The following is a 71,687-nucleotide window of genomic DNA, read 5'->3' on the forward strand; positions in this document are numbered from 1 at the left end:
TGTGTACCTCTAGGGACCAGCCTTGATCTTGACAGCCTGGGTCTACTTCTTCCCCATCTCTGCTCCTGACCCATGGGCACCTGAACAAGTAGCCTCCTACTCCTGCCACGGATGTCACAAGCTATTCTTGCTGGCCATGGCTCCGCTGCCACATTGGACTGCTTTCTCAAACTATGAGCTGAAATAAACATTTTCTCCTTTAGGGTGTTCTGTTGGGTCATCTTGTCTCAGCAATGAGAAAGCTAATAAACCCTATGAACTTTTTTACCTCTCACCCAAAGGAGAATCCCACTGAGGTAGACTAAAGAGAGGTGGGGAAGGGCTGGCCTGAAAATAAATAGCCAAAGAAGAGAGAGACTGAGAGCATGTGGTATGTTTATTGCAGGACACCTGGTTCTGGGAATCAGGCTAGCTCCGGGACTCCAATGGAGATGCTTCTCACAAACAAGCCCCAGCGCAGAACAGACAGATACAATAACTCAGACCCCAAAACCAGCTGCACATAAATACAAAGAGGCTGGTAAAGGAGGTGGAGGGACAGGAGCCAAAATGCAAAACAAAAAAACAAACGAATGTGCAGGTTCCTATGCTAACTGACAAAATGGCAGCGCCTCATCTGCGTCCAGCTCTTTTCTTGTTCTGTTTCCATGAGACATCCATTTGCTCAGAAAAGCCCTATCACCATCAAATCCTACTCAGCAGCTTGTGGCCACCTTCTCAGAAGTCCCTGCTGTGGTCTCTTGGATTGGCAAATGAGTCAAAGAGAACCAAGATGGGAGGCAAGGTGTGGTGACATACATGGGAGGCTGAAGCAGGAGGATCAGGAGCTCAAGGCCAGCCTTGGCTATGTACGAAGTTTGAGGCTAGCCTTAGCTACATTGGACCTGTCTCAAAAAAAAAAAAAAAAAAAGTCACACCCCCCCTCCCCAAAGAAAGAAAGAAACAAACAGGGCAATTGTTTCAAAAACAAAACTGAAGTTTGTCTCTGTGGTCTTTTGCACCTCCCTCCCAATTCTGAAGGGTGAACAGCATGTCCCCTGACAATAAGAAAAAAAAAAAAAAACCACAAAAACATCATAAGCACAGGCTATGAGTCAGAGTCATAATATATTGCACATGGTGACAGTCTTCCTGAGCCCTCGCACTGCAGATCCTAGACACACTGGCTTTTGCTCCAGCAATCCCTTGCCAGTCAATGCTGGAGTCATACCATGTTCCTCCCTCCACTTCTCTACTATTCCACAGTACTATTACCCTTTGCTGTTGGCCAAACTCAAAACCGGGGCCAGTTTAACCTTAGCACCACAAGCATGTGGTGGAGGGCAAGTGTGGATGGGTTCAAACCTTTGTCTTCCTCTCAGTGATGTTCCCCCACTAGGGGGCAGTGATCTGAGTTCAACAGGTGAACAATACCAGCATCACGCGCAGGGGCGCACTCTTCCAGAGCCGAGAGCCTGGGAGGTGCTTGTTACCCACCTGCCAGTCCCAAGTTGGGTTAATAAAAGATACAGCCTCATGTGGAACAGAGAGTGTGGTGATTCAAACTTTTTTCTTTCCTTTTTTTTTTTTGTCCCCTACAGAATTTTCAAGTATCATAAAATCCCTGACACAGTATGTAAACACGATGTTTTTGCACGATACAAAAGCTAGATTGTTCCAGGAAGCAGCAGCGTGTGAAATGTCTAGAAGGATGAGAAAAGGTTGAAAGACAAAGGGCAAAATAGCCACTCACTGGGCCTCCAGGGCCCAATGCTCAGGCATAAACATGGGCCATGGGGCCCTTGATATAGAGCTAGGGAGAGAAAAACACTCGGGATGGATCTTGTACGGATACGGAGGACGTGCCAGGTGCATCTTTTTCAGTGGCGTAGCTGCGAAAAGTAGTCTTAGAAAAGCCCGGATGTGCTACTGCTCTTCAGGCAGTCCTCAATGTTCAAGTCTCTTATCAAGTCTGATGTGGTCCATGGGATCCCCCAGCTCAAGGCAATGGCCACAGAGCCATGTCCTTGTCCTCCAGGCACACATGGAAGAGGTTTCCCAGAGAGATGCTGTTGGGCGAGGTATGCTCCTGGATGTTTGGCTCTGGGTTGTGTCATTTTGTTGGTTTGTTTTTATAAAGAGCACTGTTGCTCTCTAATGAAGGTTCTTTCTTTGCCTCACCTGGCTGAGCTCTGCTCTTAGGTGTTCACTTCCTTGGTCTGGGTCTTCCAAGATTCTCCACGTGGTCCAAATGTGGACCTAGCTGTCAAAACAACCTGTGGGGAACATATGGCTCCCGCTGAAGTAGCTGCTTCCGTAGCTGGCGGTAAGGCAGTGCCTGGGTTCAGCCGCAATGGCCATCTGCATGCTGAGGGATGCAGGCACGGGCACAGGACACATATCCAAGGGCTGGAGGGTTGGGTAGGGGGTGTGGAGGGAAGGACCAGTGTCCCCTGAGAGCAGGGTCCCTGAGCGGTGGGCCTGCAATGAGTCCCGATATGCCAAGCACAGGTCCTGCGCTGGACTCTGGAACTGGGCTAGTGTTGTTGGCGGTGGCTGGCTGAGAGTAGGGTAGGTGGGTGGTTGGAACAGCACTTGGGTGGGAGCTGATGACGTGCTGGGCACCATGGCCAGTGCCTGGCTCTTGACTGCAACAGCATCCTTGAGGACATTGTCATATGCTCTGAAAGAAAAAGGCTCAAGTGAGTCTCAGCGATCAAAGGTCACTAGACACATGCTAACCTTCCTCAGTAAGCAGAAGTGAAAGAGCCATGCCCAGGGCCACACCAGTCTATGAGGGCAGGCTACAACACAGACTCAGCTATTCAGTGACTAGGCTCAGATCTCAGGTCTCAGCGTGGAGCTGCTTCTGTCACAAAAACTCTCCGAGTCCTGTGCAAGATCAGCCAAGCTTGTCCCTGCAGTCCCTGTACCCAGACATCTTGGCTGTTAAAGCCTCAGAAGGTGATTTGGGTCCCACCTGCTTCACTCCTGCGTGCCAGTACTTGGTACAGTACCACTGCTACTTCCTAGGTTCTTCTGGTCCAGCTCTAACCCCACCTGGGCAAGCCTTTAGCTAGCGGATACCAAGCAAATTGTCCATCGAGGGTCTGAAAGACTTCATTTGAAAAGGGGAACACAGTAGGCATTTTGGTTGTTGTTATTTTTTTCCCATCTCAACAAACAAGTTTTGAAACAGGAAAAGCAACTAGAAGCATTTGTAAGAAAGAAGCTGATGGTGTCTGCAACTTATTTGAACAAGGATTTCCCAAGGAGACAGCCAGCAATGACAAGCAGGGCTGGCCTGGTGGCTGATATTGGAGTAGCCATCCAAACAGGATAAGTTCTAAACTTGGGGACCTTTTGTTTTGTTTTGGTTTGTTTTGTGTTTTGAGACAGGGTTTTGCTGTCCTGGAACTCTCTCTGTAGAGCAGGCTGGCCTCAAACCCAGAGGTCCACTCGCCTCTGCCTCCTGAGTACTGGGATCAAAGGTGCATACCACCACTGCCCGGCTTGACTTGGGGACCTCTAAAAGCACACAATTCCAGACAGGGCTTGTGGAGCAAGGCTAACATTTCTGAGTGGGGCTCTGATAGCACAGCTAAGCTGCTGGCATTGGGACACTGAGAGCTAGGGTTCTTGGGGTTCATTGAGCTCTTTGGGGATTTGAATGACTTCTGCTTCTGCCACCCAGACCCTGGTCAGTCAGGCCAACACTTAGGGGTTGTCACTACCTCATAGGTGGAAGAGGGAGTTGACTGGGGGCAGCCACTCAAGGGCTGTTCTGTCCCCCTCCTGGCAGCCATTACAGACTCTTTAGCTGCCAATCTCTATTGCACAGGTAGAGCTAAGATGACCCTTGACCCTTTAAAGGAGGCTGTGACCTCTTAGTTGAAGCCACTCCGGATATGGTTGGCTAAGTGGTCCACTCTGCAGCTTGCCTGAGAAAAAGAAGCCCATGAGAGAATGAATTCATAACCATTCATAAAATCATGCTGGCACTTAGGTCAATTGGCCCAGATAGGATGGAGTTCAGGCGATAGAGTACTTGCCTAGCATGCATGAAGTTTGACCCCGGCACTAAATCAACTGGGTGTGGTGGCACCAGCACTCCGGAGGCAGGGGGCAGGAAGACTGGAAGTTCAAGGATATCTCTCTGTCTACATAGTGAGATTGAGGTTAGCCTGGGCTATATGATACCCTGTCTGAATAACAAAATAAAATGGTAGAATGAATCTATGCATATAAGAGTAGGTGTCCCCAGCCTCACACCTTTCCCCCCCCCCTCCAATCTTAAAACCACAAAGAGAAACAACCAACTCTCCAAGCCTCATTCTTCCTATTTATCCTAGGCTGGTCCCCAGCTTTCAATCCTGCTTCAGCTTCTCACATGTGAAGACTACAGTTGCAAAGCACCATACCCCGTTTTTCAAATATCACTTCTGTCAGGAGTCACTCTGCTCATTTTACATGCAATACCTTATCTGGGGGAGAACGTCCGTCTGTCCCAGATTCAGAAAATCCCAGCTGACCTAAGTGGGGCAAATAGAAGGTGACTATCTCAGCAACTTAGCCAACCAGGAGAGGACTTACACCAGCAGGATTTCGATGCACGTGCTGAGATGCTCCAAGGAGTAGCTTGAGACCCTCTGTAAGTCTCTGGTCCAGTAGGGAGAGAGCTGAAGGCAGATCCTGGAGGCCCCAACGCAGGCTGCAGCAACCACAGAAGGCTGGAATTTGTAAAATATATGATCTGAAAGAGAATTGCAGAGGGCGTTAGTCCTGGAAAGTCTCCCCATGGAGTTTCCCGCTTGGCCTGCTAAAAGCAGACAAACAGATCAGTTCAAGGGCTGTGAAATGCTGGCTTTTTACAAATGGGGTAAGAAAGAAGAAGATATCGGGTGCCATTTGGGTCTTGATGGTTTTGGTGTTTGGCCTGTGGTTTCTGGCATTGGCCTGGTGGGACATTTTTTTTTTAAAGTGTAGTGTACACTCCCAGAAAACTGCAAGGAGCTTGTGATGGGCTACAAACCGAAACACACACACACACACACACACACACACACTTGGTTATTAACGATAGGCAGAGTATGACCAAAGGCTGCTTGCATAGCAACAATATTCAGTCCTCAGCAGGCAATGAAAAACAAATGAATGGCTGTATGAGTTTGATATCTATAGCTTTGTCTAGGCTAATGAAGTAATATTAAAAATATTCAAATCCCCTTTATTTATATTACTGTGTAGACACATGTATATAATGTATATGCCATTCGTACATGTGGAGCTCAGAGGACAACTTGCAAGTGGGATTCAGGGATGGAATTCAGGCCCACCAGATTCTACTAAGCAATCTCACCAGCCCAAGAAATTTTCCAATTTATTAAGACATCTGAAGGTAGGTTAATGGATGCAGTGGACATTTCTGTACCTTTCAAGGGTGATACTCAGTGTCCCATGCGTTACTATCTGTTATCAATTGCTCGTAACTTTCAATTACTTCAATGTTTGCCATTTAAAGTTAGTGTGGTCTAGTTACAGGTAGAGTCATAGAACCAGACATCCATGTTCAAATCCCATCAATGACCTTGGGGAAGTGATTTCACTTCTTAAGAATAAAGTTCCTCCTTTATAAAAAGGGAGTGACTGAAATGACTTTGAAAGGGGATCTGTCTCAGGGTTACTGATTCCGTGGCAAAGCACCACGCCTGAAGCAACTTGGGGATGTAAGGGTGTATTTGGCTTCCCTCTCCTAACACAAGAGTCCACTGAAAGAAGCCAAAATAGAGCAGGAACCTAGAGGCAGGTGCTGATGCAGAGGCCATGGAAGAGTGCTGCTTACTGCCTTGCTCAGCCTGCTTTCTTATAGAACCTAGGACCACCAGCCCGGGGATGGCTGCATCCCTCCCATGTTAATCATTAATGAAGAAAATTATCCACAGGCTTGCCTACAGCCCCATCTTATGGAGGCATTTTCTCAATTAATGCTTCCTTCTCTCGGGTGACTTCAGCTTGTGTCAAGTTGACATAAAACTAGACAGCAGAGGGTTACTGTGAAGTTCAAATGAGTTCAAGTATACTAAGTTCTGCATCAAGGTATACAGTAAGTGCTCAATCAATGCCTAATAATCCAAAATCACTGATATCTGCTCTCTGGGCTATTTTGTCTTATGTTGTGTCACTGAGCAAGTATATCGATAGTGTTTCTTACCAGCATCTTACCCAACACCTAGATTTAAAATTCTATTTTGGGGAGGCAGCAGAAACGGCTCAGCTTTAAAGGGCGCTTACTCTACAATCATGGGGTAGGATCCCAGCACCCACATAACAAGTTGGGCACCTTGCCATTTCCTGCAACCCCAGCTCTGATGAGGGCAGAGGCAGGAAGAACACAGTGATTTGCTGGTTTCTAGCTTAGCTGAGAGCAAGTCCCAGGTTCAAGAGACCCTGCCTCATAGAGTGATAGGCGTATTGTCTTCTTTTAGCTTCTCTACACACACACACACACACACACACACACACACACACACACACACACACACACCACACACACACGCATGAGAGAGAGAGAGAGAGAGTACTGTTTTTCCCGAAACACGGTAACCTGTGTGTTTTCATATGTTTAGGTGCATGTCTGCAGGTGTAAATGAGGTCACCCTCAGGTGTCGCTCCTTGGGAGCCATCTGTCTTGCTTTTTGAGTCAGGGTCCCACACTGGGGCCTGGGGCTCAGTGATCAGGTGCCAGCAAGCACAGGAAGAGTCTCTCGTCTTTGCCTCTCTCTCTCCGGGACTGCAGGTGTGCACATCACTGTGTCTGGCTTTCTGTGTGGATTCTGATGCCTGAGTTTAGAATTTCTCACGCTTTCACAGCAAGCACATTATCGACTGAGCTACCCCTCCAGCTCCCCAACAAGCCAACTTACTGCTAATGCAGATGTGAGCATTGTCACCTCCCCCCACGCTATTTAATCTGTGTGATGACAACTCTTTTTGAATGAGCTACTTGTGGGTTTGTATGATTTAAATCACCTGAGAGGTTCATAAGAAACCAGCCCAGGTGAGTTGCTAGTCTCTAGGTCCTGGAGGCTTTGGGGTAAGCCTCGGTTTTCTTTCTGTGTTATTTTACAACACTGGGGATATCTAGGATTTCTTTGCAAAGCGGGAGTGAAATGGACATGGGGGCCTCTAAGCACAAAGGGAGGCCCTCTCTGGATGAAACTCCTCTTGAGCCCCTCCGTCACCCCACTGCCTCTGTGCCCTCACCTTGCAGGGTGACTTCCAGGAAGTAGTGGGCGTACTCTTTGAGGCACTCTTTGGTCTTTCGGAGGCAGGTGGTGGGCCAGGTGTGGCAGTGGTGGTCCTTCTGGCTGATGGAGGCCAAGAGGTAGTAGTCCAGAAAATGGGCGGGCGTGGGCAGGCAGAGGTCCCAGCCAAAAGCTTCCAGGAGCAGAAGTTCTGTGGTCAGCAGCTCCTTCTTGGTGAGGGAAAAGTTCTGGCTGCTCAGGATCCTTGTACTGTTTATCTGCTCCAGCTTGGGCACACGGTCCTCCCTGTCCTCAAACTTACCTATGGTGAGGCAGAAGCAGGGTTTACTAGAGGCGACTGAACCCGGGACAGTAAATGCTCCCCTATATCTGGATGGTGTTGACAAAACGGGCAGAAAGCAACAGGTAGAAGGGACTGCCTAGGAACGAAAGGACACTTTTAGATCTCCAAGCCATCACTTCTGGTTATGTGTTTATGATGAGGTGTCTCGGTCTCTCTGTGGCCCCAACTGCAAGGGGAAGTAATGGCTTAATAAGGGGAACTGATGGCTTAATAAGGTTTTTGTTTGAGTCCACAAGAAAATGCACACTAATGCTCAGATAGCTGCCTAGAACATCGAAGAGCAGTCAGGAGCTGCCTTTAGGTTCTAGAGAAGAGGTTCCATAGCCTCTGTCTGACTGTCACCAAGCCAGGCAGAGCCATAATGGCCTTGCATGTCTGATGCCATCTTTCTAGGTACGGAAAAACCTGTCCACAGCTCTTTACGGTCCTCTCCTGACCTCATATTCTAACCATGTTAGTTTTAGTTTGGGTTGCCTTGAAAACAGGTTTCTTGGAAGGTGAGTTTGGAAAAGACTGGCAAATTGGGTAGGGAAAGGAGGAGAGCCCCAAAGGAATCATTAGGAGGTGCTGCTGTGGACAACATACCTGTCCACATACCAAGGGATTCTGAGAAATGGTTAAAAATGCAGGCTCTAGGCTGTGGGTTATACCCTCAACAGCCAGAAACAAGGGCTTCAAAACTAGAAGCTGTTGGGGGCCATGATAGGTCCACTTTGTGAGGTTCTACAAGATGGAGACCCCAGGCTTAGCACTCCTTTCTGGGGATACCACACCGAATCTGGCATTGGACCCCTTCACTGGCAGTTCTTTGAAAGCATTATGTCTCCTGGCCTTGTCTGCACAGCTCTGCAGCCTGGAATACCCTTCTTGCTCTTTATTCCAAGTTACCACCTCGGGTAAGCCTTCCCTAATTGAGCCCCTTGAGGGTCAGCCTTGGCCTGATCACCTGTGATCTCCAAACAGCCTCCCAGGGTGTAGAGCAGCTGTTGAGCAAATGGGTTGGGAAAGGCACAGATGCCTTTGCATACCTGCTCATGGCTGTGGCAACTGACTCTGACCCAATTAGTCACGAGCTTCCCCTTCTCCCTGGAAAGATAGAAAGTACCTACCCATGGCTGCTCTGCAGACACACCCATTCTAAGTACAAGGATGCCACGGCAAATTCAAATAGAACTCTGGGCAGCCCAGGATCTGCCTCATTAGAGAGCTGACAACAGCCCTTAAAGAGGGGAAGGATGGGTGGGCATGAATTCAGAAGCAGAGGGGTTAAGTCGTTATTCAACAGGGCAAGAGCAGAGGCCACTCTGGTCAGGAGCAATCTCCTTCCAGAGAGCGGTGTGCAGCCTCCAGGGAGAACCCAATGATAAACTCTCCAATGGGGAAGAGCTGCTTCTATGGCTACACTCTGGGCCCCACTGGTGTTGGCAGCCTCAGATCCACAGGATATGGCCCTGTGGACCGACCACCCTCCTCTGTGGAGTGTTCTTTAATGCTCTCGTCCATCCATCCCGTGTTCTTCAAAGCTTAGTTGAAAAGCCATGTTGACATCGCTGCCACCTGATTCTAAGATGTCCTGTAGGTGGACAAATGAGTGGATGGGTGGTTCTCCCTCTGGCTACTGGAATTTTATACTATTTGTAGTTTCTCTGGGAAGTTTATGTCCCCTATATTTTTCTCCAGTGACCATACATTTATTTAACTTTTCAAGTTTTTAAATATTTTTTAAAGAAGAAGAAAAAAAGAAATTAAAATTCTTTTTACATGATTTTTCTTTTTTTTTTCCTTTTTTTTTTTTGAGACAGGATCTTATTATGTAGCCCTGTCTGTCCTTGAATTCATAGACATCCATCTACCTCTGCCTCCCAAGTGCTAGGATTAAAGGTGTATACGTCATACTCTGCTTTTTAGTAATTTTAAGTGTATGTGTGTGAACATGACTGCAGGTACTCTCAGGGGCCAAAAGAGATCAGATCCCCTGAGCTGCAGGTAAAGGTGGTCGAAGGTTCTGGGAACCAGCCCTCTGCCAAGAACCTCACATGCTCTTAACTACTGAGGCATCTTTACAGCCCCTGACCCCTTCTAAGATGAGCCTATTCAGTAATTACAAGAGTGCAACAGGCAAGATCATATGTTTTAAATAATCATTTAGAAGGCAACATTTCTTTTTCTCCAAAATTGTCCAGCTTTCCCTGAACCTTTTGCAAAACTGAGCTCATCTTTGTTTGACACATATAATAAATAGATATGCACCCCTCCCTCAGCCCCCAATTTGGTGCTGGTGATTGAATTCTTGTCCTCCAACAAACAAGGAAAGTGCCACACCCTGGTCCCCAGGAGGTTTCTTAGGTTGGGGGGTAGGGGTGGGGACAGGAGTAGCATAAATTGGCAGGGTGAGGTACCTAGCTCAGGCAGGACTGTACACTGTTCTCAGGGTGGCTCTGAGACCCAGAGCAGCAGCGCTGGCTGCCAGCCTTCTATCTGGAGGCACCAGCTGATGTTCAACGAGATTACTCTCCTCTGCCCCTCCCTGCTCTTCAAACCTTTCAGAACCTCAAAACCAAGCCTCAGAGGATTAACCCCCAAAGGAGGGGGTCACGGCTCACTGAGAAGGGATCTCACTTTCCTGGCTCTCTCTACTCCCCACACATGCAGGGGAGGCAGGCCTCTTGGGGACCCTCCACACTGCACGCTGCAGCCAGGCAGGGCTGGGCTTGAGTCCTCAATGAGTTTGCTCCAGTGCTTGTGGCATGAAACCCTCCAGGCTGTTCTTTTGTTTATGACTAGGAATATATCCCGTATGGAAAGAGAACGATCCTGCAGAATGGAAAGTACTTTACCAGCACCCAGCACCCAGAATGCACTGTGTCTGTCCATGCTGAGTCCTCAGAGGAACCCTAAGCATCCCCAGGGCTCCAGAGAGAGATGCTGAGGGATACAGTCTCTGTCCTTAGAGGCAGCCTAAGAGTCCCTGCCCCTCTTCATTGCCCACAAAGACTTCAGTTTACACATTATTTCCAAACACACACACACACACACACTTAGCAGCCAGGAATGGTTTTATGAGCTCCCTAACGTTGCACGTGCCCAGCAGACATTTCCTCCCCTCCTCCCACCGTCTTGAGTGGTGCAGCCTTTTGTCCCCAGGTGCTGCCACCACCAAGCACCATTATACTTAGCGGCTTTCCCTTTATGGGCAAAAATGAACAGAAAACAGTTGGCTGTAAGTCTTCAGGGCTGATCCCAGAGCAATGCTGGGACGCAAACGAGAGCCAGACCAAGGCCGGTCTCTCCCCAACTTTCTTGGTGAACTTTTAATTGTGAAAGCCTTTTAGTCAATAGAAATCAGAGTGAGGAACACCCCTGACTCTTCAACCCAGCTCACTCTTCACCCACATTCCCCAACTTCTCATACTTAGGCTGCTTCTGTGTGTTGTGTATAAATACTGGCTTTGCAGGTTACTGCCATCTCCAGCATCTGACTATCTCCTCCTGAGTACATCTTCCTACAAATAGTAAGATGTTAATAACTGTAATCTACTACCATGAAGGCAATAACATATCTTTTTTTTAATGAAGTCTTTTTTCTTTATTTATTATTTATATAGCTTTCTGCCTGCATGTGTGCCTACAAACCAGAAGAGGGCACCAGATCTCACTATAGATGGGTAATGAGCCACCATGTGGTTGCTAGGAATTGAACTCAGGACCTTTGGGAGAACAATCAGCCTTCCCAACCTCTGAGCCATCTGTCCAGCTCCCTATCTTTTGTTTTTGAGACAGAGTCTCATGTAGCCCAGGATGGCTTCAGGTTCTTGATGTCACTGAGGCTGTCCTTGAATGTCTTCTTGCCTCTGCCTCCCAAGTGCTGGGACTACAAGCCTGTATGCAGTAATGTTCTAACGTTCAGTTCATATTTGACTTGTTCTAAGAGTTCTGAAAACACATTTAATATCACATTTCGTTTTGGATCCCAGAGCCAAACACAAGGAGCCTAAAGTCTTTTCAGTCTTGTTTCTTAGCCTTTTGGGAACACGAAGTCCAGCTATCTTTTAAAATGGTCTTTCTTTGTGTTTGGCTAGATTGTTTCCTTGTGGTTAGACACAGTTTGAACAGTGTGAAGGAAAAACATCGCAGAGGTGATGCTCAGTCCTCTGAGCTGAGTCATGCTGAGATTTACAGACATAGTTGATGGGTCCCAGCACCAGAAAGGTCAGGTTGTAGTTCTTAGGTAAGGTGGAGACATGAGTTCTCTCTGTTCTGAAAGTTTCCCCCTTTCCATGTGAGATTCACAGGTGACCTGGAAAGCCAATGTGACTCCCACGGTGCAATGTCCTGCTTCCCAACAACTCTCCCTCACTGGCTTGTCATCTGTGGGAGATGTTTTTTTTTTGAATAAATTATTACCCTGGAGCAAAAAAAGATATTTTGCAATTGCTGTCATTGCATAGACATTTTCCTTTATAATTTTCTCCTCTTCTCAATATTGATGGCTTGGAGTCCTCTTGAGATATTTTGTTTGTATCATTTTGTTTGAGGCAGGTTTTTTTTTTTTATGTGTGTGTGTGTGTAGCCCCAGATGTCCTGAAACTCACTTTGTAATCCAGGCTCACCTTAAACTCAGAGATCCACTTGCCTCTGCCTCCTGGATGCTAAATTAAAGGTGTGTGCCACCACTACCTGGCTGATACCTTTTTTAATATTAAAAAACAAACCAGGGGGCCTGGAGAGATGGCTCAGTGGTTAAGAGCATTGGCTGCTCTTCCAGAGGTCCTGAGTTCAATTCCCAGCAACCACATGGTGGCTCACAACCATCTATAATGAGATCTGGCGTCCTCTTCTGGCATGCAGACAGAACATTGTATACATAATAAATAAATCTTAAAAAGAAACAAACAAACAAACCATGGACTTATAGAAGAGCTCACAATGGCTCCCAGAGGCCAGGAATATAAACAAAGTTTCTTGTGTGTTCCATTTGTACACCTGACTACTAAAGTGGCAACCTCAAGTCTTGTGTGCAAAGAGCTGGGGTATTCATGGCTAGCTCACACTAGTGAACTAAGTGGCCAAGCAACCCACCTAAACCTCCCACCCTCCCCTAAAAAGGTACTCACTTTTTCTAAGACAGGGTCTCCTAACCTAGACTAGGCTGAAGCTTACTGTATATCCCAAGCTTCACACTCATGGCAATTCTCCTGCCTCAGCTTCCCAAGTATTGCAAACGTGAACCATTATACCTGGGTTGGCTTAAGCTTATTTTCAAAAAGACATTTATCTTGTATGGATGAATGTTTTGTCTGCATGTATGTATGTATGTACATGCCTGGAGGGGGTTTTGGGTCCTCTGGAACTGGAATTATAGATGGCTGCCAGCCACCATGTGGGTCCTGGGAACCAAACCTAGTTCCTCTGCAAGAGCAATAAGTGCTTTTAAGTACAGAGCCATCTCTCCAGCTCCATTGGCCTAGAATGAGCACTATAGGCCACAGTGGTGAAACATTATAGATCCAGCTTCAGGCTGGCTTGGCTTCCCTTCCCTCCCTCCTCCCCTGAAGGGCTGGTGTGAGATAGGGTCTCACCCATAGTCCAAGCCTTGAGCCCTTGACAGTTCTCAGGCATCAGCCTCCTGAGTCCTGTACTTATGGGATTGGGGATCTCTCTCTCTCCTTCACGTTCTTCCTTCCTTCTTTCTTTTGTGTGAATGTATATGTGTGTTTTCAAATGTGTGCACGTGTGTAGAGCCCCAGCACCTTTACCCACTGAGACATCTCCCCAGCTTTCCCTTTTAGACAAAGAGAGAGAGAGAGAGAGAGAGAGAGAGAGAGAGAGAGACTGTGGTTACAAACTAAAAACCACAGAACAGGAAATTTACCATTTTAAAATGTACAGTTCAGTGACATTATATACTTGACAACAGCTGTAGCCATTACTACCGCACATCTCCTGAACCTAGATCTTGCAAACCTGAAACTCTGTCCGCATGAAACACTAGCTCCCAATTTCTGCCCACTTCAGCCCTGGCAACTGCCATTCTTTCTGTCTTGATGAATGGGGCTTCTCTGAAGACTTACTAGTCTATAGCTACCTACTTGTCCTGGCAATTGAGCCACAAGGCACACTAGATAGGAATCTGGTCTGAATTGGAGGCAGGAGAAGGAACACTGCCAACTGCTGTCCAAAAAGTAGCCCACCTCTTTACTCTAAAAACAATTAAGATATAGAAACAAAAGTTATATTAAAAAAAAAAAAACAGGAAGAAAAGAAAGTGTTGTAATAACTCCTGTGAACACATTACTCAGCTCCAATTGTCATGCTATCTGCAGTGCCTCTAAAAGAAAAAAAATAAGTTTTATTTTACTTTATGTGTATGAATGCTTTGCTTTTAGGTATGTATGTGCACCACATGTGTGCTTGGTGCCCTAGAGGTCAGAAGATGGCATAGGATCCCCTGGAATAGGAGTTATGGGTGGTTGTGAGTCACTGTGTGGGTACAGGGAACTGAACCCAGGTCCTGTGCAAAAGGAGCTGTCTCTCCAGCATCCCTACTAATTTTTTCTTTTTTAAATGTACATTTTGTTGTTTGGCTTACATGAATGCCATGTGAGTGCTGGGAATTGAACCCGTGTCCTCTGAAAGAGCAGGTGATGCTCTTAACCGCTGAGCCAGCTCTCTATTTTCTTTCCTCCCCCTACCCCCAATTCACAAAACAGGAACATAGAATGAGGTTCTAAGGAACATCAGTGGCCTATCCCTGTTCCTCCAGCACTGTCCTTTCTCAAGTGCTCAGGACACGTGCAGTTAAGCCCCAGCTGTCTTTTAAGGTTGGCAGGATGTCAGACTCAAGGTGCAAAGCCCAGGCTCGGAGCAGGCCAAAGTTTCTTGGCTCAAAAGAACTGGGTTTTAAAGCAGTAGCAGCTGGCAACGCTTCTGAAAACAAGACTGATTGTCATCAGGCTTGCTGTTCTCTCTTTAAAACCTCTCTCCCCTCATCTGAACGAGAACCATCACTGGATCGGGAGTTGGGACTCTGAGGCCACCATAGCAGCTAGTTGCCTCCCGCCGAACATCGTGTTGGCAGAGGACAATTAGGGGAGCTGGGTCAGAGGGACAAAAAAGCTGCTCCACTGTCATTCAGGCCTTGCTTCATGCCCACGTGGATTCTGACACCTTCCCAGGTAAATGTGAAGAATGCCAAGTGGCAGAGGCAGGGACTGCACATGGAAAGAGCACTTGTTGCTCTTGCAGGGGACCTGGGTGGAAAGTCCTCTGCCAGGTTGTAGACCTTGGCAGGGAGGATGAGGTCAGGGTTCCAGGCGTGGCATTCCAGGCAGGGCAGGCTCATAAGAGATCTCTGAGGTATCAATTTTTTTTTTAATTTTTTTTCTCAGATTCCACCCTCAGAGGAGAGATATGTGGTCCCCCGGAGGGAAACAATTCAGCCAGCTTTATTGATGGCTGTGGAACCAGTGACCAGAGAGAACTAAGATTCTTGAGGATACCTTCCCTTGAGGCTCAAGTTTCCTGTCTCCACTCAGTTATCTTTGTGTGAATTTGAGCAATTGAGCTGATGCCTCACAGAGCAGGGAAGAGGGCTCAAGGGACACCCCAGGGAGCATAACAGACAAAGGAACCCCTGGCACGTGGGATGTGCCCATCAGTGCTAGCAGCTGCTGCTGTGTTATCTATAGAATATGATATTCTTTTTTTTTCTTTTCTTTCCTTTCTTTTTTTTCACCAAACCGGCAACTTTGAGAGCCCTGTTCTTTGGGCACAGATGAGCTGCTAGTAATGATGTCAGAAGATATTTTTCTTAAGGGTTCTGAAAGGGCCTGGGAATCATCCAAACAAAAGGCGCCTTCAGCTCCACCTGGCTGCAGAAGCAGTACTGGGCGAGGAGAATGGCCACCCCAAATCCCAGCCCCCCTTCCTCAGCTCTGGCACCTTGAACTCAGCCAGTTAGTGATTACAAAGGGTAGAAGTGAGACAGAGGATAGTGTTGTGTCTGAGTCTTTTTCCAGATATCATGACTCCTCAAGGATGAGATTTCTCCCAGCTGGTCAGCGCAAGAGACAGAAAATCTGCTCGCTAAGCTGTAGCCATAGGAGGTGGGCATTTGGTTCCCAGATACACTGTGCAGGAAGCAGTCCCCACACCACACCTGACTGTCCTGTATTCGAGCAGGACCTGGCTGCTTGCTGCATCAGACCAGGGCACTCCTCTGCCGTGAAAAACACGGGAGCACAGCTTCTAGCCTAAGAATAGTACTCATCAGATAGCTCTAGTTTTCTCTAAAGCAAAGGATTTCAAAGTCTAGAGCTTTCTATACCACAAGCACAGGCCAAAGGCAACCCACAGTTTCTGAGGATGACCCTGTGGGTGAAGGTTTCCCTTTGGCATGGGTGTGAGGCCAGCCACAGCCTCTTCCTGTCTAGCCATCCTGTTCTCCACCAACATTTTCCACTTCAACGTCCGTTATGCTAATGAGCCACTGGATTCCAGAGCCTTTCCAGGGAACCCTGTCTGATCAACAGGATGTTGCTTTTTCTGTGAACAATAGAATTTAAATCAAAAGGGAGGGTGATGTGCTATCGAGATACCTTCTGTGGTGATGGTTCCCTTCAGCCCACCTGAAAAGCCCACATGCAACCAACCCCTGCCTTTTTGGCTTTTTGTAGTTAATGGAGGCAGTTAGGAAGGGGGCTTCCCACTCTTCCCCAAGGTGTGGGGGTGGGCCATAACAAGTGTCTTTCTAGGAACTGGGACATAGAATGGAACAATATGGCCAAGAAGCTAATCAGACAATAGCCCAGAAACCAACTGAGGACATTATCCTCTGAAGAGATGGTTAACCACATAGCACAGAGGTCAGAAGAGAACCATGACAAGATCTCACGCCACTTACAGGCATACACTCTGGGCTGAGCCTCAGCCTCTTGGGTCTCTGTTTCTGGGCCTGTGACATGGGAGTAACAGCATGTTGAGTTGAGGTGGCATGCTGGGTCTGTGCTCTCAGAATGGTGCACTTTCTAGATCCTGTTTCATCCAGAAAGATCCCCACCCTCACTTACAGGCACAGTGACAGGTTTCTGGACAGAGCTTGATAAAATGGACAGAGAAAGCCAGGGACAAAGAGAGAGAGAAGCCCCCCTCTACATCACTGTTTGGTGGTCTCTAGGAGAGAAAGGAAGCTGTGACAACCACAGGCTCCCATGGGCCTGCTGCAGCTGGGTACAAGATTTCTGGTTTCTGTGAGGATGCCGAGGTTAGGGATGTCCTGAAGGAACAACCCTTCATTACCAGCAGTCCTTGGACATTGGAGCCTTGGGAATATCTGCCATGAAGGTGGACTTGGGGCCCCTGTCTGGCTGAGCTGCCTCCTCCCTTAGGAACAAAGAGAAAACTCCCTTCCTTTTCCCCGTCTCTCTTGAAAGTGAAGCTGCTCTATCGACGGCTGTCTCCTGCCTGTGCATACAGCTGGCTGGATAAATAATGCATGAATGGACCTACTGACGGATGGGTGGAGAAAGGAGAGCGAGCACATTTCCGATGGTCTGAATCAATTCCCGAGTCCTGTTTGGGGCAGAGCCTAAGGTGAGGCTGTGAGTGGCTGTTTTCTTCCTGAGGAAATTGTGGAAATGCCTCCCAGGGATGGTGGTGGCATCTAGCCAGCTGGGTCACACACACAGGCTTCCCTTCTCACTGCGAGGACCTCGCTGCCTCAGGATGCAGAAATAGGAATGACTTCACAGAGTGGCTTCGGCCAACCCCTGGTTCCATTGTGTCCCACTTTATAAGTGACCCAAATAATTCTACTGACTGAAATCTAGGATTGTGGGACAGGAGCCATTTGTCACGTGCATGGCTGGCAGGACGGCCAGGGTTGGGTAACTGCTCTGTGTGGAAGGACAGAGTCCCAGCATGAGTGAAGTTCTTTCAGTAGCCACTGAGTAAAATGTCCATTCTCACTTGCAGGGGCTGCTGGACAATGTCTGATGGGACCTCTGGTTACAAACAGCAAGCCAAATTGTGGGGCCATAGGTGCAGAAGCCAGAGACCCTGGACCCTTTGTCCCAACATCTGCTGGGAGCAGAAAGAAGGGACAAGAGAGGCAACACAGTCACTACTGGGAACTTATGAAGAGAGCCTCTTCCAGATACAGGGATATAGTCCTGATGGTTGATGTAATCCTCCAGTCACTGTGGGTCTGAGGACTCAGGAGGTTGCGCAACCTGTCTGCTGACCTGTGACCTCTTGGTACCACCAAGCACAGAGGTGATCCGGTTAAAGGCAAAGGATGTTGCTGTGGGCGGAGACCTACCAAGCCATTCCAAGTCAACTACCTGGCCCCCCTTCCTAGGTGTGTCCTTTTTAGAAAAGTTACTTATTTCCCAAGCCTTGGTTTCCACTTCTGTTTAGTGGGGAACTAACACTACCCCCTGGGGGGTTTGTGTTGGAATTAAATGAGTAAAAACGTGTAAGAAAATGAAAACTTCACACAGCACATAAACTCTCAATAAGCAAAGGTGACTCCATGTATCACAGAAGGTTTAACTTCTGACGATGGGGGGAAAATATAGTGAGGCTATAAGACACTTCTGTTAAGTTTTTTTTTTTTTTTTTTTTTTTTTTGTCCTCTAAATTTCCACAAGAAACAAAGATCACTCTCCCACAGAGGAAACACATCTTTTAGTCCTCAGAAGGCAAGGCACTGCAAGGAAACCTAGATTCCAGAAGTGGCACAGTGAAACAGTCAGAGAAGATTCCAGAATGTGAGTCTGCTGAGTCCAGGACTAGCCTGGCAGGAACCTGCTTTTACAAGTGCCCACAAGTCAAGAGACGTCAGATTTTCCTAGAAGAGTCCCAGAAACCCTACCATGCTGGTGACAAAGAGGAGACTTTTCCTGTCTAGACATCAAAATGCTTGCAATTAAAAATTAAGATGTGAAAGGGGAGAGGCAACACACGCTTCCCAAAGTCGGCCTTAAAACTCAGTGTTAATATAGCAAATACAGCAGTGAGTTCTCCCCACCAGCTCAGCATACTTCCCTTGAATATGAAATGGTTTTTAATACTGACCCAAACAACCAACCTTAAGTCTAGGTGATGATGGGAGCTTGTGAAAGGGAAGCTGCTCTCACCAACGCTCACCCCTGAGGCTAATGAGACCTCTACCTCACGAAAGCTGAGCAACCCAGGAAGGCAAGTCTAGAAAACTTTCAGCATGGTTTTCCTGGAGAGGATGAGCACAGTAAACAAGGCCTTCTGGGCTGATCTTTCAGGATGCCAGCAGGAAATGGGCGACTGAGGACTGAGGGAGGGAGGGAGTGGCTTAGGGATATAGTGAGTGCTTAGCATCCGGAGGTCCTGGGTTTGATCCCAAACCCTCAAAAGAAAAGAATGGGCGTCAGGCAGCCTTGGCGTTAATAAAATGTACAGTATAGTGAATATTTCAATACCTGGGGCTGGAGAAACGTCTTAGCAGTTAAGAACACTACTGCCCTTCCAGAGGACGGGCTCAATGCCCAGCACTGACATGGCGGCTCACAGCTTTCAGTAGCTCTAGTTCTGGGCTATCTGAAACAGTCTTCAAATTTGTTTAAGATGTATTTATTTTAGGAGTGTTTCATCTGGGTGTATGTCTGTGCATCATGTCTGTGCCTGGTGCCTGAGGAGGTCAGACGTGGGTGTCAGATCCCCCGGAGCTAAAGTTAAGAGATGATTGTGAGCCACCATGTGGGTGCTGGGAGTCAAACCTGGGTTGTTCTAGGAGAACAGGTGCTTCTAACCACTGGGTCATCTCTCCAGCACCCTGATGCCCTCCTGTAGCCTCACGAGCACAGATATACACGGTGTAAGGGAAGTATATGCAGGCAATAAATAAATAAATAAATAAATAAATAAAAATCCCATGCACATAAACTGACAAAAGAATTTTTTAAAAGATGCAAATATTCACCACAGGGGGAGTTCACAGCCGAGCCTTGGTCCTACCAGCCCTCAGGTAGCATGGAGCAGAGGGAACTCCTGACACCAGGGTTCCAACATTCTCCCTGCTCGTGGGCTTCCTCGTAGCACATATCCCAAGATCTGTTGGTAACGCACGCCCAGGCCTGCGTCCGTCCTTAAGACAGTTTCCAGATGATGAGGAATCTGAGGAGGGGACTCAGTTTGTTTTATGGCCCACTCTCAGCCCATTGCCTGGCACAGGTCCACACCCTGTCAAGCGGAGAGCAGGGTCTTCACGTAGGGGCACTGTGGACATCGCTGCCGTTCATTATCACCGCTCTATAGAGGACGCAGCACCCCTTATAGTGCTGGGGGTGGGCTGGGGTCCTAACACCTGTGTGTGGAGGCAGCTACTGAACACCACATATTCAATCAGCTCAAGCACTTGAAATCTAAAACTTGTCCGGGGGAGCAGGGGCTACAAATATTCAGAACCTCGGTTCCCGGACAGACAAGTCTGGGCTCTAACCTGATAAGGCATTTTGTACATACAGTTTTAGAGCTTCTGGCCCAGTCAGCTGCCTGACAGGCAGCTCACACACAAAATCCCTCCCCTGAAATGGCTCCAAGAGTGCCAGCGGCAGGGATGGGAAGAGAAAATGGAAAATCACCGTGCCCCCTGCTTGCTGCGCTGTCATGTTTGAGCTGCTGCTGGGATCTGCCCTGTACAGCCCTCAGCAGGGAGATCACCCCTTCCTTCCGGGTGGCATGGCCAACACCCAAACACTGCCGCAGAGAAAAGGAGCCACGGGTGCTCTGGCAGCTTCTGGGTGGCACTGGGTGTGTGTGGAGGGGTAGGGGCGAAGCACAAAATATAAGGCCTCCTTGTGACCCAATCCCTAAAGTGCTGAACCTTTCAAAATAAATGTTCCCTATGGCAGGACAAAGGAAATGCAGTGTTCTTCCTGCTTTTCTATGAGCTATGTGCAAATAGCAAGGTGTTCCCTTGTATTTCCAGGGCCTGTTTCCTTGCAGACTTGGGTTTAAGAATTCTCACACCTTGCCAGAAACACTTGAAAAAAAAAATCCCCTAGAGAAATCACTCCTTTGCCTCTGGTACCTATAGTGCAGTGGTTCTGTGCCTTCCTAATGCTGTGACCCTTTAATACAGTTCCTCATACTACGGTGACCCGCAACCATAACTTTATTTTCATAATTACTTCACATAACTATAATTTTGCCACTGCTATGAATTGTAATATAAATATCTGTTATACAGGATATCGGAGACGCAACCTCCCCACAAGGGGGTCAGGGCCCACAGGTTGAGAACTGCGGCTACGAGGGGCTCCTGGGAGGCATTTCAAGCATTCTTAGCTCTGGGGGGAGCTGTTACACCCAGCGGCGCCCCCCCACTCCCTGCCAGGATTAGTTCTTCCCAGCCCACCACAAGGGATTAAGACTGCTTTCAAGTTTCTGAAATCTTCAGCAAGATCTCCAAAGGGTGGCCCTTTCCCGGCTCAGTTGCCAGAGCAGCAGCTCGGGCAGAGGCAACAGTTACAGAGTGATCAAAGCCGGGGTGGGGTGCACGGGTGAGGGGGACACTGGGGTTGTGTGAAGGTGATTTCCTGAGGGAAAGCCAGGCTTTTCCTATAATCTCCTGAGACCCTTATGCAGGAGCCTGCCAGGCATCCGCCTTTACTGGTTTCTGTCTGAAGAGACAAGACTATTGATTTCTGCTCTAAGGAGACGTCTCCTAAAAGCAACCAGTATCTTTCTAGTCCTTCTCTGAGCATCCCAGACAGGGCAAGGGACGTGTGCAAAATGGAAATGCACCCACAGAGGGAGGGCCAGCCACCAGGGCACCCTAGTGAGAGTCGGAGGCAGGCAGACATACCACTCAGGTTTGACAATTTATTGCTTAGGTGGGGAATTTATTGATGGGGGTGGTGCATGCTTATAACCCTAGCACTTAGGAGGATGAAGCAGGGGGATGGGGAAATTGAAGCCGGTCTGGGTTATATAGCAAGTTTCAAGCTAGCCTATTTAACAGGAAAAAAAAAAATTCCTCAAAACAAGCAAGCAAACAAAGAAACAAAAGGATCACCTAGACCTAGCTCTTAGTTCAGTTCACACTCTTGCCAACATATTTTTAAAGGATTTTTTTATTTTTATTTTATGGGTATGAGTGTTTATCTACATATATGTAAGCATATCATGTGTGTGCAGTGCCTGAGGGAGCCAGAATAAGGCATCAGATCCCCTGGAACTAGAGTTATAGAAATTGTGACCTGTTATGTCTGTGCTGGGAGCCAAACCCAGCTTTTCCTCTGCGAGAGCAGCAAGTGCTCTTAACTTGAGACACTAGGCTACCCTGACAAAATCCTGAACATGCACATATACTCTGTGTGCGTGTGTGTGAGTGTGTGTGTGTGTGTGTGTGTGTGTGTTGGGGATTGAACCTGAAACCTCATACACAGTAGGCAAATACTCTACCATCAAGCAATATCTTTAGCCTCTCACTTGCCCTATGACCAAAACATTCTACTTTTGGGACAAGACTTCCTCTTACAGACAGACTCCTGTAAGCATTCGATGATACGGGGAACAAGCTATCTGGCTGTAAACAGCAGGGGAAAATGTGGGTGCCAACCTAAGCTTCCGCCCGTAGAGATATCATTAAATAAACACTGCTAACAAAATGGAGGGCTGCAGACAGGCAGAAGAAAGCGCCACGTATAAGGACTCATTCAGGCTCGCTTATATATTTATTTATTCATTCATTGTATGTCTTTCTATTTGTTTAGTTATTATTGTGTACGGCACCTGTGCCACGTGTGCATATGGAGGTCATAAGACAGCTCTGTGGAAACAGCGCTTCCCTGCCACCCTTATATGGGTCCTGGGAACCAATCTCAGGTCCCGGGGCTTTTACAAGGTGCTTTTACCTGCTGAGCCACCTTGCAGCCTCCCCCCACCCCAGGTGTATTTATCTTGATGAGTTACACTCTTCATGATGGTCACATTCTACAAACTCACCTTGAACACTGAACCACAGCCCTCAGGGGGAAAAGGACAGGGTGAGACCCCATGAACTTCTGCCAACCACATTTCATCAATCAGTCAATACATAGCTTACATAACTTATAATTATTTTTGTTCAAGATGCTGTGTCGATGATTCGTTCACACTGAACTCAGGGCAAAAAGCACAATGAATGCCTGACGAGGGAAGATGTGTACCTCCTCCAAGAGACACAGCACAGCTTTCCCGAGCATAGGAAACAGGACAATAGCCTTGCAGAGACTAGGTGTGTGTGTGTGTGTGTGTAGGCGCACCTGAAAGAGCAGAGCCATCCATAGAACTCACTAGCCAGAGTGTACCAGAACACAGAACACTTGTGTGTGGTGGAGAGATGAGACAAAGGCAGATGCCCCCTTCCATCTCAGCTGGGAACACACGTGAAGGACAATTAGCAGTGCCAACTGCTCTGTCCACCTGCGTGGGTGTAAACATCAGCTTTGATATTTTTCGCATTTTTTTTTTTTTTTAAAATGAAGGACTGGGAATGTAGCTCAGCAGTAGTGTGTTTGCTTAGCATACCCAGAGCCTTGCGCACAATCCTCCAGCACCAGAGGGGCATGTGTTAAACAAACTCGTAAGCCTTGGGTGTGGAAACATCGAATAACGTGGATCAGCTGACTGTATGCCTATACAGACATAGGACGTTTCCGCAAAAATATGCTAATTTGTGGGAAGACACGGAAGCCTTCCAGAGGTTTCCTCTGTCCGGTGGGGCGAAGATGGTTTCACTGTATTTCTTTTGATCTTATTTCCAACTGATAAAGCATTTCTAATTTCAAAGGCCTGTGCGGAGGAGATGGGGCCCCATGCAGGTAAGCCACAAGGGACAGGCTCAGTCTGGGCTGAAGAACCCTGCCCAAGAAAGGACTCCATCCAGACAGGGGTCCTTTCCTGACAGAGAGATCACATGATCACCTCCCACTCTTCTCTCTCCAGGGGAGGGGATGAGGGCTGACATGACGGCCCATGAGGAACTCAGTCTCACCTATTAAAAGTTAAGGTCAGACAGTAAAGGCACTTGCTGCCAACGCCAAGCATGATGACCTGAGTTTGATCCCCGGGGCTTAGGGTGAAAGGAGAAAACTGATCCTTCTACAAATTGCCGTCTGACACATCCACAGGCACAGTATGGAATGGAGATGTGTGCAAGGCTCGCACACGCACGCACGAACACGCACATGCATGCACACGCATGCGCGAATGAGCACGGGCTTGAGCACACTGTCAGAACTTGACCCTAAGGGGCAGAAGAACCATCATTCCACTGCCCACACCTTCGACGGCTTTCGAGACCTGAGGAGGTCAGCCAGGGGCCGGATGGGCTTTCAGCCCACAGGAAACCACTCAGCCAGCAGTGAACACTGTTGTCCCTGCGAGGGTGTGGGATCTGGGAGTGACCACAAAAGGCAACAGAAGTCTGTGTAGACAAAGCCGGTGGGATTGAGACGAAAGAGGAAGAGCTGAGAGGGACGGTGAGAGAGAGCCCGATGCTGTGCTTCCGGGGGGTTTACGAGGACAGGATAATCTATGACTTCTCTTTCTGCCAGGAAGTGAGAATATTTTCCTCCCTTCCCTCCTATTATGAAGACACAGGAGGTTCACCTAGGTGAGGAAGAATACAAACCAACTTGTGGATATGGATTGTAAGTACAGGGGAGAATTAACATTTTGTGGTTGGTACTTCTGTGGCATGTATAATTAAAAATGTTATTGTCTATGCATACATAGGTGTGTTCACGGTGTTTATATGTAAATCTGCATGCCATGGTGTCCATGTAAAGGTCAGAAGACAAATTTACTGTCTGAGGTTCATGAACTCAGGTCACTGGCTCAAGCCTCAAGAACTTTTACCCACTGAACATCTCAGCAGCCCTGTAAGTTTTTTTTTTTAATTATTTTTTAAAATAATAACAACATTTTTCATGTTTTCTGCACCATTAGGTCTTACATCTAAGGCCATGGGGTCGTGACACAAAGGCCACTCTGGCTTTGTCTCCCGAGTCACACTTTTTCGGGTTCCTGTCCAGGGTTAAGGACTCAACAGTCTAGTTACTTTTGAGCGTCAGCCCAAGGTGATTTCAGGGTCTCTGGAGGGTTCAGCACAGACCTAACACTTGATCTGAAAAAGGGGTTCAACTGAGACCTGTGTCCAAATGTTCACAACGGCAGCGGAACACCACCCAAAGACCTGTGGGCAGGGGACGGGATAAACTGACTGTGGCGTCCACAATGGGCGTGAGTCAGCGGAAGAGCTATAGCATGGATGCGTCAAAAACACTGCCCGTGCACAGTATGACCCCTTCCTGCATTAGAAGCCAGAACACACAAGCCGTATGGCAAGAGGGCAGGGTAGTTGTTGCCAAGGTTGGGGAGGAAAGGAACGGGATGTGCTCGTTTATCAGTGAAGCTCTCTGTCACTGTGCTACATTCTCAGCCTCCTTTTCCTTCACGACGTTACTCACTTGCAGCCCAGCCTGGCCTTGAACTCACTTGTAGCCCAAGACAGGCTTGAATCTGCCTAAGCCTCCAGAATACTTAGGATTACAGGCCTGAACTGCCATCCTCACAAGGAATACTTTTAAAGGGATTAAAAAAAAATTTGTTCTAGATCTAGACAGAGTGACAGCTACACACGAGATGGAATGGACACGCTAAATGCCACTGAACCGTACACTTTAAAATGGTTAAACTGGTGAAATAAATGTTATATGTTATAGTTGAAGTATACAACAAACCAAAACCAAAACTAAAACCAAGCTGTGTGACTTTGGGGCAAGCTACACAGCCTCTCTGGACCTAAAAAAATCACAGGCATGAGAGCATGAGCACCCATGCCAGTTGGACAGACTCTGAGGTGGGTCTGTGGAAAGGACCGGGGCAGAAGGAAACAGAGGTCTCTTGTGATGATTCTCAGGGTGTGCTGAAGCCACTCACCTGGAGCTTGGAAGTTTCCACATTGTCAAATAACCCTTTTAATTGAGTAAGAAGAACACCAAAGAGACAGTTGTTGAATGAAGGATAAGATAAAAAGGAGGATGGCTTTATAGCATGTTTACTGTCTTGTTTTTGTTATTGAGTCAGGGTGTCACGGTACAGCGCTGGCTGGCTTAGAACTCATCATGTAGATCAGGCTGGCCTTGAACTCACAGAGTTCTGTCTGCCTCTGCCTCCACCTTCCCAGTGTTGGGATTAAAGATGTGTGCCACCATGATGTTCACTGTTTTTTTTTGGGGGGTGGGAGGGTGGGGAGCGGTGGATCCCAGGGCTTTGCATATGCTGGGCAAGTTCTCCACTGCCAAACTCTACCCCAGCCCTGTGTGATATTTATATCATGAGTCTATACTGTGTTGAGGTAAGAGACACAATTAACTCAGTAACGGAGACTAAGGGGCTGCTCTGGCTGCCATATGCTGGCTGCATGTTTACCTAAGGTTCCTTCTCCGATTGAGAAATCTCACAGACCTCTGCATCTCTTCCTGAGATGATAAGATGCTACAAAAGCCTGGGCTCTGGGCAAAATTAGCTCCCACTGATAACTGGCAAATTTTAGCTGGCCTGGATTTGAGACAACTTACAATACGGTGGATGTCCTAGGTGAAAATAACACTAGGTTTGGGAAACTTGAAAGCTGCTCTCCTGTCAGGCACTTTGGCGTTTGCTTGTAATTCCAACACTGTGGAGGAATTTGTGCTTTGCCTTGTCCTAAAATGAGCAGGCTTAGGCCTTTGCTCATTTTAGGAGGGCAGAGGGACCTCAGGCAGGAGAGAAGTTCCACCTATGCAAAAATCCTGTATCTACAAAGAGCTTTAGAAACCTTAGAATTTGGAGTTGGGGAGATGACCCACCCAGTAAAGAGTAGCAAGACTGGATCCCCTGCACCCTTGTTCAAAATTGCAGATAGTTTCTTGTGCCTGTAATCCCAGTGCTGGGGATGTGGGGACTGTCCCTGGGGCCTGCTGGCCAGGCAGCCTAGCCAAACTGGCAAGCTCCTGGAGAGCAACTGAAGAAAATAGCTGAAGTTGACCTCTGGCCTCCATAGGCACATGCATGACCATAGGCATATACACACAAACACATATGGATACATATAAGACACTGAGAACTTGGGTCCATAAAGATGGCTCAGCAGTTAGGAGCATGTTTACTCTTGCAAAGGACTTCAGTTCGGTTCCCATCATCCATATTAGGCAGCTCACAATTACCTGTAACTCCAGCTCCAAGGACACCTGCACTCATGTACACACAAGCACACACACATATGAAATAAATCTTAAAAAAGAAAAAGAAAAAAAAAAGCAAGCAAGCAAGCAAAACTTCAAACTCACAGGTGCAGACAGGGATGTAGGTTTTCTTATCTCAGAGTGAGTTGGGACCAAATCAGCAGAAGTTCAAGCTTCCCCAGGCAAGATGAGCCACCACCTCCTATCCCTGTGACTGACAGTGAGCCCAGGAAAGAGGGGAGGAGGGGTGAATAGGATTTCAGTCTGTCACTGGAACCTTTCTTTCCTAGGGCCCTGGAGCATATGGCAGGTGTTCTAAAAACTCCATTCCTGCCTCCCCGGGCTGGCTGAGCCCATCAACATGTGGGTGGGGGCGTCTGCCTCTCCATCTGGAAGGCCCTCTTCCTCCGCCATGGCGACAGCAGCACAATGGAGTCTCCAGTGTGAACCTTGCAACCCCGCTCCCCAGACAGACGCTCGGGGAGAACTCCATGGCCCCAAGGAAATATAAGTCCCCTGCCCCCAACAGGCCCCGACGCAGCCCACAGATCACAGAGGCAGCAGGCCAAAGGCCATGGTGTGCCTGAAACACGATGCCTGCTCTGCCCTTCTCCGATTGAGAAATCTCACAGACCTCTGCATCTCTTCCTGAGATGATAAGATGCTACAAAAGCCTGGGCTCTGGGCAAAATTAGCTCCCACTGATAACTGGCAAATTTTAGCTGGCCTGGATTTGAGACAACTTACAATAGGGTGGATGTCCTAGGTGAAAATAACACTAGGTTTGGGAAACTTGAAAGCTGCTCTCCTGTCAGGCACTTTGGCGTTTGCCTGTAATTCCAACACTGTGGAGGACCACAAAGCCCAGGAGCAGACGAATCTATACAGTGACTTCCAGACTCACCAGTGTTACAAAGCAAGAGCCTGTCTCAAAAACCAACCAATCAAACAACAAACCACCCCCCACCCAACAAACCAACCAACCAAGTAAGATCTAAAACTGCTATGTCGTATGCATACGTACATACATACATAGATACTTATGAGCATGTGTGTGTATGTGTGAGTGTGTGTATAAGGACCACCACTGAGTGACAGTAAACCATGGGGCTTAGAGCAATGTGCCAGGATCCGACAAAGGCACAGCAGAAGGCGGGTGCTACCCTCCTATAACATTAGCTAGGAAATATTCAACAGCATAGGGTAGTAACCCACCCTAAAGGAGAATGTAAAACCCTACTGCAAGTTAAGTGTAAATTATTAATACTGGATGCCAGGGTAATGTCCTTAATGGCGGCTGTCTAGTTTGAGCCCAAGACTTCAGGAACCCTTCACTCCCCTGAGCCAAGGGCAGCACAGAGAGGTGGAAGCCCAGTTCTGAGGGAATCCCCAAGCTTCACTCATTTTGCTGTTTCCACAAATGCTCTTATGAGGATTTATGGTGCGCCAAGCTCTTTTTGCTCTCCACAAATCTCTGTGTGTAGTGCACATGTGTGTTTGCATGTGCATAGGGGCATGTTGTGTGTGCATGTGTATGAGGGCTACTGGTTGACATTCGATGTCTTCCTAGATTGTCCTCTACCTTATAGAGCGAGGCAGGCTCTCTCACTTGAACCCAGAGCTGGTCTAGTATGTTTGCCCTGCAGATTCCCTGTCTCAGCCTCCAGAGTGCCAGGATTACAGGTGGGTTGCCACCTTTGCCTGGCACTTATGTGGGTGCTGGAGATTCGAACTCCCAGCAAGCGCTTTCCCCACGGCGTCATCCCTAGTGAGTGTTAGTTCTAAGGACATGATCCTGTGTGTCTCTACATCTGTGACCTCGGCTGTGCAGAAAGATGGGGGTGGTTTCCGACAGGGGTGGGTAGCCCACGTCTACAAATGCAGCAAGAGGCAATGAAGGCAGAGGGAGCACCGGATGCAAAGGGCTATAGTGGGACAGAGCATCACCAGTGTGGCTGCCATCCAGGGAGAAATGAGCAGAAAGGCATGAATCCAGAGGAGAAAGAGCTTGAAGGCTGACCATTATCTTGAGGCTCTTGATCCATCACGGAGCAGTTTTCAGGGGCAAGGTGACATAGCAGACCTGTGTGGTCAGGAGCTCATTCAAGCTTCAGTACAGTGATAGAGTAAGCTTCACCCAGAAGGATGGATGGCCAGAGAGATTGGCTATTTATAGTGAGACCTCTTTGGAAGTTGTAGACCCCATACGGAATGTGCTCAGGCCTGAGGACTACATCATAGACCCAACTTAGGACCAAATCAAGCTCTTTCACCTCTAAACAGCTCTAAAAACACTGAGTGGTAGGGCCTAGTCAGAGCCTTCACAGAAAGAAGCAGGAGGCACAAGGTCAAGGGCACAGGCCTGGCATCAAGCAGCTACGGTTTCAAATACTGTCTGTCATGTACTAGTTGGGCAACCCAAAGCAACTTTCTAAGCATCTCTGAGCCTTCATAACATGGGGTACCAAGACTGAATTACTGTGTAGATTTATTAAGATCACGCTGTGAATATCCTTATTATCTTATCTGGTATGTTATAGGTACACAAACTAACGGCACTTATTAAGACAATTCACACCCAGCAAAGGATGAACAGAGGCCATGGAAAGCTCACAGAAATCAGAATGGCGTAGCAGCAACTCGGCTGGCTGCAGATGTTTCTACTTACTTGCCAGCAGGAGGCAGGAGACAGCCACAGTATACAGCTGCTTGGAGGTGGTGATGTTGTACTGGTCCATGAAATGGTCCAGCAGGTAGATGGCCAGGTGCCGGGCTGAGGGGCACAGGTGGCAGTGTCTGCTCAGCAGGGTCAAAATGTCTACAAAGAACCGGCGGTTCTTCAGGAGCGGGGAGTGGGCGCGGAAGGTGGGCAGCTTCAGTTCCTGAAGGAAGGGGAACAGAGGAAGGTCAAGGACGCTGAGACCCTGGGCCGGCCTGTGGGCTGGCAGAGTTGGCAGCGGTTCCCTCTACAAACCCATTCCTTTGTTCCAAATCTCAGACGGTGACGCATCTGTTCTAGAAACTCTGCACCAGTTCCCATCAGCCCTCCCTCAGCAACAGGCCCGTTGGTATCATCACGATGATAGAGAAAGCCAGGCATTTTCCCAAGAAAGGCCCTGAGGGGATACTCAAGGCAATGAAAGAACGGTGGCCTGGAGGCAGGGCCCGCATCTAAACTCTGGGTTCACTGCACAGCTGAGTCATTTTCTCCCTTGGTTTCTTGTCAGTAGCTGAGGTTTAGAGAGAGTGTGTGCCAAATGTCTAACACACAGGGACATCCCTGCTAACTCCCTCCATGCATAGGATTGAGCGATCATTTCCCCCACTTTGAGGAAAACAAAACAAAACTAAACTAAACTAAAAAAAGTGTTGCTGGACATGACTGTAATCCCCGTAACCCAGGAGGCAGAGGCAGGAGGATGACTTGAAAGGCCAGTGTGTTCTATGCAGTATGTTTTAGACAGACAAGGCAACATAGCAAGGGCATTCCTCGGTAAAAGCAAACAGATCTGAAAGAAGAGCTCAAGGAACCAGCAAGTGCTGTCCACCATGATTGCTAATAGTTGACATTCTGCCTCTGTCTCTGTCTCCACACAGTTTCCCACCACAGGTTCTCAACACCATGATTCTTCTCTCTCCAAGAAGATACCTTCCACTTCTACACTGCCATGTTTTCTGAATTTATCTGATGAACACACACACACACACCAAAAAAAAAAAAAAAAGAGAGAGAGAGAGAAAGAAAGAAATATTAAAACAAGAATGTGTTTTTTTGTTTTTGAGACAGGCTTCCTACTCTATAGTGCAGTCGACCTGTTACCTGCCATGGAGGAGCCGTGGCTGGCCCTGAAATAAAGCCTGCTCCCCCCCCCCCCGTTCCAGCTGCTGGGATTTCAGAGGTAAGCCATCAAATCTTATTATTTTTTCTTTTTTGAGATTTATTTTTATTTTATGTGTATGAGTATTTGCTTACACATATGTATGTGCTGTGTGTGTGTGTGTGTGTGTGTGTGTGTGTGTGCGCATATCTGAGTACATTCCTGATACTCTAGGAGGCCTGAAGAGGGCGTCAGATCCCCTGAAGCAGATGCCTGTGATCTGCTGGGAACTGGACCTGGGTCCTCTGCAAGAGCAGAAATTGCTCTTCACTGCAGAGCCATCTCTCTAGTCCCTCACCTCTTTCATTTTCTCCTCCTCCCCTGCCTTAAAGGAAAGTACTATGTATGTAGCCCAGGCTGGTCTGGAACTAGCCATTCTCCTGTCTCAGCCTCCCAAGTTCTGTAATTACAGGTGTGCACCACCACACACACCCTGCTCCAACAAAGATTTTTTACAATTTTTTTTCATATACCTAAGATATTGCCCCCCCTTTTTTTTTTCCAAGACAAGGTTTTCCTCTGTACCCCTGTCTGTCCTGGAACTCACAGAGATTGGACTGCCTCTGGCTTCCTAGTGCTGGGATCAACAGCATTCCCAGCTCCTTTAACTGCTAAGTGTTATCTGTGCTTTGCAGGGTGCTACTGAACAACCTTCCCTTGCTGCATCTTCTGAGGCAAATTCTTACACTTCTTTCATAGCTTCCTAGTTGTCCGGACACAGTTTAATAATCCTGGCACTCAGGAAGAGCTAACATTCCAGATCAGACCAAGCTACACAGTGAGTTCCAGACAAGCTAAACCCAAAACTAGCAACTTTTCTAAAACAACTTTTCTTTGCTTCCTGTCTGATTTCCCCCTGCGTCTACCAGGCCCAGAGCTGTACCATGAAGACATTTTCCTTCCTCCATTCCTCTACAGTTAGTTATTGGCTGCCGTATTCACACCAAGGTGCTGGGGTTTGGAACCTGCACTAAAGGAGTTTGAACTCCTGTAGTGGCCACACAGACCCACCAAACAATGTAGATAAAAAGCTTACAATGTTGGCAGAGCATTTTCTTAATTTAAGCTGAGAATAAAATGCCTCCATGGCTTCCAAAATAAAATGTTGATCTACTCATGGTGGCTCACACTCGTAATCCCAGAAGCTGCCGGGCTAAGGAGGGAGTTTGAAAGCAGCTTAAACTACACTGTAAGAGACTACCTCAATAAACAAACAAAAATGCCAAGCATAGTGCCTCACACTTGTAATTCTTGCCCCTGGGAGGTGGAAACGGTAGGATCAGGAGTTCAAGGTCATCCTGGACTACACAGTGAATTTGAAGCCATCTTGGGTTATATGAGACCTGTCTCAACAAACAAACAAACAAACAAACAAGCTATTTACTAAGTAATAGAACTACTCAATTATGAACTCACAGCAGCTGCCAGGGCCTGCACTGGGTCTGCACAGGAATGGGCCTGTCAGCAGTCAGGCGCCGATGGAGGAAGGGCTCAAAGAGCCTCATCCCTCACCTCTGAATCTGCTACTGTTGTTAAAATTCCTTTCTAGGGGGAGAAGTTGGTCTATCCTTTCTCCTGAGGTCTCACCTAATAAGCGTTACTCAGGCAGAGTTCACCAATGAGTTTGTTTGGCTTCCTTACAGAGTATAGATGAAGAGTTAGTTCTCCCTCGAAAAAGCCCCCTCTGGAAATCCCTGATCCAGAAGGGATGACGGCTTCCTATAGGCTGGCAGGTGGAGCCTCCCTGCCAGAGGCTCACTAGGCCTACAGACTCTAGCCCTTCCCAGAAGCCAGGGGCACTTGGCAGCGTTGTTCGAGACAGGTGGTAGAGAATGGCTACTTATGTGAGGGAATTGTGATCTCAAATAGGTATAAACCGGCAACAAGCCTGGCTAGGATAATCCTTTCATAAGAGAGCATAGCTGAATGTCCCCCAAGATAGTGGGTGCTTGGCTCAGAGAACAGTTGCTCACGATGGCATTGAAAGTCAGTTGTGGGCCCACTGGTGACCCCACCAGGCTCTAACGGACAGTTCCAATCTAGTGCTCACACAGATGGCTCTGGTTAAACTAAACGAGTCACACACACACACACACACACACACACACACACACACACACACACACACAGCAATGTACAGTGACACACACATATGAAAACGACAGGATGAAACCCATTATTTTGAAAGTCTTCTGGCCTCCAGTCTCCTTGCGAATTCAGTAAAGCCGTGGGATTAAGGGACCTTTTCCAACTAGGTTTCTTCATGTGTGTAAGGAATTTATCCAGGCTCTGTGCATCTTCTACAAGCAAAGCTCTCAGGCTGCAGAACTAGCTAGCTCTGATCCTGACTTCTCAACCTCTGAGGACAAGCCAGAAGCAAGGGTCAGGAGACCTGAACCCAAGCTTCGGCTGGGCTGGTACTCCCTCTCCTCAGGGAAGAAGGGCTGTCATACATCCACAACTTTCACTGTGACACAGCCGTGGTTTTGTTTCTCTTAGGTCTGTATCATGACTGGAATTTCTGACTCGTGGGGTAACAGAGTGTGATAGGAGCTTTGCCACGCTGCTTGCCACAGTAGTTTTCCTAGCTAAGATCCCCAATACCTAATACACAAGGGATCCAGTTTGCCCACATCCTCACTAACACCTGTTTAAAACTTTCATCTTTTGGGGTTTTTTTTTCCTTCAATTTTTAATTATTTTTTCATCCCAGGGAATGGGGTATTATTTCCCTGTGGTTTGATTTTGTTTCCCTAACGATCAGCAATGATCTGCATTTTTTCATTTGCTTACTGGCCATTTTAAGTCTTCTTTAGAGAAATGCTTTTTTAACACTTTGCCCATTTTTATGTGCTTTATTTTTAAGATCCGTTTTTATTTTGTATTCATGTATATATGTGTACGTGTGCAGGTGTCTAAAGTGGTCAGAAGGCATCAAATCCCCTAGGGCTGGATTTACACAGGTGGCTGTGGGCTTCGTGCTTGGAATTGAACTCAGGTTCTCACTCAGGAAGGGCAGCAAGCCCTCTTAACTGCTTAGCCCTCTCTCCAGCAGGAAAGTTCAGTTTTTAAATCCCGCTTATAGTTCTTTATGCTGCTTCTGATTTTGAAATCATATTCTAGATACCATGGATTTGTCTAAAGTCATAAAGTATTTACTCCTGTTTTCCTTTAAGAGTTTTACAGTTTCAAATCCTACATTTAGGTCTGAGTCTGCCTTACTGAAGTTATACCCCCAGTGCCTAAAATCATAGCTCATGTGTAGAAAGAAAGGCCTGTGATACTGAGTAAAACGAATGAGTTCATATTTCTGGTGAATGAACGAACAGACACTTCTTTCTAGTTCTGATCTGCAGCTGGTTGAGCAAAGGGTTAGAGGGGCATCATGCTGGGTACAATAGCAGGACTCTTGCCTAGCATGTACTTGGCACTGGGTTCGATTCTCAACACCACTTTTGAGGAGTTTGTTGAAATAGAATGGGAGCGCCAATTTCCTTGATGTCCCTAATAAGTGCTCATAATTCCTTGACTGCTAATTTCCCTCCTCGGTTTTGATTCTCTCTGTTTCCCTATTTGACAGAATAGTCACTGAGGTGTGTGTGTTAGAGAGAGAAGAGAAGAGATAGAGAGATAGAGATACAAAAGTACTGTTCCTTTCTGCCACTCGTGAGAACTCAGCTAGCCCAGAATGGTACAGCTCTGGCCCAGAGGACCAACGGTGACTGTTTGAGTGTGAGTAACCCAGTCTCAGAGGTGGTTTCAGCCATCAGATGGTGGTGATGCTGCAGGTCCAGTGAGACACATTATCGATGGCCCAGCAGCCTGTGCCAAGGCCCAGCCTCCAGCATTCCTTAGTTCTGTGCCTGCAGCCTGTATAGGTGTAGTATACAACCTGGCCTCTGCCTCATCTTCTCTCGGCTTCAGCCTGCCCATTCACTTCTCTACTCTGCTCTCCTGACTCGGGTGTTTCTACAAAGAAAACAGCTTGAAGGTCGAGAGCACTGAGATGTTCCCTAAATAAACAGTACCTAACTTATGTCAGTTAGAAAGCAAAGTGGGTAGGGTCCCAGCTCTGTGTGATCTAAGAAAGTCTGCCTGCCCTTAGGAAAACGAGGCGGCAGAGAAATGTTTAGAGTAGGGTTTTTATCTGCCTTTCATAAGATCTCTGCACCAGCCAAGTCCTGGGCTCAAGCCAGGCAAGCAGCAGCCTTGGGATTGTAGCTTCCTCAGTATCGCTCCCACCCTCCAGCAGCCCTCACAACCCCGCAGGCTGCCTGGGTATTTCCTGTAAGCGCGAGGCTCTAAATTCAGGCCGTTGGTGTCTGGCAGGCTGCAGCTGCTGTATTAGCCTTTGCCAAATGACCTTTGCCCACGCCATGCTACCCTCATCAGGGTAGCTCAGCCACAAAACACAAGTCAGATAATGCTAGGTCTCAGCTTCCGTCCCTTGGAGCAAGCTCAGCGCCTTCTAGATCCCTCCCTCTTGCCAAGCGAGAGGAGACAGCTCCACCGAGCACCCTGTCTGTCCTTCCACAGGAAGGCTCTTTTACTTTGAGCAGCTTCTGGAGGAGGAAGCATAAAGAAAGGCACATAAAAAGGTAACACAAGGCAGTGCATGCCAAGGGGCAGGGAAGAGCAACACTTCTACAGAAAAGACTAGGTACCAGCTGCCAAGATCCTGACAGCCACAGCTGGTTCTCTGAGATTTTTTTTCCTACTTCACCTTGACCCTCGAATACTTAAATGCCGTTTCCTGAGATGCACTCTTGACTTCCCTTGTTCCAAGTGGGGAATCTCCATTCTTTCCTCCCATGCTGCTTATTCCTTTGAGCCCCCTTCCCCTTTTTGTTGAGAGGTGGCTTTTTTTTTTTTTTTGGCCTCAGACTCGCTATGTGGCCAGAGGTGACCTTGAACTTTGGATCTGCCTGCTTCTACCTTCCAAGTGCTGACAGATCACACAAGTGTGCGCAGCCACAATTGGTTTATGTGATGCTAGGAATCCTGTGTGCTAGGCAAGCAGTTACTCACTGACCTACATCCCCGGTGTTTGTTCTTCGTGGCCAAAACTCTGCTTACTTAAGTGTCTTCCCACTGAGCAATAGACTCCAGAGAGCCACGGCCAGGTTCAGTTTGCCCCAATTTAATGGCTGACACATGAGCAGGTGTTGAGAAATGGATGTGGAGTGAAAAAGAATGGCCGTCCTTCCCTGTACCAAACACTCCCCGCTGTGTGGAAAGCCGTGAAGTCAGCTCTGGCTATTTACTAACTTTGGGTATGGAATTCTGACTTTCAGCGACCTTGTCTGAGAAATGCCGGTCATGCTGCTGTAAATGTAACAGATTTGGCACACACTAGTGATCCAAGTGAGAACAGAGAACGGCCCTTCCCTGGAGCTGCGTAATCAAACTCCAGATAAGTGGGGTTTATCTGAGGCCCGAAGCCTAGTGGAAGGCTAGACGGGCTCTCAAAAGAACTTGCTTTGTGTAAGATGGTACAAATTTTACTACCTTGGGGTGTATGGACAGCTGGGGCCAAGGAGGCCTCTGGTGAAAAGGACAGCTGTCTATTAGCCTGCTCTGTGGGGCCCCCAAACCAAATGGAATTAGTCACGCTGAGCCTGGGCTTCTTCCTGTCCCCTAACCCCCCCCCCCCCCCCAGAGAAGTGTACTACTTTGTGATAGGAACAGCAGTTCAGGACTTGCAGCATGCTTACCCTGTTTAAGTTTGAAAGTCCAGCTGATTGTGTCGCTAACCCAATTAGCAGGGGAGAGGCACTCATTACAAGGCTTTGCCCTAAGGATCTGCATTCTTCATTCCCCAAGCACTCTTGACCTAAGCCTTCTAGGGCTGCAGCAGCTTGACTACAGGAAACAGGCCTCGCTGGCGACTGGCCTGGATTTCAGGGACAAAGGAGCAGCCTGCCCTGGGAGGCTTGCAAAGCCCTCTCAAGATCAGGCAGGCACTTGGCAGGCAGCAACAACCAGCTTGGCAGGGTGGGCTGCAGGAACGTGGCCAGGCAGGGTGACCTTCCTCTCATTGACAGTACAGCCAGCAGCAAGCTCTCAGGGGGGAGGGAACAACGGGGACAGACGGCTGCAAGGGGCTTCCTGACCATCCCTGCTCTCCAGATGTTGGTCCCTTATCACCTGAGCCAGGCAGGAGTGCTTTGGTGCTCTCTGTCCCAGGTGCATGTAGCAGATGGAGGCCAGGGACAGATGGTCACGGTCATCAGAATTCAGGGAAATGTACCTTCAAAAGACCTGCTTTTGTTATGAGTTTTCCGTTTGTTTTTTTAATAATTATCACTCGCTAAAATAATAATAATAATATATATATATATATATATATTTTGTAAGATACACACCAAAATGTTCACAGTGGTTATCTGGGCATGGGGATGAAATGGGCCAAAATTTTGCTTTCAAGCTTTTCAACACTGTCTGAATTAAAAAAAAAAAAATCAATATATAATTTCATAATTCAATTACTAGATTTCCAGCTCAAAGCAAAAAAAAAAAAAAAAAAAAAAAGGATGGAGAGGACTAAGTCACTCCTGTATTGAGGCCACATTCAAAGGTTCTACCCTCCCCCTTTAATCAGTTTTTTTTAATTACAAAGCTGCCACACTTAGCAAGCATCCCATTGCACACTCTGACAATGAACAGAGCATGCTAAATGCCTTCCTCAGTGGTTTCCAACCCCTGAGTAGTTAAGCTTTATGTTCACTGATGAACTTTAAGGTTTATTTGTATCTATGTTTGTGTATGTGGGTGTGTGCCTCCTTGAGTTTATGAGCAACACTTGTGTGCAGTGCTCTTAGAGGCCAGAAGGGGGCGTCAGATGCCCTGGAACTGGAGTCACAGGTGGTTGAAAGCTACCCAGTGTTAATCTGGACATTGAACCTGAGTCTCCTTCAACTGCATCAAGTGTTCTTAACCCCTGAGTCATCTCTCCAGCTTTTCACTGAAATACCCAAATGATCCTTTCTGATTTCTCATTCAGAGGGATTCAGCATAAAGAGCAGTGGATTCCCTCAGAAGTTAAGATCCCACAACAGCTTCCCGTTTCCCCACTGCAGAGCTTCTTCGACATTTTCAATGGCTGCATAGTATTTCATGGCAGTGTGCCGTGAACCTTGGTTATTAGAAACGTGGGCTGCCTCTCTTCCCTTGGCCCTCTGTTCTCCCACTGGTCTTTAGAGAGGCCTTCCCCAACCACTGTCCCCTATGACAGCACCTCAGGAGTTTCTCACAACCAGCAGGTATTTCAAACAAAGTGAATTCCCTCCATTTCATGAAATGGACTTAACCCTCAGTAAGGGCTAGTGAATACCTATTGACTCAGTGAAGGCGTGTGTGAATAAATGAATGGAATGTCTGGGGGAATCCTTCCTATGCCTTTGGCCTTTTATGCTCTCCTTTTCCCTCAGGCTTCTTTCGACATCCTGCATCCTTCTCTGGATAACCAATGTGGGGGTGTCAGTGCCCACAGAAGGACTGCCCCCTGCTGTGACATGGGGGCCCACACATCGGAGCCGGGAAGAGCCATTCAGAGGGAAAAGGGAGGTGGCGATGTCAAGTCAGGCTTGATTCCTTTAGAACCACTGATGCTGGGGCCGGGGAGATAGCACAGGTGCTTGCCGCCATGCCTGATGGTCCTCGGGACCCACACATGTGTGGATGTCCTCTGACTTCCACACATGCCGCACACGTCTGTGCTCACATACAGATACACACACACGCACGCACGCACGCACACACAGAACAAGTGAAAAATGAATGCAATATGTATTTAAAGAAACCGCTGGGGCTCTCCGGTAGAAAGAGAGTAACCCCAGGGGGCAAGTTCAGGGAAACAGGTAAAGAGGCATGAATCCCAACCTGCACAAAGTCCCCGCTCTGAGTTACATACACAGACAGTGGGGGAGCCTGGCCAGGTCTGCAAAGATCCCATGTATGTGCCCCGTCCCCTCCGCCACCACACCTGTACGGCGGCATTGCCCTTGGTAGGGAAGCAAACTCTTTCATATCTGTGCTGGGCTTAGAAGTGTGGGCACCGCCGGTGTGCGGGGCCAGGTGCAGGTGCACGAGCCGGGAGCTGAGAGGCAGCCATCGCTGTGGCTGCGCAGCCGTGGAGGTTGCTGACACCTTGAAGGCCAGTGCACTGTGAAGTTCATTCAGTCACCACTGGCTTCTTCGATCCGGGGGTGGAAACCCCTCTTATTCACCCTTGGAGTCCTGGGCTGCATTATTTTCTTCAGACATCAGTTTAAAAGTCTTTGCCCTGCCAGGCAAAAACTCCCTAAGCATCTCAGGCTTTTCATCCATTCATGCCCACCGGCTCACTCATTCACTCTTACTGCCCTTCCTTGACAGACTGTTAACGGCACGGGGATGGAGACTTAGGCTCGCGTCCCTCAGCTTGTAACCCCGATACCTGATACAGAAGAGGTGCTCAACACTTGTCCGAAGCTCCCATTTTTGAGAACACCACACAGAACCGCATGGGTGAGGACAGTGATGTGCTCATTTCAGTGGGCAATTGTAAAACTCGTGCAGACCGGAGGTGAGGTATGAGAAAATGGGTGAACTCAAGTCCTGGAGAAAGGGGAAGCATTTTTCTTGCCTAAGCACAAACAGGAAAGGTGCTGTCTCTGAAGAGTGTAAGCCTCAAGAAGAATTAGAAGCGCAGGCAAGGTGGCGTGATGTGTATGCATGAAAATATCATAATAACCCTACTATTTTGTATGTTACTAGATATATGAAAAAGACCATAAAAAGGACGACAAATTATCTACCTGCCTATCAGACACTTCAAAGGCACTGTTTCCTGATGTATGTGACACAGGACATAGCTGTCTTGTGACATGCTTCCAAAGGAAAAGGATTCTATGGGCCAGTTTGGGAAGCAATACAAAAGCATGTATCAACAGTCCCTGGGACATTTGTCCAGTGAAAAAATATTTATACAATTTTGGGGAACTGTACACTAAATTAATTTTGCCCTAGAATACCGCCTCTACCACCTCCTTTTGGGGGAGCAGGACAGCAGTATTCCAGAAAGCTTGGACTGAAACAGTGTTTTCGGGGGGGGGGTTGGCTGAGGGGCATATGCACGTGCTGGGAAACTCCAGAGCATCCACAAGGCGGGGCTCTGGTGAGAATCCCTCGCTCAGTGCTTCATAATCTGATTCCCCTAAACCCCGAGGTTTACGAAAAGCCTTCGGAGATTAAGAAGCCCAGCTTCCGACTGCCAAACTGCCTCGGTAAGAATTTCCCTGTGGCCACGGTATTAGCAGCTTGAGAAGGAGCTTTGACAGGCTGTAGAAGCTGGTATGAGGAAGCCCCAGGCAGCCAAAGGTTGGGGTGCCTACCAAAGGTACAAGGACCAGGGTAGTTGGACTAAGTACTTGAAGGTATTTAACCCTTTAACTGCACACCCGTACCCCCTCTCATGCTCACCAATTTATATCTCACAATATGCTGGTGGCTTCCATTCCTCTGTAAACACTGGCCTGCTTCCTCCATGGAAATCTTGTGCTATTGCTTGCTGGACTGAGGAACATGCCACCCCGAGGCAAGAAAAAACAGGCCTTTTTTTTACTCCTTGAAATCCTGCTCCCCAAGCTTCTACACCTCTTCCAGGACTTGATGTATGTTTGGAATTTTCTTCAGTACGACAAACAATTTTACATGCCTTCTGATAAATAGAGTGCTACCTGACAGCCAGCCAGCCAGACTGAAAATACAACATCTGGGAGCCTATATATTTCAGAGGTGAGGAAGCCCCATGTACAACTAAAGTGGCTGACAGGAAGTGGAGACTTGCAAATCTCAAGAGGAAAATGCAAGGAGAGGGGGTGGGGCTCTTCAGAGGCCTCTCAGCTGGGCCCCAGGCTCCCCTCCTCCTCTCAGCCTACTGCTTCAGCCCAAGGAGGCATTTTCCTCCTATGCAGCCACTATTTCAACACTCTCCAAAAGCCAACAGTGCCGGCAACATCCTGTTCTGCGGAAGTTGGGCTCAACTTCCTTCCAGCAGGGTGGGAAGTTATGCCTGTGACATCTGTCCCTCTGGCCCCCTGGACGACTCAGTGAATGGCAGATGGGTGAGTTCCACGTATCTCCTCGTTCCTGAGAGCCGAAGTCACTGACCCTCACTCAGTACCAGGCTCAGCTAGGATGGCCGACTGTGACCACACACTGCTCATGTCTGCTCACCCCTCCCTGGTCTGCCGCCCCACTTAGGCCCCTGAGACCTCCAAACAACCCCACAGATAACATGCAAGGTTCTCTTTCATCACCCCTGACCCCAAGGTCTTCAAGTCAGCCAGCTTCCTGATATGAGCACATCCCTCATCCCTCCTGGACTAGGATACTCCTCACCCCCCCTACACTCTCTTATCTAGGGTCAGACCAGTGTGACCCTGCTTCATTGGTGGCTCTGTAACTGACCTAATCCGTGCAACTCTTTTCTCTGGGTCCCTCTTCCATCACCTCCTCCTCCTTCTCCTCCTCTTTCCTGGCTCTCTCCCTCTCTCTCTCTCCCACCCCCACCCACGTCTGCTGGGGAATGAACCAAGGCCTGACAAGCTAAACAAGTGCTCTGAGATGGCAGCCATCATTGCCACTCTTCTGCTGAGGCCTCTAACGTGCCTCACTGATACTCCTGGCTGCTGTCACTCTTCTTCCTTTTATAGCTTCTCCTGGGCACCTTAATGCGAAGCCCACCGTGGATCAATGGGAAATTAACTTCCACCATTACTTCCAAGTGGGGTTCTGCTCCCCTGACCCCTCACTCCCGAGTCTCTCAAATGATGGACAGCCGACCACATGGACCAGTAATTCCTCAAGACCGGCTTACAAATAGAGGCTCCTCCCTATGCAGCATTCAACAGTGTCCTCTTCAAACGTCTACCTGGAACTTCAGAATGTGACCTTAGACACAGAATCAAGTTAAAATGGAGTCATAGTGGATTAGGATAGTTCCTTTAAAGAAAAGAACATAGGCTGGAGCAGTGGCTTAGTAGTTAAGAGTGCTTGTTTCTGTAAAGGATCAGGGTCAGTCCCTAGAACCCATACTGTGGTTCACAGCTATCCATAAGTTGAGTTCCATGGGATTCAATGCCCTCTTCTGGCCTCCAAGGTCCGCAGGCACACAAGCGCTATGCAGACATAATGCAGGCACAACACTCATACATATAAAGTAAGTCTTAAAATTTTCTTAACTGGAAAAAAAAAAAAAACAAAAACAAAACAAACAAAGAAACAAACAAAAAACCAAACAGACCAATAGAAGACAAGGTAAAGAGGAACAGAGGGAACATGTTGTTAAGACATCAGGAACAGGAGAGATGCAACTGGAAGCCAAGCAGTGCCACAGACTGCCACCCACCAACCAGAGGCTGGGAGAGGCAGGAACAGGTCCCCTTCTGAGAGCTGACACCATGATTACAGCCCTGTACTTCAGAACCAGCAGAATGCAGTTCTGCTCTTTAAAATCCCGAAGCTCCTTCTTTGTTACAGCAGCCCTAGCAATTACATTCATCTCTTAAACGCCTGCCTCGGGGAATCAAGGGTTCAGGAGATAGCCAGAGTACAAGCCACTCTTTCTTGTACTCTGCAAGTCAGTTCAACAAGGGTTAAAAAGGGCTCAACATCCAAATCGCAGCGGCTCCCGGTGCTTGGTGTGCAGTCAGCTGAGGGGAAAATAAGAAATAGCACAGAAAAGGGCTGCTGGGAATGTTTGAGCAATTATTTCTACCTCTTCCCCCTCTTCCTTCCTCCCTTCTTCAGACAGGGACCTCATATATCCTAGGCTGACTTCCACCTGGCTATGTGTCCAAAGATGACTTTGAACTTCTGATCATCCTGCCTCTACTTTTTGAGAACAGGAATTATAGGTATGTACCACCATGCTAGTTTATATGACGCTGGAGATAAAATCCAGAGCTTTGTGTATGCTAAGCAGGCACTCAGCCACCTGGGCTACATTCTCAGCCTCTCTGAAGCAACTTCCATAACCAGATAAAATTGTGGGCAAGGCAGTCTCGGGCAGGCACCCTGTAGGTGTCCAGTAAACAGCAGCAACTTCCTTTATTTGGCAGCTTGTCCTTCAAGATTGCTAGACAGTGTTTCCTTCTGGGACTCTCCAAGAACAATGTTTCCTGTGAAAACTCTGGGCATGCCTGGTCACAGAGCTCCTATATTCCAACCAGGGAGCAACATGCAGGCTTTTGCTTCTGTCCACTGGTTCTCTTGACCCTAGTGCCTAAACCTAACGGTGGGCGCTCTTCTTGTGCTGGTTCACACTCCACTGCCTTGGATGGCTGCAACACCCCTAATAACCAGGCTCCAATAACTGGAGCCAGCATGCCTGCCGCACACTCTTTCACAGCTCTTCCATGTACTTTGGGGATAAGGTCTCTAGGGAGACCAGTACCCCAAAAACCAAAACTCCTGGTCCATCTTCCTATCTTCCTCCAGATCAACAAGCCAGTTGCTGTGGGGCTCATGCATTGCGTGACTGTGACATGCTACCCTGGGCCGTGCTAGAGAAACTCCTTCATACCTGCCTCTACCTGCCCTCACCTTTCAAACATCCGCTATAGTTTGTCAGTACTCCCCAGGCAAAGCCTCTCACCTGTTGTACAGGGGCAGTGTGGGGGACAGTGAGGGGTGAACTCCGAGGAGTCGTACTAAACTTTCCAACCTACTGGCTTTGTGGACCAAGTTAAATTATTCCGTTCTCTAAACTTAGCACATCCCAATCTGGAAAGTCATGGGACCCACTCGAGATGGTTGTACAAGGGCTTAGCAACAGAAGGGAAATCCATCACTTAGCGGACAGTTGAGCACTCAGTAAATGGTGCTTATGGACATCAACTTCTTAGCATACAGTAAGCACCCATTAAAGGGATACTGTCATTACTGTCTCTTATGGCCATTAATATGTGGCTATAAGTGGTTTTATATGAGTGTTCTTAGGTATGTATGCTAAGTAAGGTTCTTGGAGCAGATTTTGGGATATGGTTTCCCCTGGCAGAGCATCAGGATGGCGGGTTACATGCGGAGCTCATTAAATGCTGCAGACAAAGAGGCTCCATAGTGGGCCACACTGAGCGCCGATAAAGATAAGATAGTCCAAAGTTTGCTTCCCCTACCCTCTGACTCAGAGGCAGCAAAGCCTAATGGTGGATGGTTTGACTTCTTCCCTCCTGCTTAGAATCTCTACGCTGAGAAATGTTACCTCCTGGGTCGTCCCCATCTCTGGCAAGGTATCCCCCATCGATCTGACGAGACTTTCTGGAAACAACTTCTCAGTTAGTTTTTAAAGCAACTATAAGGTCTGAGCAAAATTTCACAAGATTATAGTCTTAGAAGGCTAAAGCAGGAGGATGGCAGGTTTGAGGTGAGCCTGGGCTCCATAGTGACACTGCCTATAAACAAGAGAACCATGAGAACTAAACTCTGCAATATTCAGGGTGATGGAGAACTGTCTCTGTGGCTGGGTTCAGGGGATGCTTGTAGAGAGGAGGATGAGAGGGCAGGAGTGCTAAAATGCTCAACTGAGTCTTCGTTTGCAGCTCTGTCAGAACCAAAGCTAGCAGGAAAGGAGACCGGTTTTAGCGCAAAGTCAAAAACTTTGTACAACTTATACCCACCTTCTCACACAGCTCGGCATTGAGGAGGCAGAGGCAGGTGGATCTCCGTGGGTTCTACAAAGATAATTCTAGGCAAGCCAGGGCTACACAGAGAAAACCTGTTTCAAAACAAAACAAAACAAACAAAAAAAAAAGTAAGTCTTGAGTCAGAGGTGGTGGCATACACCTTTAATCCCTGAGCTCAAAGGTAGAGGCAGGTAGATCTCTGTAAGGTAGAGACCAGCCTGGATGACATAGAGTTCTAGTCCAGCCAGGGCCTCACAGTGACAACAACAACAGAAAAAGCTATGTCTTGGCTAAGGCGGAAGTCCAGGACAGCTGGTGGCAAGGTTTCACAGATCTAACTTTCCTACTCACTAGGGGCCTTGGGCATACATTTAAGGTCTTGAGGCTGGTTTTCTACAAGTTTGGTAGTTACGAGTACCTGGGCCACCTGTCCCTCTAGACTGTGGTAGGAGGGAAGCCTATGGAGGCAACTGTGGGCTGTAGTGCACAGTCCTTGGTTGCATAACATGTCTGTGCTGAGCATGTCCTAAGCACCTCCTGCTTGGGAGGAGAAGCTGCAGTCCTTGCCCTCAGAGGCTAACCGTACGGGAGGGAGGCAGGGACAGGTATCCCTGTGGCTTGCTGGCCATCAGTGTAGGGAATGGGTGAGCTCGACAAACCTTCTTGTCTCAAAATATAAGAGGAGCAAGGCAGACATTTATGAGACAGAGGCAGGCAGATCTCTGTGAGTTCAAGGCCAGCCTGCTCTACATAAGAATTCCAGGCCAGCCAAGGCTGCATAGTGAGAGCCTGTCACACACACACACACACACACACACACACACACACACACACACACGTGGGGGTGGAGCAGACAGTAGGCACAGAAGGGAAGTGCAAAATAAATTTGTCTAAAAAATTTTAATAGATAAAAAAAAAAAAAATCAAGGGCAAAAAAACCCCCCCAACAAACAATAACAAAAAGTCATAATGGTTAGCTTCAGAGTCAGAGGTGCTCTAAACCGATTGGATTTTTTTTTTTCCTGGTGACCAAAAATATTCACACTGGAAAAGATAAGGCTGTCTATGCAATCCACTCTAATGACTCCAGAGTCTGGCACCATCTGCTCCAGTGACCTGCAAGGGACCCTGAGCCTCCGCATAATTGAAACTCTGCTTCCAAAGCATCCAATTACCGAGTAGCTGCCACTTGCAGTACACGCTGCAGTGCCAGGGTTAAGAGGGGGCAAGAGTTTCCACCGGAGACTCCCAACAGCCCTCACTCAGCTCCTCACAGGGCTTTGGGCCCATTCACTGAGGCAACTGGGAATTCATCCGCCTCTGAGAGGCCTAAGACTGTGACCTTCCCCGCGCCTTTCTCTTTGGGGACTTCTCACTCTGGAGTCCCCTTGTTTTTGCATGTAGCCAATGAGACATCACTTTTAGCTAATCCCAGGCCACTGCATTTTTAAAAGGAGGTTCCATCCGGGCCAGCAGCAGCAAAGTTACTGTGAAGCGGGCATGCTCACTGGCCATAATGTACACTAGTGCACCCTCTTGAGGATTTGATTGGTGACATGCAAGTTTCTTACGCTCGTATCTGGTCACACGCAACTCCATTTTAGGAATTTATCCCTAGACAGACGGGAAGATAAGGCTCATCGCCACAGTGCCATAGGCAATGAAGCGATTTGCTTGAAATGACCCAACAGACATTCAGGGGAAGGATGGTGGATCAGACAGTTCTAACAGACTCCCGAAAGGCAGAACAGCACAGGTGATTCGCAAAAGCATCCTGTCAGGCTGAAAAGCATAGAAGAGGGCCTGTGTCACTCCACTTACACACACATAAAACTCTAGAAAAAAAAAAACTAATTCTAAACTGTAACAGAGAAAAATTGATCAGGGACGGTCTAGCGTAGGAGGCAGGATTGGACAACTGAGAGGAACAAGGGGGCTCCTCAGGTTCACAGAACATCTGTTGTCTTGATCGTGCTAGTTATGTGTACTCATCCTTGAAAACTCACAATGCACTGTAAACTGTATGCACACTTCAGACCTGTACACCATAAGATATGTCAGTATGTCCGTCACACTTTTTGTGTGTGTGTATGTGTGTGATTTTTTTTCGAGACAGGATTTTTCTGTGTAGCCTTGGCTGTCCTGGACTCACTTTGTAGACCAGGCTGGTCTCAGACTCACAGCAATCCACCTGCCCTTGCCTCTGGGAGAGCTGGGATTACAAGCATACTCCACCGAGCCCAGGGCATCCACCGCACTTGAACTTGATAAGAGCAAGTATCAGAACTTTGTCCCACAGCAAAAAGAACAATCAAATCCTGGTGCAGCCATGAAGTAAAGCATTGCACACGATGTTGGCGATGAACACTTAAAGGCAAGGGTTAGGCATAGTGGCATGCTAATTTCAGCGCTTGACCTACAACAGGAGTTTCACAGGCTTACTGGATTTATTTTCTTAAGTGTATATGGGAGTTCTGTCTGTCAGTATGTTGTGCTCCACATGAGTGCAGTGCCCAAGGATACCAGTAGAGAGTGCTAGATCCCCTGGAACCGGAGTTACAGATGGTTGTCAGCTATCACGTTGGTGCTGGGAATCAAACCCAAGTCCTCTGGAGGAGCAGAGCAGCCAGTGTTCTTAGCCACTGAGCCAACCCTCCAACTGCTTTTGTGTTTATTTTTTGCCGTTTTTCAAACAAACTCCCCCCCCGTGTGTGTGTGTGTGTGTGTGTGTGTGTGTGTGTGTGTGTGTGTGCGTGTGTGTGCAGCTCCACGTGACCTCATTCTGCCAGGTGCTTACATTCTAGAAAAACCTCTGACTACATTCCCTTTGCCCAAGCAGTTGAATGACTGAAGGAGACAAGGACCCAGTCAGGGGCACAGGCTCAGGGCCAGCACTAGCCTTAGGAGCTGTGCCTTCACTTTGCTATCAAGGACAGGCTTTACCAGCAACCAGGGGGCCAGCCCAATTGTTACATCCCATGCTTCAGGGCTGGAGGGTCACATAAAAGACATGTCCTCATCTTCTCCCCGGGACAAGAAGAGAGTCCCTGTTCACATTTTGTACTGTCCTCTCACGAGACACTTACAAGGAGTCAGGCCTCAGGGTACAGGCCTGTCACTCCAGCTATTTTGGAGGCTGTGGCAGGAGGATCAAAAGTCAGGCTAGCCTGGGAAGCTTAGTAAGACCTTGCCTCAAAACAAAACTTAAACAAACAAAAAAAAAAAAGCTGGGTGGCGGCAGCACATGCCTGTGATCCCAGCACTCGGGGAGGCAGAGGCAGGCTGGTCGCTGTGAATTTGAGGCCAGCCTGGTCTACAAAGTGAGTCCAGGACAGCCGAGGCAGAGAGACCCTGTCTCAGAAGGAAAAAAGGAAAAGAAAAGAAAGGAAAGCAGGGTTAAGTGGAAGAACACTTGCCTAGTATATATGAGGTCCTCAGTTCCATTCCCAGTAACACACACACATTCCGAATATACAGGCGGGATGCAATGTGGTCAGGGGCTACACAGCTAGCCAGCTGAAGGAATGCCATTTGGGCCCTCAACAGCTTTTCATCCTTCTTGAGCATCAGTCTTCCATCCTGGCTGCATCTTCCTCTTGGGCAGCTCAAGCCAGCTTAAACTTCAGCTCTTCAGTTCAGACAGAAGGAACGCCTTCTCTGTCCTATAATCTTAAGTAATATTCACTTCCAGGAAGGAGCCACCAAGGACAGCTGCTTAGAGCGACGCAGAAAACCACAGCCGTGAGATAGCCCTGCTGATATAAGCACGCTAGCACTAGTTGAGACTATCACTGGGCAGACTCAACTCTTCTTTTTTTTTTTTTTTTTTTCCAGGATGTCTTTTTATTGGAAGGAATGGGTGTGTCTCCGATGTATGGAAAAATGGCCCTTTGTGTACACAGGATTTCAGAACCCAAAGAGGAAACAGAGTGGAAAACCCAAATGGACAATAACCAAGCTGAGCCGCTTTGCTTATCAGCCAGCTTATTTTGTTCTTTTAGGGAATTCAGCTTAGGCTCTCAGGAACGCTAGGCAAGCCCTCTTCCACTGAGCTGTATTCTCTACCTTTACGTCATTATTTCTTATTTATTTACTTCATGTTTTTGAGACGAGGTATTACTCTGTAGCCCGGGATGGCCTGGAGCTTTACGTAATTCAGGCTGTCCCTAAACTCAAGGCAGTCTTCCTGACCTAGCCTTCTGAGTGTTGGGATTACAGAAATGAACCACTGTACCTGCTTTCCTCTGTTCTTTTTAAAGTTAACTTTTGAGACAGGGTGTCAGTAAGTTGTCTCAGGCTGGCCTTAGACTTGCTCTGTAGCCTAGGCAGGCCTTGAACTTTCAGTCTCCCTGCCTCAGCTTCCTGAGGAGTGTGTTTGAAGACCTGCACTGTTAGGCTTGACTCCTATTCAGATTTTTGAACATGGACTTGGGTCACATTTTTCATTAAGGAGAAAGACTCGGCCTAGTGTAAGGAAATTAATGGAATTTAAGAGAAAGAGTTGACAAGTGACAACAGCTTACTCTGCCTACCCAAGGCATGCGGTTGCAGAGGCCGTGTTTCAAGGCAAGGATGATCTTTCACAAGTGAGACAGCAAGCATGGCCAAGATCAAAGAGGTTGTACTTGACAGTAGCCCCTCTGAATGCCCAGAGTGAGGCCAGCACCTGCAGCCGCTGTCTTCTGGGCATGGCTTAGAAAAAGCATAGTTCCTTGAGAGCACAGCACAACAAAACAGACTACAGCATCTTGAACAACAGAGTTTAAGTCCCTTTCCGGCTCTGCTGATGTTTTCACTCTTTGCTAAAATATTTTTTTTCAAAAGTGACTTTAAGACATGTATTTACACTGTGCCTTACAGGTCCCTATGGCAAAATGGGATGAATCCCAGCAATGGAACCAAGATGGGGAGGGAGGGAGTGTAAACAAGATAATATATGGAGAGATTCTAGCAAGGTGTAAAGTGTATAGTAAGTACAGCAGCCAAAACAGTATCATCACTGAACGAAAGCTTTGTTGTCGCTGTTTTGGAAGATAGCAGCATTAAATGCAATCGCAAACTACTAAATATGTCTATGTCCTTTACTGATCCACTAGTTAAAACAACATGGGGACATAGCTTGGTGGGAGAGCATTTACCTGGCAATCACTGGCCCTGGGTCTGATCCCTGGCAATGCAAAGAAAAATGAAAGCATAGTTTCACAAAGGCAAGGTCTTCTCAGAGTGCGATGAAGTAGTTTCAGGAAGTAGGAGAAACGTGTCTGCAGAGCAAGATCTCAATCTAGGGCAGGATGAGCAGACCCTAAGGCACCCCATGACTTCCATCCCAGGAGACAGGGAGGAGCTGGTGGAAAAGCTTTTAGGCTTTAGGGTCTTATGAGCCCAGAAAGCTAGATTTACTGTGTCATGTCAAGGTGGGGGATTGCCTTGTGGCATTGGGAAGGATGAATCTACCCTGAAACCTCTGGAAACAGGTCTTCATGCAACCCAGCATTAACTCGCGGGCATGAGGAAGGATCCTCGAACATCTTCCTTGCTTGCATTCACCCCCTCCTTCTAGTTAGAGATTAAGGGCTAGAAACTGACCATAAATCCACAGGAGATGAGAACAAGATTTGTCTATATTTGCTGATTGTTCAGTTGGAGGTAAAATTCAGGAAGGAAAATGGATTCCCCCTGGCTGTTTGGGAAACATTATTCCTATTCCTCAATAGGTAGTCGTTTCTCCCCGCTACTTACAGTATACCTTGGCCCAGGCCAGGACATCTGCCTCTGTGGCTAATTATTTTCTTATGATGCCACCCAGCATTATCTGAGAGGACAGTATCCAGGTGTCTAGGGAGCTAAGGAGGTATTTCTCCTTGGTTCTGTGTCTGACCTGCAGCCAGCACTATGGCCTGCTCCAGCCTAAGCAGGAGCACCACTCCCCAGTCCAATGCCAAAGACCAGGCATAGGGTTCCAGAAAAGCGCTTCTGTACAGCTATTCAACACATTTGGGTGAAGTCCCCGGGCTCCTTTCTCTAGCTCCTCAGCTTGATGTGCTTGCATCAGGTAAGGAAGCAGTCCCTGAGTTCTCTCTACACCAGAGGCTGCACAGGGAATGTGGAGGCATAGTGCAAACCTCATGCCCACAAGCTGCTCACGGCCTCCTTTGAGGGAGTAGTTACTTCATGGATGAAAAAGATCACGGAAAAAAGTAAGTGCAAGATTAGTGGGGCTGAGACACACAGTGGGGAGGATGGACAAAGCTTGCAGGATGAGAAAGGTGAGCCTCAGGGTAAGTACTGTCTGTGCCCTGCTCCTATGCACATCCCAAACATGTGGAAACCAATTAGGTAGAAGAACGAGGACTGTATTAACTTTAGGCTTAGGAAGATGCATTTTTTGAGGGGTAAAAAAAAAATAGCTCTGGGATTAATCTTGTGCTCAAGAGGGTGTGGATCATAAAAAAAAATATCAGTACCACTCTCCATGCCTCCCAGGTGGTCGAGATACACTCCTCTGTCATGTTCAGTGCACGGGTGAGGAGCAAACCCAAGCCTTAGCTGAGCACACATTACATGAAAGGGTCCACTGCTCTCCCACAATCCTAAGGGGGAAGGCAGGACCCCAGCCACATACCTTCCACATAGCTCATATTCTTAGATTGCCTCCCTTGATCCTTATAGTCCTATAAAATATTTCTCTCCACTTCATAGGAGATAATATGGATTGATTCCTTTTCATCATTTGAGCATACAAGGAAGGCTCCATTCCAGACATGGAGGTCCCAGAACTGCCTGAGACAGGCTTAGGCAGACTCTTGTGAAACACATATTTTTAGAATCAGGAGAAAGATAGTAAACTAACAGTAGACGATTTCAGATAGTAGGAAATGCTATAAAGAGAATGAAACAGGGTGATCTAACAGTGACAGGGTTGGAGTGTGAATGCTAAATCAGTAGGAGTCTACTAGGACACAGACTGAGAAACACAGACTGCAAAGAAACAGCCTGTACAAAGGCCCTGGGGCATGAAGAAGCTTGACATGCTCAAGGGACAGAAAGGAAGTCTGTGTGGCTCCGAGGGAGCCTCAAGATAAGGGAGTTGGCCAGGGAAGCTATGTGAAGAATTCCAGGTAATAGTGGGGACTGGGAATTTTACTTGAACATGCATATGGGTGTTTTAGCTACATGTATGTCTGTGCACCGTGTGCACACAGTGCCCACAAAACCAGAAGACAGGGAGTCGGATACCCTAGGACTGGAGTTACAGATTGCTGCGAGCAGCAGTGAGTGCTGGGAATTGAACCCGGGTCTCCTGCAAGAGGCGCCAGTGCTCTTAATCATGGAACCATCTCTCCAGTTCCCTGGGAATTTTATGTGAAGTGCAACAGGTCTTGAAGCAAGAAAGTGACACAGTGGAATTCTGGTTATAGGAGAAGGCTGAACCACAGGCTGAGAGGAGGTAAATTAGTCAGCTCAGGAGATGCGTCATTACTGATTTGCATACATAACTTAGACTTGTTTATATGGTGCTAAATTTTTCTAATTGCTGTATGATGCTACACCAGACTCTCCCATCCGACAAAGTGGGGCTCCCACTGTCCCCGAGATGACAGGTTTGCCCACCAGGAAAGGATGGGTGCTACTGATTACGCAGAAACAATGGTACAGCTTGTATGCAAACATGCCTTGTGCTCATCTGGCAACATGCAACAAAGGGTGAGCCTCTACATGTGCCAGGCACTTGTAAAGTTGCTCTACAGTATTAGGAACATATTATTAGAGTTGATGTTAATTTAAAAAAAAAAATATCCTGCCTTGGAAAGGCAAAAGACCAGACCTTGTTCCTCAAAGACAGATCACCACGAGTACCAGTCTCTTAATCAGGCAATTTTCACTTAAAACTCCATCAAGCCAAACTATCTTAAACAGCTTTGAAGAGGGAGAAGATACATAGTAAGAATACAGTCAAGCAGTATTTGGAGGATGTGGTACATTGTAACTAAAAAGACATGAGTTTTGACCCTAAGGCCAGCTTCCAACCTGGAGTGTCTTAGGCAAGTTACATTGTTTCCACAGAGCTTTCTCTTCCCATCATGCCCTGAATGCAGAAATGGCAACTACTTGAGTTCCCTTAAATCAGGAAGGCAAGCTCCCCAGTGGTCCTCACTGCCTTCATTCAGCCAGTACTTCTAGAAAAGGACTAAGAACTACTGTTCCATGAACAACCCTACCTCCTCTGGCCCTGATTTCTGGCCTTGAACTCCAGTCTCTGAGTGCTTAGTTAAAGGTGCTAAGTACTATGTCCTGCTTTTGAAAAGAGCCACTAGAACCCGATTTTGTCTCCAGATCCCCAGACTGGAACTTTCTGTTCTGGAAAAAGCAAAGTAACATGGGAAAGCTAAGCCAGGGAGAGACAGGTCAGCACGTAAAGAAAAAGAGAAAAAAAAAAAAAAAAGAATAAAGCATTAGTGTGACTGGAAAACATTCACTCCCCAATGAGGCAACCCTCCTTCCCTGAGAATCTGGGGGCTCTTTAAATAGGACTGCCACAGACACTGATTACATATGTACTGATGGTGGTGGTGGGGGCTCCATTCTGCAGGGACCCACATGCCCCAGGAAGTCCTACGTTGGCCTGACAAACCAGTTGAAAACACTTCTCCCTTAAATTCACATCCACCTGGAACCTGAGAATGTGACCTTACTTGAAAGTCACATCCTTTCAGATGTCCCACTTAAAGTTCAGTTGTGTGCTATTAAGTTATGGTGGACCCCTACGGGAAAACGGTCACAGACCCTCAGACAGACCATACGAGGTGACACAGAGGCAGATAGTTAGGAAGCTAAGAGTGCCTCCGAAAGCTGAGGCAACTGGGCCATGAATTTGAGGACTGTTTGGACTATACAGTGAGTATACAGCTAGCCTGGGCTCCATAAGAAATAGGCTCAAGAACAAATGGGAAGATCATCTGCTGCACCCTTCTGAATCAGAGAATACATTTTTTGCTGGAGGATGCCCTCCAGCTCCCAGTACTTTGTTACTGTAGCTCCGCTTCCACGCTTCACACAACCTTTCTCAGCCCTGGGACAGGAAGGAAGCAACAGAGGAGCCTCCGATCCCTGGGTGTTCCCAGTTTCCCAGTGGCCACCAGCAGCCTGGGGAGGTGAAGTTGAGAGGGGATCAGGTTTCAGCCATCCCTACCTTCTACCACAGGAGGCCAACTGTCTGGGGAATTTGTGTTTTCTCCCTTAGCTTTCTAGCTTGCAACCTCTTTCAGTTAGATTAGTGTTTCCTTTCTTTCTTTTGTTTTGAGACAAGGTGTCACTATGTAGCCCTATCCTTCCTGGAATGCACCATAATGATTCAGCTGGCCTTGAACTTGTGGAAATCCTCCTACTGTCTCCACAGCGCTGGGATTACCTTCAATGGTTTTTACATTTCAATGGTCCAGGTCCTGCCTGAACGATGTAATCCCACCATCTACCTAATATTTCTTTACACCGAACTGTAACTTTACTACGTTTACATAAATTTATTTAGACATCTGCTCTACCACTGCCCAATAATTTTATCTTAAAAGCAATTGCTACATCATTATTTACAATAAAGGGGGAAAATCAGCATCGTATACAGTATGCAGAACCTGCTGTGTTCTGTGTCTTCGAATTACACGCTGAAATGGATATTCAGTATTTTTTAAAGTCAATTCTTGTATCACTTAAAGTAATCTTGGAAGGCAACCCAAGGGAATACAAACTATTCTTCATTTAGTTGTTTGGAACTCTGTTTGGAACTCTGCACTCCTGAAAAAAAAAACGACTTCAAGTTTTTTTGTTTGTTTGTTTGTTTGTTTGTTTTTTAATCTCTTGGAGGAAGACCACACTCCTTGCGAAGGTAAAAGGGCAGGCGCACAAATAGAAAGGGAAAAAGAGTTCTGAGTTCCCACACGGGGTGTCCTGAAGACACCTACAGGAGAGCGACAGTGACTCTAAATACCCAGTCCTTGCGAGTGACAAGGGCGGGGAAGGACTGACCTTCTCGCGCAGGGTGCAGTGGACGTCTGAGGCGACGCGCCCTTCCCACCACGGCTCATCCATCACAGCCGCAGATCCGAGGCTACCGAGATCTCGGGGCGCACCCTGCGGGGACAGCGGGAGCTTCAGCGATCGGAGACACTTCCCCTACCTCGCCCTCGGTGGCCCGGATCCTCGCCAGTCCCTGTCCCTGTCCCGGACGGGCGCCCCCTCCTGCCCCGCTGAAGCTGGCAGTCGCCCGCTGTCCTGAAGAGCCAGCGGTGTCCCCCTCCCCTCTCCCCGCCCTCCCAACCTGGGCAATCTGGAACTGAGTGCAACAACTTGCAGAATTTCCAAGGTCCCCTTCTGCAAAAGTTGCAAAGTTGACGGCCGCGGTAGCTCGCCCAGGGTTGGCTGGGTCACCGGCTCTGAGTCCCCAACTCCTCCCCCGCCTCCCAGCCTTTGTCCTGCTCGCACATCCTGCCCTCGAGCCGGGGCGAGACTCACGCATCGCTGTCCCCGCGTGGAGGGTCGCGGGTGGAGGGTCCCTTTCCGCACAGGGCACGTTCTGCCCACCGGTGGCCGTCTGGCCCCCGGTCTCGCGTGCTCGCGACCACCGCCTCCGCAGCCCGTCCGGCCCGGCCACCGGCGCGCCCCTGCGTGCGCTCGGTCCCGCCGCGGCTAGCAGTTCGGGCCGCCGGGGGCCTCCCTCCCTCGCTCGGGGAATTGGGGGCCGGGCCTCGCGCATGCGCCGCCGGCGCCCCGCGCCCCGAGGGGCGGGGGGCTGGGAATGGCAGTCTTTCTTTCCCCGGCTCTGGGCAGTGTTTTCCTGTAAACCCTCCTTTCTCGTCCAGGGGAAAAGCTAGGCTTTACCTTCCTTGGGACTCGCGGGGGGTCCCCAGTCACCCTGCCAGTTTGATCCTGGGGCCCGGGGACGCGGCGCCACCTGCGCGCCCCGCGCGTGGACCCACCGACCGGGGCGCCCCAGAAAGTTCTGACTTCCGCCTGCGCTCCTCCTGCCAACCTGCAGACGCTTCCACCTGTCTTTCTTTTTCAGCCCGTCCTGCGGAGGGGAGGCAGATTTCCAAACAATTCCCACTGGGGCCCCAGAAAAGCCACCCTTGGATACGCACGAGCTCCTCTTTAGAAAGGGGCCTCAGTGAGTATTTTATTGTGCCCTTAAGGATGCATCCATGCCGAGCGATGCAGGGAAACAGTCCTTGTGGCTGGTTGCGGGATAGAAAGCCCTTTCAATCCACTTGTTTTCAGAAAGCCATTTTCTGGAGTCCGCGGTATAATGGCACCACATCCCGCTGTGATGATTTTTGTAAGCCCTTGGATGGTTTCACTGATTTGGAATCAAACCCACCAACTACCTGGGTGTTTTTGCCCAGTTCCTTAACCCCTTGGAACTTGGCTTCAGGTAACGGGGGATCCAAACTGCAATAATCTGCTGAGGACACATTGTGATTAAATGATAAAGTACACGAAAGAGAATGACCACAAGGCCCCGTTAGTCACCAATCAGTAAAATAAGTACTACGAAAAAGACTTTGTACATATGTGTATATATGTACATATATATATATATATATATATATATATATTGTGTGTGTGTGTGTGTGTGTGTGTGTTTGTTATTTTGTTTTTTTCAGACAGGGTTTTTCAGTGTAGTCCTGGTTGTCCTGGAACTCTGTAGACCAGCCTTGCCTCGAACTTAGAGATCCACCTGCCTCTGCCTCCTAGTGCCGGGACATGTGCTATCATTGCCCAGCCACAGATAAAATTTTACCAGTAAAAAATATTCAGTTTTGAAAGCCTACCATAGTGGTGCATGCCTGCGATATTAGCACTCAGAAGGCTAGAGCTTAAGGATCAGGATTTCAAGGCCAGCCTAGGTTACACGGAAGTTTGAGCCCTGTCTAAGCTGTGTGAGATTTCTCCTTTCTTTCTTTCTTTCTTTCTTTCTTTCTTTCTTTCTTTCTTTCTTTCTTTCGCTTTGATTATCTTGCACTGAAAAGCAGTTTTAGCATTTATAAGCTCTCATAAAAATATGAAATACCTGGGTTTAAACAAATGTGATATATATGTGCAAGCATGTACACAATTCTTTAGCTCAGTGTGTGAAACCCTAATACTTTCACGCAGAAATGGATGGGGAGCACGAATAGGCATGCTATCAAAGAAAAAATTTTGCAAGGACAATTGCATGCCCATATTCACGAACAAACACAATTCTTGAAAACACAATTCTTTATCAAGGGTGTGCTTAGTGTTTGTTAATTTTTTAGGTTAGCATACAAACAAATGAGTTCCATTGTGGCATTTCTCACCTATGTGTCATTATACTTTGTTCTCAGCCATTACTCTTCCCCACCTTCGAGGGTTTCTTTTCAGCGCATGACTCCTAAGGTGGATAAAATGTACAATGTTCTTGGGAATGCAAATGCCATCTTTCTGGAAATCAGCTTAAACTAAAAAGTTCAAAAGCATCATTTGATCCAATTATTCCACTTTGGAGAGCTTGAGGCTAGGTTGGCATTCACAGTGAGTTCTAGACCAGCCAAATCTAGCTACATACCTCAACCTCATATCAAAAAACCGAGCAGGCTCACACACACACACACACACACACACACACAAACAGACATGCACACACACACACACAATCAAACAAACACTACTATGAACTCTTAGAGCAAGGAACTGGCTAAGAATGATCTTCTCAGAAAGGCATTTTTGAAAAGAATAAACAAGTACTGAATTGGGAGTAGGGTAACATTCACAATATAGTAAGTAAAAAAGATGGTTTTATTCACACACACAAGAATCTGGAAATATATACATATACGTATTGACTACAATCAGAGTGATGACTATGTGGGGAAGAAAGGGAAGGGAAAGGGAAGGAGGGAGTGGAAGGAATTGGTGCCAGCTATTAAACCTACTTGCACAGCCTAGGCAATTGTACTCTACCTCCAAGCCTCGCCTTCAGTCCTGGAAACCTTTAATTTACCCCCTGCCAGCATATCTGTGTTTTCTAAATCTCCTATAAGAGACATATATTGCTTTCATAACTAGAAAAACAAAAGAGTGAATGCTATTTCCAATACCCATATGCTACACTTGCTGGGGAGGCCTTCCCTCACCAACAGCTTACAGACTTGTATTTTGCACTTTTTTTTTTTTTTCTAAAAAAAACCCACATTATTTCTCTTTCAATAATCTCCCTATTCTGGTTATACGGAAAGAAGGGAGGTCTTGATTCTTTCCTAGTTTATTGACTTCCTTTCCTAAACATCAGCTATGAGTTTATCGAGGAATCTGATAACGGAAGGAAAAACGCACACTTTGGGCTTTTCTCTAGGGGCTGTTTTAAGAGGAGTCTAAACACACCCAGCCAGCCCTCTTTTGTGCATTCTCGGGACTCCCTCATTTTCCCACTATCTCGGAAGAATAAAAACACATTGCACCAATAAACAGACGCTTTTAGAGGTTAGTGGTTGGCCACAGGTGTCCTTAGGAGAGGCAGCTTCCTGTGCTGGCTACTAGGAAACAATGTAGCTGGGGTTACTTTTCCCAAACAGACCAAAAGTTTCTCAACCTTCAAAAACTAAATTCTTACTAAGCGCTTATTATAAACCAACAACCACTCCTTCACTCTCCGCCTCAAAATCTGACAGTCAAGGAATCAAAGGTTTGAAGCAAAAACATTCTAGCCACCCTCGAATTTCCCGTGTATAAAGTGAGAGGAAAAAAATCCCTGCCCATGACAGTCTTAGAGAGCGTGAGTCTAGTATCTGCACCATGTTATTATCGACTGTTAGCTCTGCAATAAACCTTTTCTCTCCTTCCTCCCATCTGCCCCCTTTCGTGTGATACATGCTCTTCCTGGTCCCAGGCTCATTCTGTTGCTAAGGATAGCCATTAGCTTGTTTCCTTAAAAAGCGTCTTATGGGGATGGGACACTAGAGAGATGGCTTGGTGGTTAAGAGTGCTTGCTGCTCTTGCAGAAGACTGGAGTTCAGTTCTCAGAACCAAGTTGCAGCTCACAACTCCCTGCAACTCCAGCTCCAGGCAACCGAATACCCATCTGATGTCCTCTTTTGTCCTCCTTGGACACTTTCACACAATTGCACATATACACGTAAGTAAAAATAAAGAAACTTAAAGCGGCTGACAAAGAGCTGGGTTGGGGAGCAAGGCTGAGTTAGGGTGCTTGCTTCACTTGTACAAAACCCTGTGTTCAGCCCCCCAGAACCACAGAAGCCAGGTGTCGAGGTGCACACCTGTAACCCCAGCATTCAGGAGGCAGAGGCAGGAGAATCAGAAGTTCAGCTACATAGTGAGTTCAAGGCCAGCCTCAGCTACAGCATGTGCTTCCTTCCCCTCAAAAGTGACCAGTGATATGGGTGGGAGGATGGGGGTGGGTTACACTCCTGTAATCTCATTACTCAGCAGAATGAGGCAGGAAGATTACTGTGGGCTTGAGAACAGCTTGAGCTATATAACAAGCATGAGGCCATTAAGGGATCTATAACAATACCTTATCTTACCTTCCTCTGTTCTCCAGATGTATACGTCTCTCTCTTTCTCTCTCTCTCTTACACAGAGTGACCTGTGTTTGCCAACATAGACATTGTTCTTCTAACGGAGCATGCTATGAACATGCCCTTGTTCTTTCATGACAATGCCCACAGAAATTCGTGGCACTCTAGCGTCCCATCATGTGGGTCCATCCTGATGGGTATTTTCTTTGGCTGAGCAACAAGATTGTTTGCAGCCTTTTTAATTTTTTTCTAATTTTAATTTTTATTTATTTATTTATTTATTTATTTATTTATTTATTTATTTTTCAGCCATAGCCACACTGTGAAGACTATCCTGGGCTGGTAGTGTTGTGGCACAGTTCCTTCAATATAGCCTCTTACTGGAAGGTGACACACACACACTGGGTACTGTTTCTTTCAGCTCTTATTACGCTTTGGTCTTTGACCAAAATCAAGTAACCCTTTCAAACTGTTTCTAGCCATGTGTTCTGAAGAATCAAAAGAGTGTTTTCCAAGTCCTCTAAGATCCTGACCTAGATAATAATTCTGCAAATTAAGCTCAATAAAACAGGAATAATAAAAAAGTAGCTTTTTTTTTTTTTTTTTTTGCTTCAAAACACAGAGTCTAGGACATTTGCAAATTTGCAAAGCTGGTCCACATTATTATTTTAAGTTTAAAAAAAAAGTAAAACCAACAAGGTACAGAAGGAAAACGTATCTCTTTCAGGCCCAGTCTCAAACATATGTGTGTGACCTATGTACTCGTATGGCACACTGTGCTAGAGGGGCTGTTTCACAACACACACCACAAAGACTAAATACATACATGCCTGCATTATCTAAACATATCATCATCTATACAATGTACTTGAGCTTTTATTTGGCAATTCTCAGGATCGAATCCAGGACCCAACCCACGCTATCACGCTAGGCACATGCTCTGCCACTGCATTACATCCCTAATCTGTTGACAGCCTAAGAATTTGTCTTTGATCCTGGGTTCTGTAACGACATCTTCCAGAATAGTAGGTGAAGCAAGGAGATATGTGCAATAGTGGTTTCTCGTCCTGCAGCCCACTGGGATAATTACATCCCCTGTGCCTTGGGAGCACAGAATTCCTCCAAATCCACGATGCATGAGATTCCAGGGGAGTTAAAGGCAGGTGAGCAAAATCTACAAGCAGGCATTGGACGGGGATCAATGGCAGCCCTAGATGCCATGTGTGCCATTTGAAGCAAGAACTTCCCTTGGACATAGAAAGACGGTATTGTACGTTCTAGGACCCTGTAACAGAGAGCCTCACTAGGTGGCTTAGCATCACAATAAGTGTTCTCTTGTCCTGGAGGCTGGAAGTCTGAAGTCAGTGTCAGCAGGGTCCTGCTGCCCCTGAACACACCAAAGAACCCTCCTTGCCTTTTCCACTTTTGGGTTGGTGGCCTTGGTGTGTATTCACAGGACACCACACTATGCTCCGTACTTGGGGTCCTCCTTCCTGTCCTCACCAGGACTTTCAAATCATATTGCACTAAGTCCCTATAACCCAGCATGGACTTCTTTTCTCTTTCCATTTTCATGTGTGCATATTTGAGCATGTGGGAACACGTGTGTGTGTGTGTGTGGGTACATGTGTACCTGCGTACACATACATATGGAAGCCTGAGGCTTATGTCAAGAAGCATCCTTGATCACTCTTCCTCATTCCTTGAGGCAGGGCCTCTGAACCAAACTCAAAGCTCCCTGATATGGCTCTTCTTGCTTGTGAGCTTTTCCTGAGGAACCCCCTGTCTCTGCAGTTTAACCATGGAATCCCCTTCCCTGCCCCCAGGACAGCCTCATTTTAACCACTGATGTCTACAATGACCTTCTTCCCAAGATAAAGTCACTTCAGCACATTGTTCGGGGACACAGTTTGTCCCTAGAGGAAATAGCACTTTAAGAAACCCCCCCTGGTATGCTTTCTTATGAGGAAAGGAAATAATGGGGCCACCCATACTTCCTGCTCTTTCAGCTCTGCTTAACTCATCAGTAAGCCAGAGGCAGGGAGCGTTGACTGGAATTTCATGTATTGGAAAGCCAAACAAAAGCACATTCGTTTTGTGTAGCATTTCCACCTTTGCGGTAAGAATGAAGGCATCCCCGCATGAAGCTCCAGAAAACAGGAGGCTGTACAGTCCAGTGATTCTGAGTGTAAGTTAAAATTCTGTTTGAAATTACATTTTTTTGTGTTTATTTATTTTATGAGGTGGTATTCATGAATCTATTCTCTCCTTCCACCATGTGAGTCCTGGAGCCTGAACTCCAGTCCTAAGGGCTTGGCAGCAAATGTCTTTATTTACTGACATCTCCAGCCCTATATTTGCATTTAAAATGGGAATTTATATAATATAAGAATGAATGATGAGACTCACACTGACAGGTTAAAATTTTCTTTATAAACATGTATTTTAAAACCATCAAGACAGGGCTGGAGAGATGGCTCATTGGTTAAGAGCACTGGTTGCTCTTCCAGAGGACCTGAGATCGATTCCCAGTACCCATACGGTGGCTCTCAACTGTCTTTAACTCCAGTCCCAGGGGACTCAGCATCCTCTTCTGGCTTCCAAGGCATGCAGAAGGTTTACAGGTATACAGGCAGACAAAATATTCACACATATAAGGTAAATAAATAACATTAAAAAAAAAAGGATTGCTAAAACCATAAAGTCGAGAGAGACAGAATGAAAGGGAAGAGAAAGCCCAGATTTCTGTAATGTCAGCACCACCTTTTCCTACTTTTTGAGCAAAGGCGCTGTATTTTTCAGTATTCAGTATTTCAGTGTATTCACTTGGCACCACTTTCCACAAATTATGTGCTCAGGTTCCCATCTTGTCTCCTGTGAATTTTATCCCTGTAGGAAATCCATTGATATTTCCTTCTAAAGATATTCCATGCTGCACTTCTCTTAACCTGGACTTTCCTCTACCCCTGTGGGGAAATCATTTGAGCAAAATGTTCCCTTTTGCTAGTTTAAAAATCATTATGGTAATTCTCAATGTGTGTGTGTCAATAAATATGAGAAAGGTGTGCCATTTGTGGGACGCTTAGCGTGTGCCAGGCACCATGCTACATTCCAAGCTGTCCCTAGTTTTTAAACAGTGGTCCATCCCCTCTCCTACAGTTCTCCCCATCCATCTCTGTTTCCTGTGCTCAGGATCCTTGAAGGCAAGAAAGGCATGTGTCTCTTTCACATTCGTGTCACCAGCACGCAGCGCGTGCATACAGTAAAGGAGGTGTCGATACAGGTTTTCTGAGTCAGTAAACTAACCTCATGAGGATAGCAGAACAACAGGGGCAGAGAGCTAAAGGAACCACCCTGTACAAAGTTGCTGCCCCCAGTTCCCAAGGGAGACTGCAAAACTTAGGCGGTCTTGGTTAAGCCACTTCTGCTCTGTGAACCTTCTTGATCCTATTTGTAAAAGGAACAAACCCCTTCCTTGAGGCATCAGCTCAGCCGTAGTGCTATTTGTCTTTGATCAGAATAACAAGTCACTCCACAAATGATACACTCTCTCCCACTTCTTCACAAATACATTAAAAACGACTGTAGCAAGTAAAGAATACAACTTTGTTATATATATATAAAGTCGCAGGGCATTGCTTTTCATTACCCAAAGCAAGTTCTGTGTCAGATCCCTACGGCACCTGCGTGATATTTACAGCCCCTGATCCTGAAGCACAGTTTTTCTTTTTAACTCCGTGTGGGCCACACACAGCCGCAGCCCGGGCCTCGGAGCCCTGGACAAGGTGTACAGTAGGAGCCTGTGAGCCCCACCGCGGCTTCTGTCGGGAGTTAGTGGAACAAGATGTTGCGAACTTCACGACTGCCGCAGGAGGAAATAAAAGGAGCCATTAACTTCAAAGACCCCAAGGGAGCCTTCCAGGCCTCCCTTTCCTGACAGACAGACAATGGACAGGAAGAAGGCAGAGACTGGACAGTAAAAAGTGACCAGACGAGCCTCCCTCAAGCTGGGGAGACCCTGACCTCCAGCCGCGGGGCGCTATTTCCCTTGGGCCACCAGGAAGCCAACGCTTCCAGGTGTGCTGGGGCCAGAAGAGAAAGGAGCTGGAGATGTGAGGCGTGGCCTTCTCAGCAGAGGACGCTGAGGCCAGAGCCGAGGAAGGGGCCAGTAACTCTATTTCTTAAAACTATAGTTAGATGTACTGGCTGCAATCTCAACACTCAGGAGGCAGATGGGGAGCCCCAGGTACCCAGGAGTGCCAGCCCAGGTACAAGAGGCCCTACCTCCAAAGGAACATTATTCGACCAGCTGGAAGAAACGGCGGCCGCTCTCAGGAGGGAGCAGGCTGGGAGTGGAGTTGAAAGCATGGGCTAGTAGGATTGTGGACTAGATGTGGGGCATGAGGGGAAGAAGGCAGTCGGGGTGGCTCCAAGTTTTACGGCCGCTGTAGCTATATCTAAGTGAGTGAGGTTAACCTCAGCTATCAGTGCATTTAGATGGATTGCCTGTCTTTCTGCATCCTCCACCAAGCCCGCACCATCACGCGTGTGCTGCACGCTGACCCCGGGCTGGAACGACACACGCTCACTTCCCGCCAGCACAAAACGGAGACCTAAGGGTTGGGTGAGACGGCCCCAGATGGTACTTCTGGTTAAATGAAGCACAAATGATCATGATACCTGTCATGGGGAGGGTTACCATGATAGCCCAAATTATTATGGAATCATCAGGTTGTTGTCAGATGTATATATAGTTTAATTTCTTGCTACTGTTAAGCCCCAGAGTATGTGATAAAAATTTTTATAACATGCCTTAAAAACTTTCAAAATTTTAAAAATTTTGATTAAATTTTTATTTATTTAGTGTTTAGTGTTGTGTATGTGCGCGCGTGTGTGTATGCGTGTGCAAGCATGTATGAATATACATGAGCATTCATGAGAGAAGGTCAAGAAACAATTTATGGGAGTTGGTTCTTTGCATTCCCCGTGTGGTCTCAGGGGTTGAACTAAGGTCAGGAGATACTGTTACTTGATGAGCCATCCTTCTGGCTTCCCAAAAACAGTTTTGTGGCTTCATAATGGTTTAGTATAAAAAGTATTTGATTATTTATCTATCCTATCTATCTACCTATCTACCATCTATCTGTCTGCCTGTCTGCCTGCCTGTGTATTTACTGTGATAGTGGGGACTGAGCCTACAGCCTCACCCATGTTAGACAAGTAGGATGCCACTAAGTTACACTCCCAGCCTTGCAGTGGATTCAATCAGTTTTAAAATTGTTAAATGTTTCAGAATTTAACTCAGATCTATCAGTAACTCTTATGCAGATCATGGCTTTTCTCCCTGTATTATAAACGCTGAAATAGAAATCCTATAAACGTAGTATCTTTAGGGATGGAAATGTGGCTCAATAGTTAAGAGTTCTGGCTACTCTTCCAGAGGACTCAGGTTTGGTACCCAGCACCTGTCCTTCACAACCATGTGTAACTCCCAATTCCAAGGGACATGATGCTCTCTTCTGGCCTTTGTGAGCACTGCATGTATGCGGTACACAGACACCTCTGCAGGCAAAAAACCGCATACATATAAAATTAAAAAAATTCAACGTTATCCGTTTCTTGTTTTATCAATAGTATCCTAAATCTTGCTGCCTCCCTGCCTTCCTCCCCTCTCTGTCCCTTTCTTTCTGTGATAGTCTCATTCCATAGCCCAGGCCGGCCGGGAACTCTGGGGCATACATTTCTAGAATGAAAATAGCTGTAACCAAAGGTGTGATGCAAATGGGATGCCCACATAGTGAGTCAAACATGACTCTCTTAGACACTAAGAGAGTCTTTCTGGCATAAAGTAACTTTGGGCTCAATAGATTGAAGGACTCAGTCTCCTCTCTCCAACTAAATATTTGAATACAACAACAACAGCAACAATAACAAAACTAGATAGGAGAGAATCCCTTCTGCCTGGGTGCCTTTGGGTTGAGACATGACATTCTCCTATTTTCTGACCCTGAGTAAAATAGTGGCTCTTCCTCAGTCTCCAGCACTCAGAGAAGAGCTCTGCCATGGGCCGTCCTGTTTATCAGCCATAGGGTTTGTGAAGCATTACCATCTATTTGGGTTTCTAGATTGTTCACTGTAGCTGCTGGAACCCATCAGTACCCATAAACACGAGAGCCAACTCTGCATAATCATTCATTCATTCCTTCACTCACTCATTCACTCATTCCATGCTGTGTTGATTCTAAATCATTGGAGAATCCTAACTTAAAGTTTTATCAACAGTTTTGGGACTTCTGAGACAGATCATGAATTGACATCCAAGAAAATTATACCCAAAAACATTGATGACCATGTTAGAGTAGGACATTCACCAAGGCTAACTTACCATTGAAATAGATATACAAATATATATGAAGTATTTTTATATATGTCACAGATATATGTGACTATATGAAACATATATAACTATAAAATATGTGCATTTAAACTTGCCCTCAAATTGGTTGTGAAATTAAATACACTGTTTTGGCTCATACTTCTTTGCTCTCCAGAAAAACTAGAATTTTAAAAATCTGACTATCTGGAGCTGGAAGGATGGCTCAGGGTTAAAATACATATTTCTCTTGCAGAGGACTGGAGTGTGGTTCCCAGCATCCATATTGGACAGCTCATAATTGCCTGCAACTCCAATTCCAGGAGATGCAAAGCCCTCTTCTGTTCTCTGGAACCCATATCCACATTCACACACATAGACACGAGCATACCTATACACACGAACACAAATAGAAATTTAAAAATGTATGGGTACCTGTCATTTCTATTTCTTCTTTTAGAAACTTTCCTTAAACATTTTTTTAAAGTTTATTTATTCTATGTGTGAGCGTTTTCCCTGTGTGTATGTAAGTGTACTGTATGCCTGTTTGGTGCCCTCAGAGGGCAGAAGAGGGTCCTGAATTCCCTGCACTGGAGTTACTTGGATGGTTGTGAACTACCAAGTGGGTGCTGGAAATTGAACCCTGCTTCTCTGCAAGAGTAACAAGTACTTTTAAGCATCAAGCTCTCTCTCTCTCCAGCCCCTAGAAACTGTCCTTTACTCATCTTTGACATACTAGAGTCTTGCTAAGGAAAAAAAAAACCTTATATATTAAAGCCAGTAAGCCTTTTTATTTTTCTGAATTCACTGCATATATTATTCCTGCTGCCTTCAAGCTTTTTGTTGGGTTGTTCTGAGCTCTAGACACACACAGCCGAACCTCTGATTTTCTTTTGTGAGAGCATATTCCTCTAAATGGCATTGGCGTGCGTGCCTGTGGGAACACAGGTGCCAGGCTTGCCTCTGCCCTCTCTTGCTGTGTGGCCTCACATCTGACATCTCCTTCGATGCAGCTCTCCCATCTGTTACCGGGGATGGAGTTGGCTTGACCTCTGAGCTTCCTCTCTGCTCTGGCATTTTGTGATTCTAGTTTGGAGCTGGAACCCCACGGTGTCTCTTCACTGCCTTCTTCCTTCTGACTGCTCCCTGCCACAGTCTTCAACTGTCCCTGCCAGCTCCAGTCTTTCTAGGGAGTAGTTCTGAGTCCATTCCTCAGGGTCTCTCTCACAGTGCGCCCACCTTCCCAACCATTGCTCCTTATGGAAAGGAACAATGTGGCTTAGACCACTGCCTTTGCTGGGAGTGTTCCCACACCCCGCTGTCATAGGAGAAACCTCAGCTAGTGCCATCTTTTTTGAAAAGTCTTTAGAAATGCTTTCCAGCACAGAGACATTTTCCCCTCTTTTGAACTGTATTATTTTTTTCATGCCACGGACATTACAGTTGTTGATATTTAATATCAAGTAAAAGTCCCAGCTCTCTTTTTATTAAAAAAATAAAAAATAAAAAGTTGAGACACGGTCATACTAAGTTGCCCAGGCAGACCTTGAACTGGTGATCCTCCTGCCTCAGCATCTCTACTAGCTGGGATCTGGGTTCTGCATCACCAGGCCTGCTCTCTCATCTGTTACTAACATTGAGAAGACTGTACTCCACAGTTGCATTTGACCTGGCTCCTTTGTAAATAGTTTTGCTGGACCAGATCCATCGCCATCTCTTTACGTATTCTCATTTGCTGCTTCCCTGTTTTGGTGGCAATGGGCTGAGAGAGAGAGAAGAATTGAAGGGTGTGGGAAGCCTGCTTTCTATGCAGCACCTTACGTGAGAGGTTTCCTGACCCCTGCACAACGGTGGAGAACACTGGAGGGCCCTTACGTGGAGCCATGGAGAAGAGTTTGATGGTGCAAGTGATCATCTTACCACTTTGGAGGTTGAGGCCAGAGTTAAGGTTCACCCTCAGCCACAAAGCAAGTTCAGGGCCAGCCTGAGCTACTCAAAATCTTGTCTCAAAAAGGAAGCAAGCAAAACTAACTAACTAAATAAACAAACAAACAAACAAACAAACAGACATAATTTAGGACTTCCCCTCTCCACATTCCCTTCACCATGTCAGACCAAGTCTGTTGTAAGTATTTATGCTTCCCTGTAGGCATTTTTGATTGTTGCTAATACTTTAAAGCATATGCCAGTGTGACATGGAAACCATTGCAACATGTGAGCAAGGCAGTCTCTTAACATCACCCACAAGCATTGTCTTTTCAGTAGAAACCTTGATAACTAAAATGACTAAGTTTCCTAATATCTCTTGGGAATATTCAACGCTATCCCTCAGTAATGCTGTCCCTCTACTATGAGCGAGGGTACAGTCCTATAGTTAAAATTGTGAAGCTGAAAGTCAGCATCATCTGTCTGTGTAACCTACGTAATTTGCACAGGTGTAAGAAAGCATGGCCCCTTCTAAAGTCAGGAAAGATAGCTGAAGGGGAAGTTTCTGATTTCTTTGGAAACTCCATTGGGTCATGTGAATATGTTTGTGTGTTTGTTTATTTGTTTTGGTCCTAAGTGTGGGATGTGGGAACGTTTTTTCCCCTGGGGAAAACAGCTCCCTCGGAAAACAGGCTCCATGAAAAATCTCATGATGTTGATCAGCCGAAACCTTCCTCGTGCGAGGGGCGTGGATTTTGGGAGCTGCAAAACATCCTTGTGGGGACTCTGAGAAGGGATATATAGATGACCACAGACAGTGAGACAACGCTTTCTGCATCTCTATACTTTTGCATTGCCACTTCGGTTCCCATCCCTTTGCTGGTCTTTGCAGAGAGAGAAGACCCAGAGATCTTCTTGGGCTGCTTCTGCGGAGTGTTTCGATTTGGGAGGAGTATAGTGGGTCTGCTGCTGACTTGTGTTGTGGCTGATCCTTTGCCATTTGACTAGACTGCTGGTATCCTGATGATTGAGTTTGGTAATCCCCTAAGGACCCATCGACCCTAATCAGCAGGAAGCAGATAAATGAGGTAAACAGCCCTTTCCCTTACTAATTTCCTACCTAAGGTTAGAGGCGAGGGTGGTGGTGGAAGGGAGGTAAAGGTGTTTAAGAACCTTAAATAAAGTAGGTGTTCAAAAAAATATAAACCTACAGACAGCAATACCTTTTCATAGAATGATGAAAGGGTTACTCCATTCATCGATACCCACTGTGTGCTAGGCGTGGCATGAAGCTCTTGGGACACGTTAGTGAACACCAACAACAATGTCTCTGCATGTGAACTTGCAGCAAACAGGAGAACTGGATCACTAAATGGCACTGTGCTTAAGGCACACACACTCTTAGTCCACATCTAAGCTCAGCCGTGGGACATGTCCCAGTTCCACCGCGTTTCCCAGAACCTGCTCCAGGGCAGAAATGCAGGGGACATTAGGCAAGCATGACCCTGGTAGTAGTCAAGGAAGTTAGAGTGTGGGGGTGTGAGGGTATGGGGGTGTGGGGGTGTGAGGGTGTGGGAGTGTGGGGGTTGGAGGGTGATGGCTTTCAGTGTGCCATCTTTCTCAGTAATACTCTGTATGCTTCTTGGAGGTCCTCGGGAGATCCAGTTCCGGGAGTAGTAACTACCATCCACAGATTCAGCACCTTCTCCGCTTTCTGACAGAATCCTCCCACACCCAAATCTTTGTCTTAGCGTCTGCTTTGGGGGAAATCCAGAATGAAACAAATCATAAACAAGCAGGTGAAATGAACAAACAAACAAAAAAGAGGATAGTAAGAGCCAGATAGAGAATTAAAACAGGAGCGAGCAAAAGGGGTGCTCACAGGCCACACGACTCTAGAGCTTCTTGTAGCCACAGGTGGTTGGTTAGGAGGGAAACTGTCCAGACAGGGAATGGTAGGACCTGCAAAGGCTCAAATCTGTGTGATGTGTTTGGTCAAAGAAAAGAAAGAAAGAAAGAAAGAAAGAAAGAAAGAAAGAAAGAAAGAAAGAAAGAAAGAAAGAAAGAAAGGGCAGCTGTTCCAGTGAGTGAGGAAGGGAGGTGGAGATGAATGGCCTGTGCTGCAGTCCCCGTACACTGACTCAGGGTATTATTCTAAATGCCACGCATAAGGAATCAGCAGGTGGTTTTAAGGGGAAAAAAAGTGACCTGGCTTGCACTGTACTTTCAGGCTCTCTCTGTGGCCTCAGCATGATGGCAGTTTCGGGAGTAGGTAACAGGTGCCTGCCAAGGGGACCACTGCAGACTTCTGGCCCTTGTTGGTGGCTTAGCCTGGCGCTGTGCAAATAAAGATGGAGCTAGGTAGATTTAGGATATGTTTCTGTGAAGAATGATTGGCAAACAACGTGAGAATGGCGTGTCGTCATCAGGACAAGAGATAACCATTCAGTGCCCACAGGATTCCCCAAAGATAGACACCAGTCTTGGCTTTATTTTACAGATGGTGAAGTCAAAGTACAAAGAGTATTGAATTGCCACTTTAGTTACCACAGTCTCCATACCTGTGTTCTATGAGCTACAATCCCAATGTGTGTGCGTACCCGCATGCCTGTGTGTGTGTGTGTGTGTGTGTGTATTTGAGGTGGCAGGGCTTTTCGCATGCTAGTCAAGCATCCATTGTCTGTGTTGTAACCTCTGATGTTCTCTAGCCCATCAGAGCTTCTCTTCATTCTCAGGGATTAGAAATGAGAGTGAGGGAAAGGGGAAACAAAGAGCTAAGCTGAAACCCTGGAGTTCCTGGTGTAAATTAAGTTTATGGGTAATTACTGTAAGGACTAGCATTTCACCAACAGACTAGACTCAACCAGAATTCAGCCATTCCTGCATTTAATGCCACGTAGGAAACTGAACTTTGAAATAGCCCACTTTGCAAAATCAGAAAATTCACAGTAACCAGCCTAACAGGGGCTTGATTGATCCAAGTCAGCACATTAGGGAAATCAGCCTGCATCAGCTCTGTGATGAACATAACTGAAGTACATGCCTGCAATCCAGGTACTTGGGAGGGAGGAGGAAAGTCATGAATTTTAGACTAGCCTGAGCTACAACATGAAGCCCTGTCTCAAAACAGCAACAGACACAGCAAAAACTAAAACAACAACAAAATCAAACCAAGCCAAACAAACAAAAACTTTAAAATATGTGGAAAGTGATGTCTCAGACCTTTAATTCCAGCACCTGTGAGGCAGAGGCACAAAGGTCTCTGTGAGTCTGAAGCCGGCCTGGTCTACAGAGCAAGTTCCAGGACAGCCAAGGCTACACAGAGAAACCCTGTCTCCAAAATTCAACCCAACCCAACCCAAACCAAACCAAAAAAACTTTGAAAAAAAAAACAAAAAAACTAGTCTTGCCTTCTGTTTTAGTTACTTGCCTATTGCTGCAGAAAAACAAACAAACGAAACAAATACCCAAACAAAACCAAAACCAAATACACAAACAAAACTAAAAACAAATACACAACCAAACAAGAAATGACCAAGGTGACTTATAGAAGAAAGAGTTTATGTTGGGTTTACAGTTCCAGGGGTTTAGAGTCCGTGATGGCAGAGTGCAGGCAGTGGGCAGCAGGCAGTGGGAACTAGAGTAGCAGCTGAGAGCTCATGTCTCAAACCACGAGCCGGAGAGAGAACTCATAATGTCAATTTTTTTGAAACCACAAAGCTTGTCTCCAGTGACATACTTCCTCCCCAAACAGTCACCAACTGGGGAGCCAAGGTTCAGGTGCTTGAGACTTACAGGGACCATCCCATTCACGTCAGCACAGCTTCTGTTTTCAGCTTCTTCAGCTGCTCTGTCCATTAAGCTTACCTGTTGGCTTAACTCATGTAGCAGCCTTGTGTTTTGTAGATATGATATTACCCAGTTGCTGAGCCGCTAATAACCAGCCCATCAGACCTTGGGAGGTTCACTTGGTTGATAGTTTTTTCTTTAGTATTTATTGATGTTGCTGTTGGGATGACCCTGTCTCCAGCCTTTACACCACCTCTATGATATCCGGGCAGGACCTCCACCCTCTCCGTATTCCTGGTCAGCCCCACCCCCATCTCCTCCCCCTCCTCCCCCACCTCTCCCAGTACTACCTTAAGACACTCCTTGTGACCAAGAGAAACTCAGCCCTCCCAGACATAGCCTTGTTCATTCAGACTCATATCCTCACAGTGTACCTTATTCTGACGCTGTTTCCCGAGAAACACAAGCCAATGCTCTCAGTGTGCACTTTCGGCTTCTTAGCTGTACATGCAAATTTCCCGAGGGGCTTCAAAACAGCAAAAAGCCTGGGCTTCTTGCCAGGCCAATTATATGCTTTAAGTTTCCTAGGTGTTTAATTTAGGGGCCAGTGGAGAACCACAGACGGACAGAGGGACAGACGGATCCTGACTGTTCCTGTCAGATTT

At 47.1% G+C, this 71,687-nt stretch overlaps 1 protein-coding gene across 1 annotated transcript; it reads right to left on the bottom strand.

Annotated features, from left to right (window-relative positions):
* Positions 1-358: 358 nt before the first annotated feature.
* Positions 359-55,056, bottom strand: Ccnjl (cyclin J like). The gene is made up of 6 exons (XM_021648690.2): positions 54,892-55,056; positions 54,406-54,510; positions 29,506-29,719; positions 7,243-7,545; positions 4,573-4,732; positions 359-2,662 (listed from the first exon to the last, which is right to left on the bottom strand). The coding sequence occupies exons 2-6, from the start codon at positions 54,466-54,468 to the stop codon at positions 2,239-2,241; spliced, it is 1,164 nt and encodes a 387-aa protein (XP_021504365.1). The 5' UTR covers positions 54,469-54,510; positions 54,892-55,056; the 3' UTR covers positions 359-2,238.
* Positions 55,057-71,687: the final 16,631 nt, after the last annotated feature.

The sequence above is a fragment of the Meriones unguiculatus genome, chromosome 11 (genome assembly GCF_030254825.1).
Source record: "Meriones unguiculatus strain TT.TT164.6M chromosome 11, Bangor_MerUng_6.1, whole genome shotgun sequence".
NCBI classification, from domain to species: domain Eukaryota; kingdom Metazoa; phylum Chordata; class Mammalia; order Rodentia; family Muridae; genus Meriones; species Meriones unguiculatus.

Coding starts and splice junctions, on each gene's coding strand:
- Ccnjl (XM_021648690.2), bottom strand. CDS start 54,468: ATGGATGAGCCGTGGTGGGAAGGGCGCGTCGCCTCAGACGTCCACTGC. Junction 7,546..29,505: donor CTCCTGCCTCCTGCTGGCAA/GTAAGTAGAAAC, acceptor GCCTCACCATAG/GTAAGTTTGAGGACAGGGAG. Junction 2,663..4,572: donor TGCATCGAAATCCTGCTGGT/GTAAGTCCTCTC, acceptor TTTTTCTTTCAG/AGCATATGACAATGTCCTCA.